Consider the following 63,492-nt stretch of genomic DNA (forward strand, 5'->3'; position numbering starts at 1 on the left):
GAACTACTCAAATTTTTCCGCTACCGGTTCTCCAGAACCTGTCAGAATCTGCTGAATTTCACCCCTGGCTTGAATTGTTCTCTTACTACCCCAGGATTGATTATGGAGAGGATTCGGACATAGTAAGTTGGCAATATTAATTCAAGTGGGGGTATTGTGGTTACAGCTTTTATCCAATCTGGTAGCAAACTTTTTTTTTTAAATAAGCAAAAATCTTTATGCAGTTGTTGTTGTTTCAGTGATCCAGGCACACAGATACAATAAAAAGAAAATAAGAATTCTGTTTGGTTTTCAAATATAGCACTAATTGCCTGTATAGCTTTTGTAGCAACACAACCAGTTGCCTAGCTTTTTCTTCTGTAATGGTGCAAAAAGGCTCTGCATAAACCTCCGCATATATTCAGTAACTTTATTTTGGCTCTCATTAAACATTTTTGAAATAACGCTGTACTAAAACACTTTCCGTCTTATTCCAAAGCTGGAAAGGGAAAATAATCGGATACTTTCAGGACTGATTCAAAGCAGCAATTAATTTGTAATTTGTAATAGTGATTTGCTGTATTAGCAGGGCTTTCAGTAAGTGTCTGCGTTACTTGCTGTAATAATAATAATAATAGACCTGTTGACATTTGTTTCAAGCTAATCGTATTTTAAATGTCTACCAAAAGAAGAATAACATTTAAAATAATACAATTAATTGTAAAGCTTTTATAAAATGGCAAATCCTTTGCAGTTGCCATTTTACAATGTTTTGAAACACACTTCCCTCAAAAGGCACCAATGTTTCTGGTGATCAAAACATCCACCCATATAAAGTCCATAGCCCTTCAAGCCACCAGATACTGGATTTAAGCATCGCCTCATCCAATGTGAATCTCGAATACTGTCCACCTCATACTCCGGATGTCCGTGTGGCCATGAGACCCAGTGGCTGTGCAGCAGGATGATGGGGACCGCTGGCAGAGGCACCAATAGTAAGGACCGGTGGAACACCGGGTGGATCCTCATGCTTCAAGGCAAACTTAGCTAGAAGACAACAAGGTTGATCATGGCTTTCACCAGAAATGGGACCAGATAACAGTGGTCCCATCTTTGGGATGGCCAACTCAAAGGGAGGTGCTGCGTGGAAGGCCAATCCTGCATGGCTAGTGGCGGAATGTCTGCGGTGAGTCAGCAAACTTCTTGTAGTCCTCCTTGGCCTTGTCAAGTTGACATTGGTGCAGTCCAAAGCTCTTGAAGGAATACGCGGGCACAGGAGGGTCCAATGGGAAAGGGAAAGGCATGGGTGAAAACCGTAACTGGAGATGCATGGAGTCACTTGGGTGGAGGTGCATTGCGAGTTGTTGTTTGCAAACTTAGCCATCGCTAGTACAACCACCCAGTTGTCCTGCTGTTGATTCACGAAGCACCAGATACTGCTTGTGAATGGCACAGCCGTTCAATACCCCCATCGGTCTATTGAGCCACATTCTATCTATATCTGTGCATTTGGGTTTTCTTGGCCAAATATAGGATCCTACTTTTCTCACCAATAAAACTGCATTTTGCCAGATAGGGCCCAGTGTTCAAGTCTATAAAGTAAGTGTGTGGGAATCAGCAACGTATCTAAATGATCTGATCTTCCCAAAACAAAGAATAGCTTTCTTCAGAGCCAGATTTAATATTCTCCCCTCAGCACATGTTTTACTGTACTGTGAGTTATACAGAGTATGTAGGTCAATATATATACTCCCCTTACTCAGGGAAGACAGATGACTTTTATGTAGGCTTTCTCCTCCAAGACTCAAATCCGGCTACCACGCGGGCAGTGGCAAAATTCTGTGTCTCTGCAATGTCCACAAGAAAAAAAAACTGGTTACAGAATTATAGATGTCAACTGGTGCCAATTTTTTTTGGAGATATCTATAACAATTATTGGAAAAATACATTTACTCACATACTTATCGGCTCTCCACTCATGTAAATTGGGGAATGACCCTAACGATTTGAGATTATGTATTTTCATAACAGGGATGTTACTATTCATGATTAGTGTCAGTATTATTTTTCATTTATTGTATGTCTATTGCTGGTCGAGGACCATAATAAAGTTTTATTCAATTCAAGTCTATAAAGGAACTTCTGAAGCTTGAGTCTGTCGTTTAAAAGTTTTAGTTCTTCCCCCCCCCACCTTGGTGTTGTCTGCGGATTTGATGAGTTCCCTTTCTATCCCCTCCTCTAGATCATTTATGAAGTTGAAGAGGATTGGGCCTAAGACAGAACCCGCTGAGGTAGCCTGCTGCATGTTCCCCTTTAAGTACTACTACTTATAGTAGTAGTCCCATTGAGGACTACCCGCTGAGTGCATTTGGTCACCAGCTGTGAATCTACTGTGAATTATCAAGAAGTAAGCTGTGGCCTATTTTCTCAACTACTTTTCCAAGGTCTAAGTAAACTATGACCACAGCCATTTGTCAGGCACAATTAACCAAGCACGGGAGTTGAGTTCAAAACACTTAAAAGTTTATTACATGCTACTCGTATACAAGTATCTGCAATAAGGTTTCTCTGGCATGATCTGTTTTTGACAAATCCATTTAATTGCCTTGTTCATTTTTAGATGCTCACAAATGCATTCCTTGGTTATCTTTTCCAGGATTTTGGAATTGGTATTGATGTCACACTGATTGGTCTGTAGTTTTCCAAGTGCCCCCCTTTTTTATAGATTGGAAGCACAACAGCTCTTCTCCAGTCCTCTGGTTGCTTGGGAGTGGGAGGGTTACCAGGCCCTCCCTGTCGCCATTCACACGCAGCACAGGGGGTGTAAAGAGGAGCTGTGAGGCTTCCAAAGAGGGCTGCCAGACCCCTCCCAACCCCGCATTTGCCTCACCTGCCAGAACTCGGCAAACAACTCAGGAGAGTAAACGAGCTGCAAGGATTGCAAGGAGGGCTGTTGGGCACCCCCAAACTCTGCAATTGCCCCACCCACCACCATTCATGCGCAGCTCAATGGGAGTAAAGGGGACCTGCGAGGGTTGTCAGCCCCCCCAACCCCTCTGATCCCCCCACTGTCATTCGCGAGCAGCGCAGGGAGAGTAAAGAGCAGCTGCGAGGCTTGCAAAGAGGGCTGCCTGATATTGGAACGTGGATCACTTAGAAACTTCAGGCAAAGCTTCAGCTCCTCTTCTTTTTTGACCTGAAAGGAATAAAAAAACCCAATTTATTACCTTGCCTCACTGCTTAATTCTAATGAATGAAATATACACATAAGGCCATAAAAAAAGTTTTAAGTCATAAAACCTGAAAGCAAATTCATTTGATACAAGTAGTCCTTGATTTACAACAGTTCCATTTAGTGACTGAAGTTACAACGGCACTTATGACCATTTCTCACACTTAGGGCCCTTTGCAGTATCCCCATGTTTGCGTGGTTTACATTCAGAGGCTTGACAACTGGTTCATATTTACGACGGTTGCATGTCCGGGGGTCAGGGATCACCGTTTGCAACCTTCTGACAAGCAAAGTCAATGGGGAATCCAGATTCACTTAATAACTGTGTTACTAATTTGACAACTGCAGTGATTCACTTAACAAATGGGGCAAGAAAAGTCGTAAAATGGGGCAAAACTCACCTAGCAACATAAATTTTGGGCTCAATTGGGGTTGTAAATTGAGGATTACCTGTAATGGTGACATTACTATACAGTGGTGCATTGTGTACTTCATTAGTACCTATCAAAGCTTCGCTTTGGAGGGAGACTGTGGACTGCATTGCAGAGTCCTCCAATGCCATACACTGGGAGGATATCGTTTCTCTCCTTAAGGGCAGAATACATTTTTTCCATGAAAAAGTCCCTGCCATTCCCAAATATTGGCTAAAAATTAAAGATTGACTACAGGAAATTACTAACGAACAATTAGACTTAGAACCAGAACTCTTCCTATTGGGGATCTTCAAAATATATATATATATATGTGAAGGGCACAAAATACAGTATCTAGTACTACACGTATTAACTGCTGCCAGGATTGCCTACGCTCAATGTTGGAAACAGCCATGCACACCCGCAGAGAAACTGGTCATACAAAAGGTCATGAATTGCGCAGAAATGGATAAATTAACGCTGAGTCTAAAAGATAAAGAGGCATCGATATTTTACAATGTGTGGGAACAGTGGTATAACTGGATAGAACAGAGATAAAGATAGTTATTAAGTATAAGTAATAGATAAAATAAGAATGCAAATACACACAATTTAATTTTTGTAAATAATACACGAATTATCGTTACAAAAACACCACAAATAGCTGTTGTTGAGTGAAATAATTTTTTATGTTTTTAATGAAATAAAATAATAAAAGCTTAATAAAGTGTATGGAAAAAAAAAGAAAAGAAAAAGTCTCTGCCTTTCTTAATGGGCTTCCTACCATATCAACTGAACAGAACAATAGCGGAGAATAACTTGCAATCTATCTTTGATTCTTGCAAATCAGAGAAGCACCACTCTTATAGAGTAGAAGCCTTACTGTTATGGAGGTTTACTTTATCTCACTTTTTTCTAAGTTCCTTGGGGATGTGGACATCGGCCATCATTCCAAATACATGAAGATGCGTTAATCTTGGCTTATGGCCATACACTACCTCATATGGGGTCTTTTGCACCACACTGGACCATACCTGGTTGAGAGTGTAGTTTGCATACAAAGCAGCTTCTGCCCAATATGAGAAATCTAGGTCAGCATCCTCAAGGGCGCCCCCCATCATTGCCTGCAGTACACCTCCTCTCTACCACCCCGTTCTGAAAAGCGGAGTAAGGGGCAGTACGCAAATGGATTATGCCCTTCTCCTTCAGCCAACCAGAGAACTGAGCTGAATTAAACTCAGTTCCTCTGTCGGTCAAGATCTTCTGGCTGTTGACCTTGTGCTGATTCTCAATCAGACTGCAGAATTCCTTAAATTTGGATAAGGCCTGATCCTTGGATTTGAGAAGATAGACAAATCCGAACCTGCTATGGTCATCAACAATGGTCAAGAAGTAACGATTCTTACCAATGGAGGGTTTCAATGGACCCACCAAGTCCATGTGTATCAACTGGAATATGCCTTCAGACTGCCTCTCTGATTTCCTGGACGCTGGCCTCACTTTGGATTTCGCACTCCTGCAAACGGCACAATCCATAAAAATATTACAATCTTTAATTCTAATCCCTTTGGAGCATTCAGGCGCTTTCTGCACCACAGGAAAACTCATATGGCCCATTCTGCGATGCATGAGGTGAGCACACTCATCATGTAGTGGCTTGCCAATAGAAATTGCATTGGCAATTGCATCGGGCCTTTCATCGCCTTGCTCCAAATTAAAGCTCACACACACTTCTTACATTTTGAATCATATTCACAATTGTAATTGCAATCCCTCTTTCCTTGGATACTCTCAATCTCATCATCTGATTTGCCTGGTTGCCTGGTAGCAAGCAGCTGTTTATATACTGTCTTAGTAGCAATTAGAAAAGCCCGGGAAATTCAAAGCTAAGAGCTGCACTCTGATTGGCTTATTCAATTATCTAAGCTGAAGGTCATTAATAGGCACAGTAACTGGGAGGGAATTTTTCTCTCACACTTACAAGTCATCTGAATGCCTGAAAGGTGAAGTCAGGTAACCAACTCTCCATACCTGCATGCTTGGCCACACCTGACTGCATTTTACAATGGTTTTGCTGAAAACCAGCACTTACTTCTGGCTTATGGCAAAACCACACCCATAGTAAACCAATTACTTTGCTTAACAGTGGTGACTTGCTTAACAACCTCCACAAAAAAAGTCATAAAATCTGGTTGTTCGTGTGATTTTACAACCATTATGCCATACAGTCATAATGGGCAGGTTCCATTACATTTGTTTGTTAAGGACAACCCGTAGTTGTTTCAGCCCAACTGTTGTTTATGAAAACGTTCCTTCTTCCTGTCCTTCCATGCATTTCCTCCGTGTTTTCTTGGCTTTGTTTGATTCAGTTGGAATAAGCAAAGTTGGGATAAAAATGTAGAACAAAAGTATGCAGCCTTAAATGTATGAATTTCTCCACTATAGCTTCTCCTCACATCTCTACCCTCCTTTTCTAGCTCTTTGTTAAATTCTTACATAGCAGCTCTATATTTACACAAAATAAACTGAGAATACTAAAAAGCCTTTATCTGCTAAGTCTGGTCACTTCCCATATACCCTACCTATTTTCAAGGGAAATAAGTAGTCATCAGCATTGCATCGCCAGGCCAATCATCCCTCAACTTTCTCCATAGTTAGCTATTTGTGAAAAACGTAACTCGGCAAAAAATGCAGCGTAAAACTTCTTCGCAGGCTCCTTTTCTGAAAATAGATATTTAAATAAGTGAGGAATCTGTCTCCCAGGAAAGAAATCCATTTTGCATATCCACATAGCTCTGAAAATGAAAAATTGTTCATATTAGTGGGGGAAGGTATCCTTCCGACTGGACAAGTCAAACACCAGAGGAAAAAGAGAAAAACAGGGAGAGAACGAGAGGGGGGTGGAGAAAAAGAGAGAAATGAGAAAATGATGGAGGGAGAGAATGAGAGGAAAGAGAGAGAAACAAATGAGAGAGAGAAGGGAGAAGGAAGGAAGGACAGAAAAGAAAGAAAGAAAGAAAGAAAAGAAAAACAGAAATGAGAGGAAGAGAACGAGAGAAATGAGAGAAAAGGGGAAAAAAGAAATGATGGAGGGAGAGAATGAGAGAGGAAAAAGAGAGAAACAAATGGAAGGGGAGAGAGCTAGAGGAAGAGAATGAGAGGAGAAAGAAGGAAACAAATGAGAGAATAGGGAGAAAGGCAGGCAGGCAGAAAGAGGGAGGAAAAAGAGAGAAAAATAGAAATGAGAGGGAGGGAGAGAGAGAGGGAAGGGGAAGGAAGGGGAAGAGAAGGGGAGGCATTTCCCACAAAAAACGGGATCCACAAAACCTTGGTAGGCATGACTGGGGGGGGCGGTCATGTGACTGGGTAGGAGTGAAGTTGAGTTGGCCACAGAGGTCGTGGCGGCCATTCCAAGCGTTCCTCTTTCCAACTGGTGCTGACTTAACCACCGCTCATTTGCGTCCACCCAAGCAAGAGGATGGAGCTGCTGCCATTTAACTTGCTTGAGGCGTTTCTTGCTTAGCAACTTAAATATCAGTCTCAATTTTGACCAGCGAGAGCTTCCCTGAAGCAGGAGTAATGCAGAAGGGTGTAGGCAAGCCAGGAAGACCTTGCCTGGAAGCTTGCTTGATTGATTGACCACTCAGTCAGAGCCAACTCTTCCCTCTCCAGGACGTCTATGGAAATTCTCAGACATCCAAGTCATGGTTGTCCCAAAGGTGTTTTTTTCAAGAGGCAACTGGGCTTTCTGGTTTTTCTTTGAAGACATTTCGCTTCTCATCCAAGAAGCTTCTTCAGAACTTCAGAAAAAGCACCTGTGGGACCCTCTCCAGGACGATTTCTCCCCCAACCTGGTCCTTTCCAAGGTGAACCCATCGCTGGCTGCACCTGAACCATCCACCTTCCTACCTGTGGTCATTTTCCCTACCTTCTGCCTTTCCCAGAATATAAGCTGCTTCTTCGTAAGCACTGATTATTATTACTACGGATTGTTCGGAAAATGAGTAGCATGAACTCCTTTACTAAATAGATAATCAAAGGTGCAGAGGCAGTGGAAGAAGAGTTCAGCAGGAAATTCAAGAGAGGGAGAGAGAAAGAAAGAAGAGCTGACCAGCCATATGAATACCATCTCATGTGATCTGCCAGCTGGGAAAAGACTGACCATCACCCCACCACGTGACCTGCCTGCTGAGAGGAGACTGACCACCATGACCCAGGCCAGTAGAGGTGCCTGAGGGAGGGACCAGTATGGACCGGTGGCCATACCAAAAAGGGCCAGGAGAACCTGTACTCCAGCAGCCTTTATGGGGGTAGCGCTATTATAGTATATTATTGTATATTATAGTATTAGTATTAGTATTAGTATTAGTATTAGTATTAGTATTAGTATTAGTATTAGTACAGTATAGTATAGTATAGTATAGTATAGTATAGTATAGTATAGTATAGTATAAGATATATGGCATTTGATATATGATATATGATATATAGTATAATCCAGTAGTATAGTATAGACAGATACATTTATGTTATAAAAGACAGTTTTATCCAAGTTAAAACTATAAAGGAAAATAAGGAAAAATAGTAGATAGTGAAAAAAGAAAACAGAAAAAGAAAAGGGAAAAAAAGAGGATAAAGAAATGACTTCTGAACTTATAAATGCATTTATATTTTGCCACGCCATCCCCCAGCTCTCAAGTGACATCATAATTTCTTTTTTCCACAAACTGCCATTTCTAATCCTCAAATCCTTACCCAGTCGTTCAGTTCACTTCTTTGCTCCGTCCATCTGCCAGCAGAATTATTAGTGGAACAAGGCTCTGCGGGATGCTTTCTTTAAAATAACTTTTGTGAAGCTCCTTCACCCTTTTCAATATCATCCCAAAAATGTTCATGGCCACATGTTGCAGTTCAGGGTCTTCCTAAGAAGGAAAAGAAACAGGTTTGTCACTCCAATAGCAGGAAATCTATGTAGCTCAATACTGAACTTTGAATTTTGGGAGATCTTGGAGGCCACCCAACGGTAGTGAACTCTCCTCCATAAACACCCCTGGTCTTGCTTTCTTTTCTATCCTCCTATAACTTAACTCGACTGTTTTGTGTCCCACAAATTGAGGAGAGCATGGCTCAAATGACCTCCTTCCGGTATTTACAAAATACTGTCATATCCATTTGGTTAAAAGTTTGGTGACTCTCAAAACATCCACATCACTTGTAGTAAAATGCTTGCAGATCAACCTTTATGGTATGATCGAGGGTGCTGTTTTTCAATCTTAGCAGCTTTAAGATGTGGGGACTTCAACTCCTGGAGTTCTCCAGTCAACAGAGTTGAAGTCCACACATCTTAAAACGTCTGAGATAAAGCAACTAATAGATATGGAGAGTGATTGGTTTTTTTTCTCGATATGGTGCATGATATTCTAGATTTTCTAGACTGATGGTGGAGCTGAAGAGAGTGGCAACCTTCATTCTCTTCCACCTCATCTGGCACTTCTCCAGCTCTCTAGAAGGGCTCAAGGATCATCTAGAAGCTTACACACTATTTTATATTACCATAACACAGTTGTTGCTGAAGTATTTCAAAGCATTTCTGATAAAATTAGAGATGAGAGAGAGAGAGAGAGAACCAGTGATTTGTTTGACTTACATCATGAAAATATTTCAAGAGCAACATAAGAAGTTTGACTGTCTTGTATCCATATTTCTCCTCATCCAGCTGTCAGAACATAAACTGAAGTGTCCTCAGCGATTCTTTCACTCCAGTCTTGTCTACTTGACTAGCACAGTTTATCGAAGGAATTAAAAACGGCTTTAAAAACTTCATCTGGAGGAAGCAGGGAAAGAAACAAGCAATTAAACAAGGTCACTGGAGTTCTCCTAGTCTAGTAGCAATAATAACAAACACATAGGAACCCACAGAAAATAGAATAACAGGATTGAAAAGGAACTTAGTGATCTTCTAGTCCAATCTGCTGCTCAAGCAGGAGACCCTATACTATTCTGGAGAAATGGCTGTCTAGTCTCTTCTTGAAAATCTCCTGTGCTGGAGCATGCACAACTTCTGAAGGCAATCGTTCCACTAGTTAATTGTTCTCACTATCAGGGAATTTCTCCTTGGTTGCTTTGGAAAATAGGTGGACCCACTCAAATATTAAAAGACGTATGTCAACCTACGCACTCCCTTTTTTTTTTGTTAGACTAGAACTACCTAGTTCCCCAATTGTTCATCATATGGTTTGCCTCCAGCTAAAGCAAACCGAAGGGAAACACTTCAGCTTACACAGTTAAACATACCATAATATGCGTCATTTCAAACACATAAACATGTGCACTTACAACATGGAATAGAGTTGGAAGGGACCTTGGAGGTCTTTTAGTCCAACCCCTTCTCGAGCAGGAGACTCTATACTACTCCAGATCATGATTTTCCAGGCTCTTTTTGAAAACCTTTAGTGATGGAGCACCCACAACTTTTGAAGGCAAATTGTTCCATTGCCTGATTGCTCTCACCATTAGGACATTTCTCCTTAGTTCCAGGTTGCTTGTTGCCTTCGTTAGTTTCTATCCATTGTTTCTTGTCTTGCCCTTTGGTGTTTTGGAAAACAATTTGACCCTCTCATCTTTCTAGGAGCCCCTCAAATATTGGAACAGGTGCTATCATGTCTCCCCTCCTTCTTTTCATTAGACTAGACATTCCCAATTAATGTAACCGTTCTTTGAATGTTCTTTGGGGTTGGTTATAATTATGAGAAATCTGGATAAAATGCATAAATAAAGATAACCATAACAGCCAGTATCCCAGGTGGACGTTCTTCACAATCTTCAATTCTGCAAGGGGAGATCTTCAGAAAATACCTGGAAATGAAGAAGCTGGATGGTTTTTTAGGTCAGCTCAGTTGCTTCTTCATCCCAGAAGTTTGAAGAGACATCTTCACTTGAAGCAAAACACTCCATCGCTGGAGGTTTTCCAAAAGACACTAGACAGTCACTTATCTGAAATAGCATAGGTTTTCCTGCTTGAGTAGGGGGCTGGACTAGAACAGTGGTTACCATGTACCACTGGTGGTCCGCGAGAAAATTTTGGTGGTCCACAGCGCACCCAGGGGGAGGAGCTGCTCCAGGATGAGCAATGGCCAGTCCCGTGACTAGAGCTCTGGAATATGGGACTGGCCAGGCAGCTCATGGTGAGGCTGTAAATTTCTGCTGTAGAGGGAGGTTCGTGCAACTTGCAACTTTGCAGCACAGCCCTCGCCGGCGGGAATGAGGTAATGCTACAAGAGGGGGTGGCGGTGCAGGCAGGCCAAAGCAATAAATGGCGGCAACCCCGGGCTCTTTCTTCCACCTGCTGTAGCTTCCTGTCGGGTGAACCCACCTGGAAAGGGAAGGGCGGGGGATGGAGATTCGCTCTGTATTCCAGAGCGGGAGTGAAGCTTCGTCTCTTGCTGGATCTCACGGCCCTTTCTTCCGGCTCTTGTTGGTGCTCCCAGCACCTCAGTCTCTTGGGGAGATGCTTGACTTCCTCTCAGCCCCAAGACACTGGCTGGCCCATGAGATGAGAGAGAGAGAGAGAATGAGAGAAGAGAATGAGAAAGAGAGAGAGACAGAGAGAGAATGAAAAACAGTGGGAGAGAGAGAAAGGGGGAGAGAGATGAGAGAGAGAAAGAGAGGGAAGAGAAATGAGACAGAGAGAAAGAGAGAGAGAGAGAGAATGAGAGAAAGAAAGAGGGGAAGAGAGAAAGAGAATGAAAGAGAAAGAAAGAGAAAAAGAGAGAATTAGAGAGAATGAGAAAATCAGAGAGAATGAGACAGAATGAGAGAATCAGAGAGAATGAGAGAGACAGAATGAAAGAATCAGAGAGAGAATGAGAGAAACAGAATGAAAGAATCAGAGAGAGAATGAAAGAATGAGAGAATGAGAGAGGATCAGAATGAGACAGAGAGAAAGAAAGAGATAGAGAATGAAAGAAAGAGACAGAGAGAATGAGAGACAGAGAATGAAAGAGAGAGAAAGAGACAGAATGAAAGAGAATGAGAAAGAGACAGAGAGAATCAGAGACAGAAACAGAGAATGAAAGAGAAATAGACAGGAGAGAGAATGAGAGAGAAAGAAAGAGACAGAGAGAATCAGAGAATGAGAGAGACAGAGAATGAGAGAAAGAAAGAGACAGAATCAGAGAATGAGAGAGACAGAGAATGAGAGAAAGAAAGAGACAGAATCAGAGAATGAGAGAGACAGAGAATGAGAGAAAGAAAGAGACAGAATGAAAGAGAGAATGAGAGAGACAGAGACAGAGAAGGAATCAGAGGGAGAATGAGAGAGAATGAGTGGGGGGGGAGAGAGAGAGGGAGAGAGAAAGAGAGGAAGAGAGAGAGAGGGAGGGAGAGGGAGGGAGAGAGAGAGAGAGAGAGAGGAGGGAGAGTGCCTGAAGGACCGCATCCTGTCACTGGGAATCCAGGCGCTTCACCAAGCGGTGTGCTGGATTCATATTAGTGGTCCACGAGATTTAAAATTATGAACCTGGTGGTCCTTGAGCTCCAAAAGATTGGGGACACCTGGACTATAAGACCTCCAAGGTCTCTTCCAGCTCTGTTCTATTCTAGCTTCAAAGCCATAGGAATGCAATACCTGGGGAGACCTCACGTTGACAGACTGGAGACCGTATTTTTCGGAGTATAAGACACACTTTTCCCCCCCTAAGAGGGTAAAAATGTGGGTGCGTCTTATACACCAAATGTAGCCACACGCACCCGCCGGCCCCCACCCTTTGGCCTCTGCCTCCCAGCAATTTACCTCCTTGCAGCAAGCAGCAAACAGCCCCTTTCAGCTTCAGCACAGCCTTGATTAACTCAAGAGTTGATTGTAGGTTAAATCAGCCTCCTGACCCTCAGCTGTTTCAGGCTGCAGGGATTGCCATTGCCTATTGCCATGTGGGCCTCCGCTGTTTGCTGCAAGGAGGCAAATTGCTGGGAGGCAGATTTATTTTTTCTTGTGATAATCAGGCTTTGCTGAAAATGAAAATAAAACTAAAGCAGGCTGTTTGCTGCAAGGAAGTAAATTGCTGGGAGGCAGAGGCAGATTTTTTTTTTCTTGTTTTCCTCCCCAAAAAAGGTAGGTGCATCTTATAGTCCGGAGCGTCTTATACATTGTAGACCCGTAAGTACTGTAGATCTCAACCAGAAGAATCAGGCTTCTTCTTAAGATACTTTGAGGAATATCTAAGGACCTCTTTTGAAGCATGAAATGCAGCATCTCTCCCTCCCTCTGTTCAGTCTTCAGGAGATGAACCTGTCTGTTTTTATTACAGATATACAAGAATTCTGTTATGGTTGCTACAAGGAACAAAATTAGTCCTTTGTTTGGACAAATACAGGCAGTGTGATGTCTCTGGGTACAATTGGTCCTCTTTTGTGTCAATCAGCTCCTTATCTCACTTGACTTTTGAAAAGATTATTCAAAAATAAATAACTATGTTTGATTGTTGTTAAGTTGCTAAGTCATGTCCTACTCTTTGCCACCCCAAGGACCAGAACATCCCAGGCTCCAGAGTTTACCCAAAGTCATGTTTGCTGTGTTGATAACACCATCTAAACCATCTCACCCTCTGCTGCCCCCTTCTCCTTTGGCCTTCAGTAGTCTTTCCCAACATTGGGGTCTTTTCTCCAGTGAGTCCTCTCTTCTCATTAGGTGGCCAAGTATTTGAGCTTCAGTTTTAGGATCTGTCCTTCCAAAGAAGAGTCAGGGTTGACTTCCTTTAGGGTTGACTGACTGGATCTCCTTATAGTCCAAAGGACTCTCAAGAGTTTTCTCCAGCACCACAATTTGAAAGCATCAATTCTTCGGCACTCAGCCTTCCTTATGGTCCATCTCCCACAGCCATACTTTACTACTCAGAAAACTAGTAGCAATGGCTGTCCAATCTCATCTTAAAAACCTCCAGTTTTGGAGCAACCACAGCTTCTGGAAGCAAGTCATTCCAATGACTAATTTGTTCTCACTGTCAGGAAATCTCTTCCTAGTTCTAGGTTGGTTCTCTCCTTGATTAGTTTCCATCCATTGCTTCTTGTTCTGCTTTCAGATGTTCTCCAAGAGGATCTGCTTTCAACTTCATCCTTCAGATCTTCCAGGGGTGCACCCATCATTATAGAAAAGATACCACTCCAGCTGAGTCCATCCTCTATGTGGCGGTTGTCTTCTTCTCCTTCTTATATCCTTCCTTCCTTGTAGACTTCCCAGAGAGTGAGGTCACACCTGCTACTACCTTGAAAGTCACTCACTTCCTGCACCCTATCTCTTACCTTGAATGGGTTCTGCAGAAGGTAACCCAGACCTCGAATGGAAAATCGGAGGGTACGGTTGTATCATCCATTTGTGGAGATCATTTAGAATGCCTTGCATCACAAAGATGTTTCCAACCTCAGAGTGATACAGAAGCTGAGGAAGAAGAGTAGAGATACTGGGCATTAGCAAAGCAAAAGAAAGGAAGTTTCATGAGCCTCTACTAAGAGATGCCATATTCAGCCATTAAGGGGAGAGAAAAAGAAAATACAGTCCTCGTGTACTGACTGCTGAAAGTCACAAGGGGACATAGAAAAGGGACACACCCATTTTTCAGACTTATGACCATTGTAGCATCCTCACAGTCACGTGATCAAAATTTGGGTACTTGCTCGTTTATATTTATGACGGTCACAGTGTCATGTGATCCCTTTGTGATTTTCTGGCAAGCAACGTCTTTCTTCCTCCCTCTGCTTGCTTGCTTCCTTCCTTCTCCCCTCCCTCCTTCCTGCCTTCATCTGTCCGTCCTTCCTTCCTTCCTTCCTCCCTCCCTCCCTCCCTCCCACAACTTCTGGAGGCAAGGCATTCCACTGATTAACAGAATAACAGAAGATCTTGAAGGTCTTCTACTCCAACCCTCTGCTCCAGCAGGAGAACCTGTACCATTTCAGAGAAATGGCTGTCCAGTCTCTTCTTCAAGACCTCCAGTGATGGAGCACCTACAACTTTTAGTTTCTAACCATAAAGTTCTTGTGAGCCTTGGGCAACTTTCCTTGACCTCCAGAATGTTGAGGTGCACCACAATGTCTCCTCACTTCTAAGAAGAAAGCCATCCCGATGATCTTCTCCCTCATATCGGGATGGTGCAGGTATGCATGGGCCTCTTGAACCATGATATCGAATTCTTTAGAGAATGTGAACAAGCTCCTAAAAGGACAAATATGGAGAGATCAGGCACGATCTGCTGGTTAGTGAGAAGAAAATCACCAAGCTAGAGAAATCATTATCTGAATTATCGATAAAGAGATTGAATGAGTTACTCCATTTAGAGAATTTCTACAGCTGCCCACCCTCCATTTAAAGCCGGGTGTTTAACAACAGTTCATAAATAAAGCAAGCCTCAAAACACAAATCCAAAACACAAAAATAACCAGGTGGATATTGAATGTGGATAAAAATAACCATACAGTTATTGATTATCCTTGTGGATATTGAATGGGCTACAGAAGACTGAATCTTGCAAAGTTTAGACAAATTAATGGAAATCACAGTAAAGGTTAGTGGCTATCTGACCCCCTTTTAATCCCCTTCTCTCTCTATTCCTTTCCCCCTTCCTTTCCCTCTCTTTCTCCCCCTCCCTTCCTTCCTTCTCCTCCTCCATCTCTCTCCCTCTTTGTCTTTCTGTCTCCCTCTCCCCCCTCTTGCCCTCTCTTTCTCCCTCTCTTCCTCTCTCTCTCCTCACCCTCCTTCTCCCTCTTTCTATCTTCCTCCCCTCCTCCCCTCTGCTTCTGCCTCTCTATCTCTCTCTCTCCCTTTCCCTCTCCCTCCCTCTCCCTCTTTCTGTCTCCCTCTCCCCTCTTCCACCCACCCTCTCTTTCTATTTCCCCTTCTCTGTCTCCCTCCCTCTTTTTCTCTCCCTCTCCCTCTCTCCTTTTCCTTTTCCTTTCATCACCCTCCTTCCCTCTCCCCCTCTTTCCCTCTCTCTGCCTCTCCCCTCCCTTCTCTCACCCAATGCCACTTGTCACCAAGTTCTTTTGACTTTTAATTTCTTACCTCAACCAAGTGGAAAATGACTTCAAAAAAACTGTCAGGGGTCAATAGCATTTCCTAACAGCCCAACACCTCCAAAGCATTGTATGTCTCCTGATAGCCAGCACACTTGATCAAGCTTTTGAGAGCTTGCATGGCATTGCTAAATCAAACAAAGGAACAAGAGTGAGTGCCAATGATTCAGGTGATCTCCCCCCACCCCCAAGCCAAGATCAGTTTTGCACTGACGCCAGTCTGCCTCCCCCTAGTGTTCAGGATAGCTTCATGTTTCACTTGGAAGCTTGTACAGCAACAACGAAACACAACACAAAACAAACAACATCAACAATAAAACCAGCCCCCCATTGAGAGGGAGGGAGGGGGAGGGGGAGGGGGAGAGGAGGCTTTCCTAGTATCTAATCATTCACATCTCTCCACTACCAGGAAAATACTCCAGGCAAGTCCCTCCAACAGTTTTAAGTTTTATGAATGAGATACTTTGGCATCTATTGAGAAAACTAGAGCATTCCATTCAGTATCCATTTACAGAAATCTAGGCCAGCCTATTCACAAATAAAACGCCTTCAGCCACAGCTCCCCCAGGATGGGAGCTGATGAGATTAAGAATTTACATCCCCCCCACCCAAACTCTAAGGACAGGACATGACCTTTCGGAGCAAAGAGGATTTACTCATTTACTCATCATAGCCAAAGACACAAGGCTCACTACATTGCACAACCCCCCTGGAGCATCTCAATCACCAAACCCCAGAGCCCTATAAAAATCCACCCATTCAACCAGCCATTTTGTCAGCCATCCCAGAAGCATTTCCTGCTGTCACTGAAGTTTCTGGAAACCAAATAAACAGAGACCTTCTTTCCAAGGGGCCTGCCTCTGTTTTATTTCCAGCGTCTTACTCCTTGGGACTGGACCAGATTTTGCTTCCCACAATTTTTTTTCTTAACTCCAGGAGAAATAAACAACAACAGAAGCCAAAAACACCTGGCCCAGGAAGAGGTACTGGCAGCAATAAAATAAAGATGTTGAGAAACAAAGGTTGTACATTCTGAAGAGTGTGATTACACAACAGGGATTTTCTGGCTAGGGAGATGCAGGCAATGATGAATCCATTTGCAAAGCAGCCTGTAAATTAGAGATCATGGTTTGCACAGGCTAATATGGACTTGGAGCAAAAGTGGCCTTTGACTGTGCTTGGCGCACACTGACCCCAATATTATCTAACTGATTAGTATTGAGTCTTACAAGATTGCAGCGTATGGAATGATGTGTGATGTGAACTTGCATCTACTCTACTTACCCCAAGAGGTTGATTTGTTCTGGATTTGGAAAGACACTGCTGGACCCCTTCTTGCTTGCTCTAAGTAATACATAAATTTGTTTGATTAACACAATCAGCACGTAGGGAAATTTGCACTGGAGAACCTCGGCTGCATCTTGAAAGCCGAGGATGTAACAAAGAGCCTTTGTGGCCTAGAAACGGGATGAAAGGAGAGTCACCTTGGGCTCACCAGATTACTTAGATTCATCATCATCATCTTAACAACCCCATAATCCCTTGCAGGGTGGAGTCTGAGCAACTGAACGAAACTGAGTGTTTACTGGCCAGATGCCCTTCCTGTTGCCAAAGAGGAGTTTTCTGCAGCAGATACATTCTTATTGTGCCCATTGTATCAGACAAATATCTGCTTCTACCTAGGATTGAACTTACAGCCTCCTGATTGCGAGGCAAACCAGATTACTTAGATGACAAAGTCCAAAAGTGGAACTCCTTTGATGTGGGCCAACGAGGAGAAAAATATCCTTATGTCCATGAAAACTGAGCCAGGAATGCCCATGTCTGAGACACGGTACAAACTTTTGCTAGAAGGGGGACTTCGGCAACACTGATTCTACACCCCATCCAAATTTTGAGACAACAGTGGGATGTAGATACAGAACAAAAGGGAGACAAAGAGTAGGACAAGAGAGAACTGGGGACAAAGATCGCTAATCTAAATCTCTCACGTTGTCTTCATTCCTAAATGGGCTCCTGACCTAATAGATTATTTATTGAGGGGGTCCTTGATGCTGTCTGACCGTGGGTTTTTTTCTTGCAGATGTTTCATGACCCATGATCAGTGCTAGAACAGTTAAGCTTAGAGTTAAGGTTAGATACCTCCCCATTCTACCATGGATGGTAGCTGGTTGGGTCATGAAACATCTGCAAGAAAACCACCAAGATCAGTAAGCACCAAGGACCTCACAGCACTTTGCTTCCTCCACCTCTTCTTCCATAACCAAGATATTACTTGGTTGAATAATGAAATGTCTCCAAGAAAGCAACCAAGTTCATAGAGCACCAAGGACCTCATTGTCCTCCCCACCCCCCCGCTCTTCCTCTTCTCCTCCACTCCAGAAACCCCATTCCTTTCTAGCCTTGATGATGTTACCTAGTTGGGTCATGAAACATCTGCAAAAAGAGCAGCAAGCTCAGAGAGCACCAAGGACCCCACCGTCCTCCTCCTCTTCCTCCCACCCTCCTCCTCCCCCTCTCCCTTCTAGCACTGATGATGTCACCTAGTTGGCCCATGAAACGTCTGTAAGAAAACCACCCAGCTAAGAAACCACCAAGGACTCCACAGTTCAACCCTGAGATACAAATATTCTCTTCTATTGGTCTTAATTATGGCTTAGGCCCGGGGTACTTGCAGGACCATCTCCAGCCACTCTCCCACCGTCCTGTGCGCTCTCACAGAGTCGGCCTCCTCAGGGTGCCGTCGGCCAAACAATGTCGGCTGATGGCCCCCAGGAGGAGAGCGTTCTCTGTGGGAGCCCCGACCCTCTGGGATTGCCCACCGAGCTCAGGACAGCCCCCGACATTCTTTCCTTCTGTCGCGAGCTGAAGACATGGCTCTTTCATCAACTCAACTGATCCGTTTGGGGGTACACTGTCATAATTTTAAACTGTTTTTAATAGGGTCGCTGATTTTAATTTTATTTCATTGTGATTTTTATTGGAATTTGTCATTTTGTAAGCCGCCTTGAGTCCCCAGGGAGAAAGGCGACATATAAATCGCAATAATAAATAAATAAATAAAATAAATAAATAAATTTCTACACCGGCCATCTGAGCTAATTGACACTGGTCAGTTTACAATAAAGTAATAAAACAATATAACTCAAACAATATATATATTTCATCTAGCCGGGCTGCCTTGATCCCATCCTTTCGGTTTTAATTTGAAATTGGTTTTAACTGGGCTGTTTTAAATTGAGGGCCAAAGTTATTTAATGTCTTTTAAATTGTTTTTTAAATTTTATATGTTATGTTTTATCTCGGCTGTTCACCGCCCTGAGTCCTGTTGGAGAAGGGCGGTATAAAAATCAAATTATTTATATATATATATATATATATATATATATTTTACAGGTAGTTCTCAACTTGTAACTAAGAAAGTTAAAAATCCAAAAAATCCAGTTGCCTTTTAGAAAAGCACCTTTAGGACAACTATGACCTGGATGGTTGAGAAAACTAGTCTACGAACCCCTCAGAATTCAAATCAACAGCACAGCCAACCAGCGATGGCACTGACCCTCAACCAACCCACCGCAGCCTCCCATCACGCTACCTCCATCACATGATCTTCACCTGTGACCCACACCTGACCAATCAAAAGATCCCCATCTCATGCAACCCTTATTTGACATGACCTTCCCATCACAAAACTCTTACCTGACATGACACACATCTAACCCACAAGACCTTCACCTGATGTGACCCTCACCTGATGTGACCTCCCCATCAGACCCATCACAAGCTCATCTGATATGAGCCACGCCTAACCTATCACAAGACCCGTCATTACTCTCACCTGTGACCCTCACCTGACCCATCACAAGATCCTCACCTGACACGATCCTCACCTGACGTGACTTTCCCATCACAAGACCTACTGACCACACAAAACCCTTACAAGCAGAAGAACACCAACACTGGCATTCCCTAAACTCCGCTGAAGATGTTACCTAGCCTGGTGATGAAACGTTTGGAAACCAACCCACAAGCTCGGAGAACCAACCTCCACCCTCAACCTCCACCCGAGCCTACAGATATTTGCCACTATTGCAAATGATTGAGAATCTCTGTAGACTACAAGAGAACAGGAGGCACATCTCCTTGAGGTGCTATCTTACCCATCGCAGTCCTCCAAGCTCTTCAGAAGCACATCGACCACACTGGTCACACGTTTTGTGGCCAGGTGGCAGATGACTTTGAGCGTCTCTTCCTTCGTTGCTTTGGCAATATTTGGGAGAGACTGGTACATTTCCTGGAGGATTGTGGGCAGCTAATGGCAAAACAGACGAGACGGTTGAGATCCAGCGTTGGTCTCTATTGGAGATGCTGTGGAGTTGATGACTCCCACCCGTTTGGGAAAAAAACTGCCCCCCACAATGTCAAAGTTTGCCTCAGATTTTCAAAAAAATCCACCTGATTTGTCCAGCCCTGTGTGATATTTTATTTATTTATTTAAATTTGGAGATTTATATTGCCACCTATTCACACATGGCGACTCAAGGCAACTTACAAAAATATAAAAACATTACATAAAAAGCAATAAAACTAATAAAATATATAATAAACTAATAAAATAAAATAAACCCCACCCCAGCGACAACACCTCACACAAGCCATTTAATGGGCTCCATCCCACTTTGCGTTCTCCATGCCCACTGGCAGAACCAGGTCCTCAGTGCCTTCCGGAAGAGTGCTAGAGTGGGGGCCATTCTAATCTCTGGGGGAATGATGTTCCAGAGGGAGGGAGCCACCACGGAGAAGGCCCTTCTTCTGGGTCCCACCAGGTGTATCTCCCTAGGGGATGGGACTGTTTCTGTTGCTCAGAGAGACAGTCGTTCAGTGAGCTTTGCTCCATTTTAAGATCTTTCTTCCTATAGTTATTAAGCGAATTGGTGCAGTTGTCAAATTAGTAACGCAATTGTTAAATGAACTTGGCTTCCATATTGTCTTTGCTTCTCAGAAAGTCGCAAAGGGGGAGGGGTGTCACATGAGTCCAGGACGCTGTAACCGTCATAATATGAACAAGTTGCCAAGCTCCTGAATTTTATCATGTGACCATGGGGAGGGCATCTGGCCATTAAACACTCTGCTAGCTCCATTCAGTTGCCCAGACTCCACCCCATAAGGGATTATGGGATCGTTGAAAGATGATTATGATGATTTCTGTTTGAAATGGTTGAACTGGGCCTTCCCTGAGCAGAGGGTGAGTTTGGATAGCCTCAAGAGGTCTTCCAAACCGAGGATTTTATAATCCTGCTTGGCATTTTTTTTTAATGCCAACTGGAATGGATCCAGGAAAAGACAAGGAACATTTAAAAAGACTGATCTGGAACTCATGAGCACCTCAGCCACTGGCAAGAAATCCTGAAGTTCATAGTTCAAATTTTGGATAGCCGCTAATTCCCCACTTCTGTGTTTTGTCTGAGCTGCTGCCTTCTGGTTATCTTGGACTACCATCTCCATTATCCCCAGTCAAGTCCAATGTGTTGCCTGAAGGCAACTTACTTACTTACTTACTTACTTACTTACTTACTTACTTACTTACTTATTTTCTGCCTTTATTCTTTTTACAAATAATTCAAACCGGAGAATATATCTAACACGTACATTCCACCTCCTCTTTTTCTAACAACCACCACCCTGTGAGGTAAGTTGGGCTGAGAGAGAGAGAGAGAGAGACCGACTGGCCCAAAGTCACCCATGAGGCTTTCAGGGCTTAAGGTAGGACTTGAATAACCTGGTACCTTAACCATTGTCAAACTGGCTCTCCAAATGTAGTTTTCATGAAAACAATACAGTTATTTGGTTTTGCCCCTACCTTTTTCTGGAAGATTTACCCAACTTAATCAACTGCCCTAAGATCACCCGGTCGTCTCCCATTCAGCCCTAGCTCTCCGAAAACCAGCTGAAGTCTTGTCAGTAATACGCCAATGTCTTACCCATTCTCATCTTTGTTTTCTACAAAACCTCCTATTCCTTTTGTTCCAAACCCTGCACTTTCTTGCTACTTCCATGTCAATCCCACATTCCTCCAGAAAAAGAGTTCAGCAGCAATCCTTCAGACTGACAAATGTTCCTGTCTTCGTTCACGAGAGCTTGGAGGGCTTTCAAGATCAGGTCTGTGATCTGCGGAGAGTGTGGAGGGGGGGGTGTATGTGATGCTCACCAAAGGCCTATTGGAGAGAAGAAAAGGAGACCATGCAGAGATACATCAGTGTTTTGACTCCCTTCTCCCTCCAAGCCAAGGGGCCCTTAAGAGATTTTGACCCAGATTTGGAGAAAGGACACCATGCAGAGAGGCAAGACTTATTCCATGTCAGGAGTGTCCAACGCAAGGGCCCTCATCTGGCCCGCAACATGGTCAGAACCGTCCCTCAGGGCTGTCGTGGAAAATGTAAGGGGCCGGCCCACATCACTTCAGCCCGGTCTACCCAATGCAGCTTCAGCCAGGTTTACCCAATGCAGCTATGGCCCGGCCTACCCAATACAAAGAGGAAACATCGGGCCAGCCTAGCTTCGGTCCGGTCTACCCAATACAAGAGGAAACATGCCAGCAGTTTGGGGAGTGGTGTCAAGCTGGCTACGCCCACCTAGTTGGCCCTGCCCTACCGCCCCACCCCCAGGTCAAGCACAGCCCTGAATGAAATTGAGTTTGACACCCCTGTTCCATGTCATCCATCACATGATATTTGAATGTGGGTCAAAGAAGCCAACATGGCAGCTGCAATTGCCTGCTCCTAGACATTGTGTTGGACGGATGTCCAAACTCCAGCCTTTGGATCATGCCATCCCCACTGTTATATTGACTTTTTTGACTATTTCCAGGTCATGACGAAGATCAAAAGGAAGGTAAACAAGAAGCAAGGCAAAATGCTGAACTAAAACATACCTTAGCCATTTTGTGGATGTTGCAGTGAAAGGTGGCCGGACCCGAAATTAAGAAATCTTCTGTGAGCCATTTGACATTATTCCCCTTCTTGTTCTTCGGCTTTTTCTCTGTCTCTTTAGCTTTGTAGGCAGGAAAAAACCACAATGTTAAGATTTTAGCATTTGGAACTTCGGAACCTCCTTCGTCTGACTGCTGGTGTCGCAGTTCCAATAGAAGAGAACATTTGTAGCTCAGGGTTGAAATGAGGGCTCCTTGGTTCTCTCTGAGCTTAATGGTTTTCTTGCAGACATTTCATTGCCCAACTAGGTAACATCATCAGTGATGATGACCATCAATACTGACAGGACAAACCACTTGTATAAAAACACAGAGAAAAGCTCCCTCCCTCCTAGTACTGATGATGTTACCTAGTTGGGTCATGAAATGTCTGCAAGAAAACAACAAAGCTCAGAGAGCACCAAGGACTCGTCTTCTTCCTCCTCCTCCTCCCTCCTTCCCATCTCCCTCTTCTTCTCTCCCCCCTCTCTCTCCTCCTCCTCTTCCTCCTGCCCCCCTCCTTTCCCATCTCTCTCTCTCCCCCCTCCCTCTCCCTCTCTCCTCCTTCTCCTGTCTGCAAACCCTACTCCATCCTAGCACTTCTATTACCTAGCAGGGTAATGAGACGTCTGCAAGCAATCAGCCAAGCTCAGAGAGCACTAAGAACCCCACCCATCTGGCACTGCCTGGCACCGTCATCAGGCCCAGTAGGGTGTGTGTTTATGGTGTGTGGTGCATAACATGTTGTTCTGATGGCTTTGCTAAAGAAACATTTGCCAAGGAAAAAACGGCAGGCCGAACTCAGCCGTGCTGTGTACTGGCAAAAATTCTTGCTCGAAAGGAGAAGCAACCTCAGCAGAGAAACTCCACACACTTCACAAGGCATCAGGTAGTCCTTGACGTACGACCACATTTGAACCCAAAATTTCTGTTGCTAAGCGAGACATTTGTTAAGTAAATTTAGCCCCGTGTTACTTTCTTTTTTTCTTGCCACGTTTGTTAAGCGAATTGCTGCAGTTGTTAAGTTAGCAACACGGTTATTAAGTGAATCTGGCTTCCCCCTTGACTTTGCTTGTCAGGTCGCAGGACATTGCAACCGTCATAAATATGAGTTAGTTGCCAAGCATCTGAATTTTGATCAGGTGACCATGGGGATGCTGCAATGGTCGTAAGTGTGAAAAAAGGTCCCCTTGAGAAACTCACACATATGGAAACTACCAGGTTAAAGGCAATTCTATTAAGGATCTGGAAGTCCAGTAGGAAAGGCTGCATCTGTCAAACCATTGTTTGTAATATATATCCAGGATAGTTTCATATCCTGGGTTTTCAGAGCCTTCCAAGAAAGTTTCCTGAATAGACTGATTTGCTAATCCAGCGAAATAGCTTGCTTCTTTCCTGCCCCGTGCAAGCCTTTGAGAATGAGAAGGGCGAATCTAACAAAGAATTTCCCTTTTCCTTCCATCAATTTATGCAGTGTACTTTTTAAATTAAGGGGGGGGGGGTGTTATTCATTGCAGAGATTGCTCTCATGTATACTTAAGTATAGATTCTATTGAATTTGCTTGCTTCTCCTAATTAATCTTTCTCTTTATCTAGAACAGGGGTGGGCAACTGTGGCCCTTTTACAACCTGTGGACTTCAACTCCCAGAATTCCTGAGACAGCCAAGCTGGCTCAGGAATTCTGGGAGTTGAAGTCCACAGGTCATAAAGGGACCATATTTGCCCACCCCTGATCTAGAACATTCTAAAGGGGACCCCGACCTGTGACCAGGAGATAATAAATTGCCAAAAACGCAATGAAGGTTGTCACCCTTTTTGCAGTAGGCATTTCTTTTCGTTATTTCTGTGCTTTTCGAAAATGTTCCATGATGCTGTACTAATATGGAAAGTCATCTCTTGAAGCATTTATCTAATGCAGGGGTGGGCAAATGTGGCCCTTTTACAACCTGTGGACTTCAACTCCCAGAATTCCTGAGACAGCCAAGCTGTCTCAGGAATTCTGGGAGTTGAAGTCCACAGGTTGTAAAAGGGCCACATTTGCCCACCCCTGATCTAATGGATTCTTATGAAAACTTGAAATTTTTAAGTGAAAAGTAAGGAACAAGAAATAACCCGCAGATTATCAGCACAGTAAAGAGAGGTTTGAATAGGCCTCCAGGGGTTGGGGGAGCCCCTCGCTCAGCCCCACAGAACCCCATCGCCACTGCCTCGCCTTTCACCTGCCTCTTTCCCCTCAGCGACAAAAAGGCGGGGGAAAAATGAGCGGGAAAAATAGAGGCGCATGCGCACTCAACCGGCCAGCCGTTAACCGCCAGGTGGCGCCACCTATAGGAAGAGAACGAAGTGGAAGAAGCGACAGTTGCTCTGAGGGGATCTTTATTAGCGCCTGACAGGCGAAGGACTTAGAGGGGAAGAATGAGGGAAGCCTCGCAGCCCATTTGACAAAACCTCCGTTGATTTACCACACAAAATGTCCGAGAACGTTCAGGCAGACATATAAATGGCATAATTTTTTTTTTCTTCCCTCATTTGGCCATTGAAATGTCTCAGCTGAGTAAAAAAAAAAAAAGCGGGGACGTTTCCTTTACAAAAGCCAAGCTGGGAATGAATTTTTACCAGCCTGGCAAACAAAATGGATCTCCAAAGCGTTATTTAGATAGTTTTTTTTCTTTTTTTTTTTTAGATGATGCCTTTGGCCTTTTTTATTTATTCTTTTTGGAATCTGTTTCTTTTTTATTTATTCTTTTTGGAATTCTGGTTTTTTATTTATTCTTTTTGGAATCTTGTTTCTCCTTCCTTTGCTTAAGTTTCATCAGTCAGTGGCTGTTGAAAAGCTATTCCAAGCTTTTGGAGTAAAGAACAAAAAAATCTTGGTAATCTAATCGTTCTAGATTAAACGAAGATCTTACTCCAGAACTTTGTTTTTTTGTAAATGGGTTTGCCATTTATCCACAGGTCTTTTGCTTTTACAAAGGAAGAACAGGCTCAGCCCTCGTTTTGCAGGCAAGGCACGCTTCTCCAAGTGTTTTCCTTGAAAACAGAATTTTAAGCATGGGGAAAAAAAGCAGGATTTTACCCACAAAATTAAGTGCTAGTATCAATGATGGCTAACCTTTTTGCCATCGCGTGCCAGGAGAGGAGGGGGGCGTGGGGGAGGTTCGCGCGCGTGCCCACACCCATAATTTTATGCGCCCTGCGCATGCGCGCGCACCCCCCCCCCCATGCGATGGCCAGGTAGGCCCATTTTTGTTTCTTACCTGGCTCCAGATCCTCTCTAGGCATCTGCGGAGGGCGAAAACAACCTTTCCCACTCCCTGGGAGGCCTGAAAGGGCCCATTTCCCAACTGCCGGTGGGACAGGAAGTGATGTTTTTGGCTGTCCCCCATCCTCTAGAGGCCTCTCTAGGAGTCTTTGGAGGCTGGGGAAAACAGCAAAAAAACGTCACTTCCTGTCCCACCGGCAGTTGGGAAATGGGCCCTTTCAGGCCTTTGGAGAGCCTCAGAGGGAGTTGGGAAAGGCTGTTTTCGCCTTCCGCAGATGCCGAGAGAGGATCTGGAGCCAGGTAAGAAAGAAAAACTGGCCTTCCCCACCCACCCACCCACCCAGAGGCAGGAAACAGCCTGTTTCCCTACTTCTGGTGGGCCCAGAAGGCCCGAAAATCAGCTGGCGGGCAGGCGCATGCGCCCCAGAGCTGAGCACTGATATGGCTACGTGTGCCATAGGTTCGCCATCACGGTCCTACAGAAAGAGATGCCCCTGTTCTAGGTATTTCCTTCTTTATTCTCTCTCTCTTTAAGAAAGAAGCAAACATCTATACTCTGAAGTCCGCCATGCCATCAACTCCATGTTCCAGTTCGGTAGTTTATTAATTACTGAATTTATATTCCCCTTTCTTTGCATTCCAAAGTTTGTGATGGCTGACATCAATTCAAAATGAAGTGCCAGGAAACAAAATCGTTACAGTTATGCTTGTTTCTTAAACTGGTTGACCAATCAAAACCTGCCAAAAGAGATGTTTTTACTGCTTTCCTTAATACCGTGGAAGGAAGGGCCAAATACACCTCAGGGAGGTGTTCTACAAACCAGGGGTTTTTAAATATGGCAATTTGTGTCGAGTTCATGCTGAGAATTCTGCCAAGTTGAAACTCGCCCATATGGAAACCACCAGATTAAAGGAAATTCTGTTAAGGATCTGTAAGTCCAATAAGGAAGGCTGCATCTCTCAAACCGTTGCTTGTGATTTATACATAGGATGGTTTCATATCCTGGCTTTTCAGAGCCTTCTAAGAAAGTTTCCCGAATAGATTGATTTGCTGATCCAGTGAAATAGCTTGCTTCTTTCCTGCCCAATGCAACCCTTTGAGAATGAGAAGGGAGAATCTAACAAAATATTTCCACTTCCCTTCCACCAATTTATGTATACTTTTCATAGGAATGAATTAGAAATTAATGGGGAGTTTTATTCGTTGCAGAGATTACTGTCATGTATACTTAAGTCTAGATGCTATTGAATTTAATTGCTTTCCTAATTAATCTTTCTCTTATATAGAACATTCTAAGGGAGACACCAACTTGCCACCGTGAGACAATAAACTGCCAAAATGCAATGAAGACTATCACTCTTTTTTGGTGGGCATTTCTTTCATATTTCTGTGCTTTTCAAAAATGTTTAATGATGCTGTATTAATGTGCAAAGCTTGAAGCAATATCTAATTTGTACTTATGAAAAGAATAAGAAATAAAGAACAATAGGAAGAAGTAAAAGGGACCTGCAGTAAATAGAGGTTTGAATATAACTCAGTGAATACACATTTGAAAATGCAATAAATATGTGTAACTTTTTATTTACAGAATAATATTTAAAGAATAATAGCAACATCTTAGCTTTTTTAAAATGGAAACCAGAAGAAATGTACAGAAGACCTAGATGGATAAAAAAGCAGATATAACAAATTTAATTGAAATTAGTGCAAAGGTTTTTGACCTAATATCATTAGTTTTGTTTTCTTAGTTCCACGGTATCTTTGTTTCATCTAAATGGTTGTTTTAAAAAAAATACAATTCACTGTTGAATGATGGACTGTGCCAAATTTCATAGTACAGGTAGTGTTCAAGGTACGACAGGTCACTTAATGGCAGTACGAAGTAACAAAGACATTCCCCAAAAGCCATGAACAGGAACCATACAGAGTTCCCCTGAGTGAGTTGCCCCTGGTTCGGACTGGTTCGCAAGAACCGGTAATAAAACCGGTGGGAGGCTCCGCCCACAGACCCGGATGTCGTGAGGAAGTTTCTGTGCATGCGCAGAAGCATGCCTGAACTAAACGCGAGCGCGCAATCCCATTGCAAACCGATAGTAAAGGTAAGTAGAACCCACCCCTGATACAGAGGGCTAAATAATTCTGCTTGATTCCCAAACTTGGAAGTGCGTGAGAGGGGCAAGAGGTAAAATACGCAGGTTGACCCCGCAAGCTCCTCCATCAGCAGCAAATTTGCCTGATGATACTGTGATGCCTGTTTTATCATTCTTTACCAGATACCTTTCTTCCTAAATGCATATGATTCCAAACTAACAGACAAACTTGTTTTTTTTCTGCTAGAACTTACGAGAGTTTACATAAGGAAAGGGAACTTGGGGTCCTGGATTTGTGCATCTCCAGCCTCATGAAGCTTCATCCATACAACTCTCTGGAACATCAAGCAAAGTCTGGAGACAAATTCATAGGACGGGTTGGTAGTAGGTATTTAATATTTCTCTTGTTTTAAAGACGACCATTTCAGGAAAAAAAATACTGCATGACAAAGATTCCTTGCATATTATATTGGAATATAATAATGGATTTCCAACGGTATGTGCATGGAAAATATTTATTTGTTTAATCAATTTATAGGCCTCCCATCTTATATACATGGCTGTATTGCTGCAAAACAGAATTTCCTGAAGTGGACCACTAGACTCCTAAAACAATTTAAAAAATGATCTAGTAAAAGAAGTCATCCAAAAGAGCAACATGCAAACAAAAGCAAATAAAACACCCCCAGGAGCAAAACAAATTAAAGTTTAATTTGTGTGTACTGTTTAATGGACTGCTAAATTGGCAAAATGGATTGCTAAATTGGCCATGCCCACCCAGTCACATGACCACCTAGCCATGACCACCCAGCCGATCCGGCCCCCCAGTAGTCTGAGGGACCGTGAATTGGCCCACTGTTTAAAAAGTTTGAGGACCCCTGCTCTAGACATAGATGGATAAAAAAGCAGGTATAACAAATTTAACTGAAATTAGTGCAAATGTTTTTGGCCTAATGTCATTAGTTTTGTTTTCTTATTTCCACGGTATCATGGTTTGATCTAAATGATGTTTTTTAAATGTAATTCAGTATTGAAAGATGAAGTGTGCCAAATTTCACAGGTATTCCTCAAAGTATGATAGGTCACTTAATAGCAATTTGAAGTTACAAACACCCCTCCCTCCCCAAGCCACATACAAGCCTGTTGCAAAGTTACAAATTCTACAGAGCTGACCATCATTCGCCCTTAGGACCAACTGCAGAGACGCTGTAGCACGCCCACCCATCTATCTCCCCCCCCTATGCCCCCCCCCAATATCCTGCCCTACCAGGTGCCTAAATACCCTGCTTTGCCCCCCACTTGAACGGAGCTACTGGACTTCTGGGCAAAACAGACCTCTCCCCTCCCTGCCGGCTTCCCTCTGCCTTTTGAAATCTCAGCTAGCTCTGCTGACAACAGAACAGAAACCTTGCAGAGGGCTAAATAATTCTCAATTCCCAGTCCATGAGAGGGGCAAGAGTGGGTGAAATTCGCAGGTTGACTCCACAAGCTCCTATGTAAGCAGTAAATTTGCATGATGATACTATGATACCTGTTTTAGCACTCTTTATCAGATGCCTGTGTTCCAAGCTAGCTAACTTTCTCTGTAGGATTTCACTTACGGCCCTGGAATTTGCGGGAAAGGACCACGCAGTAGAAGTCCTTCTTGAGAAATGCCTACGCTGGATCGATCAGCTCCAGACTGACTGCCACTCACTGGAGGGCAGACAGGTAAGACCAGCTTAATGTACTGTAAGTCTTGAAGAAAATAGATGCTTTTCAGGACTTCCTGTGTGGGTATATACAGTGCACTCCACACAGCTTTGGAACTTATCTGAACAACCCCTCAATTCCTAATTCCAGAAGCATGATGCCTTGCAAGAAGGGGGTGGGGGGCAAGTATTGAGTGTTTGCTTTACAATCTTAGCTGCCAGTTTCCAAGGTCCAGCTGAGAAGCTTGATGGTCCTTGGCTATTATTTTCTGGCTTTTCTTGCTCCAGAGAGGGTTATTGTATCATTTTTGCAAGAATTCTTGAAAACTATTCAAATCCTTAAAAGTATGATGACTTTTCAGAGTGGAAACATTAAGAGAGGGGGGAGGGAAGGAAAGAGAGAGAGAGAGAGATGATGATGATGATGATATATGGATGGATGGGTGGATGATAGACAGACAGAACTTAGCAATAGCACTTAGACTTACATGCTGCTTCACAGTGCTTTTAAAGCCCTCTCTAAGCGGTTTACAGAGTCAGCCTCTTCCCCCCAATAATGAGTCCTCATTTTACTGACCTCGGAAGGATGGAAGGCTGAGTCAATCTTGAGCCTGGTAAGATTCGAACTGCCAAATTGCAGGCAGCCGGCAGTCAGCAGAAGTAGCCTGCAGTACTGCACTCTAACCACTGCGCCACTGTGTGAAAACTAGTCCTAAATCCCTTTTTCAGTGTCCTTGTAACTTTGAGTAGTCATTAAACAGTTGAGGATTAGCGGTAAACCGTTTTCAATTGGTGATGATTGGAAGCTTACGAGCCGAAGTAAATGAATACCATATATATCTGGAAATTCCAAAATCGCAAAATCAAATTCTTAGTACTAATTTTTTTTTTACAGAACTTGTCTGAGGGAAGATTTGTAAGATTATGCCACCATCTGCTGGAAGAATTTGGAAAAACGTGGCAGAAAGTGGATAATGAAAAGAAAAGGAAACCCAGGCCCGGCATGGAGTAAGGTAGTCCTCGACTTACAACAGTTAATTTAGTGACTGTTACAACGGCAGTGAAAAAGAATGACTTAGGCTGTTTTCCACAGCATTCCTGGTGTCACACAATCAAAATTCAGATGCTTGATCACTGATTCATATTTACAGTGGTTGCAGTGTCCCGGAGTCATGCGATCAAGTTTTATGACTTTCTGACAAGCCAAGACAATGGGGAAGCCGGATTCGCTTAATGACTGTTTGACTAATTTAACAACTGCAGTGATTAATTTACTGTGGCCAGAAATGTCGTAAAATGGGGCAAAACTCACTTAACAAATATCTCACTTAGGAACAGAAATGTTGGGCTCCATTCTGGTCGTATGTTGAGGACTATCTGGGTTAAGTATCAGGTTGTCCCCAATTTACAGCCATTCATTTAGTGATGAAGTTAAAGCAGTACAAACTTGAGTTATGATCATTTTTCACACTTATGACCCTTGAAATATCCTCATAGTCACGTGATCAAAATACTTCAAGAGCAACGGAATAGGTTTGAGTACATATTTCTCAACATCCAAGTGTCGGAACATGAACTGAAGTGTCCTCAGCGATTCTTTCACACCAGTCTTGTCTAGTTGACTAGCACAGTTTAAAAAAGGCATTAAAAGCGGTTTTAAATTCTTATCCTGGAGGAAGCAGGGAAAGAAACAAGCAATTAAACAAGGTCACTGGAGTTCTCTGGGTCTAATAGCGAGAATGACGAACACATAGAAAGCCACAGAACATAGAATAACAGGCTTGAAAAGAAACTTAGTGATATTCTAGTCCAACCTCCTGCTCAAGCAGAAGACCCTATACCAGTGATGGCGAACCTTTTTGCCATCGCGTGCCAGGAGGGGGGGGGAGGTTCGCGCGCGCATGTGCCCACACCCATAATTCTATGCGCCCTGCCCTGTGTATGCACGCGCAACCCCCCTTCCCCCCCCACTTGCTCCTGGCATCCGATGGCCAGGTAGGCCCATTTTTCTTTCTTACCTGGCTCCAGACCCTCTCTATGCATCTGGGAAGGACGAAAACAGCCTTTCTCACTCCCTCGGAGGCCTGAAAGGGCCCATTTTCCAACTGCCGGTGGGACAGGAAATGACCTTTTTTGCTGTCCCCAGCCTCCAGAGTCTCTCTAGGAGTCTTGTCTAATTGACTAGCACAGTTTATCAAAGGCATTAAAAGCGGTTTTAAATTTTTATCCTAGAGGAAACAGGGAAAGAAACAAGCAATGAAACAAGGTCACTGGAGTTCTCTGGGTCTAGTAGCGAGAATGACAAACACAAAGGAACCCACAGAAAATAGAATAACAGGATTGAAAAGGAAATTAGTGATCTTCTAGTCCAACCTGCTGCTGAAGCGGGAGATCCTATACTCTTCTGCACAAATGGCTGTTTAGTCTCTTCTTGAAAATCTCCAATGTTGAAGCATTCACAACTTCTGGAGGCAAGTCATTCTTCTGGAGGCAATTGTTCTCGCTATCAGGAAATTCTCCTTAGTTCCAGGTTGCTTTTCTCCTTGATTAGTTTCCATCCATGATTGGGGATCCATGATGGGGCATTAAGCACAGATCAAACCCTCCCCTCTCATGTACTGATGCTGTCACCTCGCTGGGTTATGAAAGGTCTGCAAGAAAACAACCAAGTTCAGAGAGCACCAAGGACCTCACAACTTCAGGATTGTCCAGAATCTCTTTGGATTATCCAGAGTGTCCACATGATACAACCACATGGCTCTGTGTGAACACAGAGTACAAGTGGTCTCCTTAAGAAGGTAGCATGTACAGACCAGGAGCTTAGGTTACCCAATCCTTGAACTCACTTCTTTGCTCCGACCATTTGCCAGCAAAATTAATAGCACAACAAGGCTCTGTGGGATGTTTTCTCTCACGTAACTTCCATGAAGCTCCTCCACCCTTTTCAATATTGTCCCAAAAGTAATGGAGATATATTGCAGTAAGGAGCTGTCCACTACGAGCAATTGCAGTGGGCCTAAAAAGGACTTAAAAGATACTCTAAAAGTGCCAGTGCCGACGATGCTGTTCCCCTGGTAGTCTCGGAGATGAATATGGGGGAAGTCCAACTGCCTTTTTGAGATTTTAGGCATCAATCCCCTTAATATACCCCAAGAGACGATGGTCATTTACGACCCTGTATCCACCTCCATATGGCAAGGTGATCCCTCAATCAGGACGGTGACATGGACCTTCTTGGAGGAGGAGAGGCTAGCTTGACTGTTGACTGTTTCTGCCTTAGAGGTGCCTCTGGAGACGGTAAAATAGTCCTCTCCATAATTCTCTTGTCTTTTCTGCATTCTTTTATTCACATTGCTCTGAGTGAAGACGGAGTACAAGTGGTATTAAGAAAGCATGAACAGACCAGGAGTCAGGTTACCCAGTCCAACCCACTGCTTCGCTCCGTCCATCTGCTAGCAGAATTCTTAGTGGAACAAGGCTCTGCAGAATATTTTCTTTTATATAACTCCTATGAACCTCCTTCGCCCTTTTCAGTAGCATCCCAAAAATGTTCATGGCCATATGTTGCAGTTCAGGGTCTTCCTAAGAAAGAAGAGAAACAGGTTTGTCACTCCAATAGCAGAAAATCTATGTAGCTCAATGCTGAACTTTGAATTTGGGAAGATCTTCGAGGCCACCCAACGGTGGTGAACTCTCCTCCATAAACACCCCTGGTCTTGCTTTCTTTTCTATCCTCCTATAACTTAACTCTATTGTTTTGTGTCCCACAAATTGAGGAGAGCACGGCTCAAATGACCTCTTTCCGGTATTTACAAACTACTGTCATGTCCACTTGGTTAAAAGTCTAGTGATTCTCAAACATCCACATCGTGGTTTGCCAAAGGTGCCAAAAAGCAATGGGCCTTTTTTGTTTTCTTTTTTCCGTTAAAAATGTTCTGTTTCTCACTCAAGAAGCTTCTTCATTTCAAAACTTCATTCAAGCTTCTAGGATGAAAAGCAAAATGTTTTCAAAAAAAACACTAAGAAAGTCCAGTTGCCTTATGGGAAAAGCACCTTTGGGACAACCATCACCTGGATGACTGAGAATCTCCTTAAACATGTCTGTTTAATTATAATACTGTCCAGTCTTCATTTAGCTAGCTTGATAATCCGCACATCATTGGGTGCTTTGTCAAACGCTTTGCTGAAATGAAGATATATTATGTCTACCACATTCCCACAATCTATTATGGACATTTTGGGGGATTTTTTATTTGTTTGCTTTGGTACTTTGGACTTCTGGCAACTGCCTGCAATAGCGTCCACAGGGTTTTGGGGGGTTTTTTTGGGCCAGGAATATTTTGGAACTGGTTTGTCATTTTTTGCTTCCTAGGACAGAGAGAGTGTGTGACTGACTAAGGTCACCCAACTGCCATCAAACCTAATGAAAACTAGGATTTATGCTTTCAGGGTTTTAGTCTTTAACCTCTACACCAAACTGATTTTCTATTAAGGAAGTGTGATGTGTTGTGAGAACCTACAAGGACAGACTGCAATCTACATGACAGTCAGCTAAACAAAATCTGAGACCAGGGCAGAAATTTAATGTGAGAAAACATTCTCCTTTGTTTTCTTAAAGATAAAGGCAGGGAGGGTTCCATTAACCCTATAATAAAACCATTCATAACTTCCATCATCTTAATCTGATCTGCCTCAGTTACCCCCTCAAGAAAAAAAGTAAGAGTAGTTTGGCAATTGCTTATCTTGACAATTCCATTCTACTTGTTGGCAATTGTGGTAAAATGCTTGCAGATCAACCTTTATGGTATGGTCTAGGGTGCTGTTTTTCAATCTTAGCAGCTTTAAGATGTGGGGATTTCAACTCCTGGAGTTCTCCAGCCAGCAGAGTTGAAGTCCACCCATCTTAAAACATCTGAGATAAAGCAACACCAATCTAATAGATATGGAGCGTGATTGGGTTTTTTCTCGATATGGTGCATGATATTCTAGATTATCTAGACTGATGTGTGGTTTGGTGGAGCTGAAGAGAGTGGCAACCTTCATTCTCTTCCACCTCATCTGGCACTTCTCCAGCTCTCTAGAAGCATTCAAGGATCATCTAGAAGCTTACACACTATTTTATATTACCATAACACAGTTGTTGCTGAACTATTTCAAAGCATTTTTGTTAAAATTAGAATTCTGCAGATGAGAGAGAGAGAACCAGTTGTCGTGATTTGTTTGACTTACGTCAGGAAAATATTTTAGCAGCAGCGGAATAAATTTGACTGCCTTGTATCCATATTTCTCGACATCCAACTGTCGGAACATGAAGTGAAGTGTCCTCAGAGATTCTTTCACACCAGTCTTATCTAGTTGACTAGCACAGTTTATCAAAGGCATTAAAAGCAGCTTTAAATTCTTATCCTGGAGGAAGCAGGGAAAGAAACAAGCAATGAAACAAGGTCACTGGAGTTCTCTGGGTCTAGTAACGAGAATGACAAACACATAGAAAGCCACAGAACATAGAATAACAGGCTTGAAAAGGAACTTAGTGATCTTCTAGTCCGACTTGCTGCTCAAGCAGGAGACCCTATACCAGTGTTGGCAAACCTTTTTGGCACCGAGTGCCCAAACTGGAACGTGCGTGCACATGTGCAGACTTCAAACCTAAAGATCAGCTGGTTGGTGCACAGGCGCACCAGCCTGCGCACCAGCCAGCTGGTATTCGGGTTTTCGGTGCTCCAGCGCATGCGAAGACCAACTGTCTGGCAAGCATGCACACTCTAGAAACCTGAAGAACAGCTGGTGATGGTGCGCATGCCCACAAAGAGGGCTCTACATGCCTCCTATGGCACACATGCCATAGGTTCACCATCACGGCCCTATACTATTCTGGACAAATGGCTTTGGAGAATAGGTGGACCCCCTTTTCTATGGAGCAGCCCTCAAATATTAAAAGACGCATGTCATCCTACCTCCCCCCCCCTTTTTTTTTTGTTAGACTAGAACTACCTAGTACCCCAATTGTTCATCATATGGTTTGCCTCCAGCTAAAGCAAACCGAAGGGAAACACTTCAGCTTACACAGTTAAACATACCATAATATGCCCCATTTCAAGCACATAAACATATGCACTTAGAACGTAGAACATGGATTAATAGAGTTAGAAGGGACCTTGGAGGTCTTCTGGTTCAACCCCTTCTCAAGCAGGAGACTCTATACTACTCCAGATCATGATTTTCCAGGCTCTTTTTGAAAACCTTTAGTGATGGCGCACCCACAACTTTTGAAGGCAAATTGTTCCGTTGCCTGATTGCTCTCACCATTAGGACATTTCTCTTTAGTTCCAGGATGCTTGTTGCCTTGATTAGTTTCCATCCATTGTTTCTTCTCTTGCCTTTTGGTGTTTTGGAAAACAATTTGACCCCCTCATCTTTCTAGGAGCCCCTCAAATATTGGAACAGGTGCTATCAGCACCCCTACTTCTTCTTTTCATTAGACTACACATTCCCAATTCCTGTAACATAAAATTCTTTGTATGTTCTTTGGGGTTGGTTGTAATTATGAGAAATCTGGATAAGATGCATAAATAAAAATAACCATAACAGCCAACATCCCAGGTGGACGTTCCCCATGAAAAACCTGGAAATGAAGAAGCTGGATGTTTTTTTTAGATCAGCTCAGTTGCTTCCTCTTCCCAGAAGTTTGAAGAGACATTTTCGCTTGAAGCAAAACACTCCCATCACTGGAGGTTTTCCAAAAGAGACTACACAGTCACTTATCTGAAATAGCATAGGTTTTCCTGCTTGAGCAGGGGGCTGGACTGGAAGACCTCCAAGGTCTCTTCCAGTTCTATTCTATTCTAGCTTCAAAGCCATAGGAATGCAATAGCTGGGGAGACCTCACGTTGACGGACTGGAGTAATTTCTGCTCATTGTAGACGCGTAAGTAGATTTCAACCAGAAGAACCAGGCTTCTTCTTAAGATACTTTGAGGAACATCTAAGGACCTTTTTTGAGGCATGAAATACAGCATCTCTCCCTCCCTCTGTTCAGTCTTCAGGAGATGAACCTGTCTGTTTTTATTGCAGATATACAGGAATTCAGTTATGGTTGCTGCAAGGAACAAAATTAGTCCTTGGTTGGACAAATGCAGGCAGTGTGATGTCTCTGGGTACAATTGGTCTTCTTTTGTGTCCATCAGCTCCTTATCTCACTTGACTTTTGAAAAGATTATTCAAAAATAAATAGCTACCATGTTTCCCCGAAAATACGACATGTTCTGAAAATAAGGCCAAGCCTGATTTTTGGGGTGGGCGTAAATATACGTCCTCCCCCCAAAATAAGCCCTAGTGAAGGGGTGGGCGTGGGCAGCACATGAGGCAGCTCTTCCCTTCCCAGTCAGGTATTGGCAGCTGGATCCCTTAATCACGACCCAGGGATCAGCTGAGCTGATCGGGAGCTGCCTCTGTTCTATTTCTCCCCAGTGTTCTTGGAGCTCGCCCCCTCCCATCCATCCATCCCCCCCTTGCCTGAAAACTCCTGCCCCACTCGCAAGAGAGCAGTGCCCAGCACCTCTTGCCACGTAGTGCCCACCCAGCGGAGAAACCCCCCCCCTCCGGCTGGGCAGAGCACAACTTACCAACTGAGCAGTAAGAGGCTGGTCAGGCCAGCCACCTGCTGCCTGCTGCCAAGTCTTCCAGGAGCCAGGGCAGAGAGTCTTCTGGTAGCAGCTGCTCTTGGAACGCGTTTCCCACTCTATGGTTCCAGCTCCATGAGCGGCTGCAGCTCCCTTTGCTGCCTCTCTGCCTCGGCTGCCAAAAAACACAGCAGTAGGTGGCTGGCCCGAGCAGCCTCTTCTCTGCTTCCAGCGGCTTCCAGCCAGGGTTTATGTCTTGTGGCCCGCCCCATCCCCCACCCCACCTGCCACCCCCAAGTTGAACCCCATCGCAAGACACACATCTTACCAGAGATTGACAGCTCCGTCACGTCTCTCAGCCAGTCTGTGCTGGGAAACACCTTCAATGGTAAAGAATAATTTCTCATGAGTTCGAGAAGTTTTTAATTGTTTGCACTCGCAAGAACAATTTACCATGCAAGGTGTTTCCCAGCAGAGACCGGACGAGAGACGCAACGGAGTTGTCAGTCTCCGGTAAAACGTGTGTCTTGTGGCTCGGCCCCATCTGCCACCCCCATCATGAGATGCACGTCTTATCAGAGACTTGCAGCTCCGTCACGTTACTTTCCGTTGTGTCCAGGGAAACATGTAAAAAAAACCTCGCAAGTTCAAGAAGTTTGATTGAACTTGCGAGATGGTTTTTTTACATGTTTCCCTGGACACAGCCGCGAGGAATGTGACGGAACTGGAAAGGTAAGATGCGCGTCTCGCTTCTCGCCCGCCCCACCTGCCACCTGCAAGGAATGAGTCTTTTTGAGACTCGTTGCGCCGCCGGCGCTGCCTCAAGGAGCAGGACTCTGCAAGGCTTATGTTGTTGCATGTTGCGAGCTTCAGGACGCCAGCTGTGCCAGTATGATGAAGCTTGCAGCAGTGCTACAGTTCATGCGTGCAACGGTGCAACAAGCCTTTCAGAGTCCTGCTCCACAAGGGGGAGGCAGCGGCGGCAATGACAGGGCAAGCCAGGGGAGCAGCGGCCAGCCACTTAGCCAGCGCGAAGAACAGGAAGAGGAGGCGACAGCAGCGACGGGAAATCCAGTCCCATGCTCATGCCTCCTGCACCCCCAAAATAATAAGACACACACACACACACATATACTCGATAATAAGGCCACACCCTTATTTTGGGGATCAAAAGAAAATAAGACCCTGTCTTATTTTCAGGGAAATAAGGTATGTTTGATTTTGTTGTTCAGTTGCTAAATCTTGTCCTACTCTTTGCCACCCCAAGGACCAGAACATCTCAGGCTCCAGAGTTTACCCAAGGTCATGTTTGCTGTGTTGATAACACCATCTAAACCATCTCACCCTCTGCTGCCCCCTTCTCCTTTGGCCTTCAGTAGTCTTTCCCAACATTGGGGTCTTTTCTCCAGTGAGTCCTCTCTTCTCATTAGGTGGCCAAGTATTTGAGCTTCAGTTTTAGGATCTGTCCTTCCAAAGAAGAGTCAGGGTTGACTTCCTTTAGGGTTGACTGACTGGATCTCTTTATAGTCCAAAGGACTCTCAAGAGTTTTCTCCAGCACCACAATTTGAAAGCATCAATTCTTCGGCACTCAGCCTTCCTTATGGTCCATCTCCCACAGCCATACATTACTACTTGGGAAAACTAGTAGCAATGGCTGTCCAATCTCATCTTAAAAACCTCCAGTTTTGGAGCAACCACAGCTTCTGGAAGCAAGTCATTCCAATGACTAATTTGTTCTCACTGTCAGGAAATCTCTTCCTAGTTCTAGGTTGGTTCTCTCCTTGATTAGTTTCCATCCATTGCTTCTTGTTCTGCTTTCAGAAGATCTCCAAGAGGTTCTGTTCTCAACTTCAGATCTTCCAGGGGTGCACCCATCTTTGTAGAAGAGATACCACTCCAGCTGAGTCCATCCTCTTTCTGGTGGTTGTCTTCTTCTCCTTCTTCTATCCTTCCTTCCTTGTAGACTTCCAAGAGAGTGAGGTCACACCTGCTACTATCTTGAAAGTCACTCACTTCCTCCACCCCATCTCTTATCTTGAAGGGCTGCTGCAGAAGGTAACCCAGACCTCAAATAATAAATCTTTGTATCAGAGGGTACGGTTGTATCATCCATTTGCTTAGAACATTTAGAATCTCGTAAGTCATGAAAATGTTTCCAACCTCAGAGTGATACAGAAGCTGAGGAAGAAGAGTAGAGATACTGGGCATTAGCAAAGCAAAAGAAAGGAAGTTTCATGAGAGCCTCCACTAAGAGATGCCATATTCAGTCATTAAGTGGAGAGAAAAAGAAAATACAGGCCTCGTTTACTGACTGCTGAAAGTCACAATGACACAGACAAAAGGGACATGCCAATTTTTCAGACGTATGACGATTGTAGCATCCTCACAGTCATCTGATCAAAATTTGGGTACTTGCTGGTTCGTATTTATGATGGTTGCAGTATCCCCGGGTCATGTGATCCCCTTGTGATTTTCTGACAAGCAACGTCTTCCTCCCTCCCTCCCTCCGCTTGCTTGCTTCTTTCCTTCCTTCTTCCCACTCTCACTCTCTCCCTCCCTCCCTTTCCTTCCTTCCCCCTTCCCTCCTCCTCCTTGCCTTCATCTGTCCTTCCTTCCTCCCACAACTTCTGGAGGCAAGCCATTTCACTGATTAACAAAATTACAGAAGACCTTGGAGGTCTTCTACTCCAACCCTCTGCTCCAGCAAGAGACCCTCTACCATTTCAGAGAAATGGCTGTCCAGCGTCTTCTTCAAGACCTCCAGTGATGGAGCACCTACAACTTTTCTAACCATTAAGTTCTCGTGAGCCCTGGGGCAACTTTCCTTGACCTCAAAAATGTTGAGGTGCACCACAATGTCTCCTCACCTCTGAGAAGAAAGCCATCCCGATTGTCTTTTCCCTCATATCTGGATGGTGCAAATATTTGTGGGCCTCTTGAATCATAATCTCGAATTCTTTAGAGAATGTGAACAAGCTCCTAAAATGTCAAATATGGAGAGATCAGACAAGATCTGCTGGTTAGTGAGAAGAAAATCACCAAGCTAGAGAAATCATTATCTGAATTATCAATAAAGAGATTGAACAAGTTACTCCATTTAGAAAATTTCTATGGCTGCCCACCTTCCATTTAAACCCGGGTTTTTTAACAACAGTTCATAAATAAAGCAAGCCTCAAAACACAAATCCAAAACACAAAAATAACCAGGTGGATATTGAATGTGGATAAAAATAACCATGCAGTTATTGAATATCCTTGTGGATATTGAATGGGCTACAGAAGACTGAATCTTGCAAAGTTTAGACGAATGAATGGAAATCACAGAAAATGTTAGTGGCTATCTGACCCCCTTTTAATCCCCTTCTCTCTCTATTCCTTTCCCCTCCCTCCCTCTCTTTCTCCCCCTCCCTTCACTCTCTCTCCCTCTGTCTCTCCCTCTGTCTCTCTCTCTCCTCTTCCTCTCTCTCTCATCCTCCCTCTTTTTCTTCATCTTCCTCTCTATCTATCTTTCTCCCTCTCCTCCTCTCGCCTTCTTCTCCCTCACCTTCTCATCCTCCTTCTCCCTCTCTATCTCCCTCTCCCCTCTCTGCTTCTGCCTCTCTCTCTGTTTCTTCCTCTCCCATTCCTTTCCCTCTCTCTCACTCACCCTCTCTCTTTCTCTCCCCTTCCCTCTCTCTCTTTCCCCCTCTCTGTCTCCCCTTTCCTCCCCTATCCTCTGTCTCACCTTCCCTTTCTCCCTCTCCCTCTCCTCTTCTCCTTTTCCTTTCCCCCTCTTTATCTCCTCCCTTCCTCTGCCTCCACCATTCTTTCTCTTTCCCTTTCGCCCCCTCTCTTCCTCTCCCCTTCCTCTTTCTCGCTCCCCCTCTGCTTCTGCCTCTCTTTCTCCCTCTTCCCCTCTCTCTCATCCACCCTCTCTTTCTCTCCCCTTCCCTCCCTCTCCTCCCCTCTATCTCACCTTCCCTCTCTTTCTCCCTCCCTCTCTCTCTCCCTCTCACCCCGCCTCTCTTTCTCCCCTTCCTTCCCCCTCTCCCTTTCACCCTCCCTCTTTTTCTCTCTCTCTGCCTCTCCCCTCCCCCTCTCTCTCACCCACTGCCACTTGTCACCAAGCTCTTTTGACTTAATTTCTTACGGGACCAGGTGGGAAATGGTCTCAAATAAACTGTCAGAGGTCAATAGCATTTCCCAGCAGCTCAACCATCATATGACCTTCCCATCACAAGATCTTCGCCTGTGACCCACATATGACTCATCAAAAGACTCACAAGATCCCCACCTCACGCAACCTGATGTGTCCTCCCCACAAGACCCATCCCAAGCTCCTCATCTGATGTGAGCCACACTTAACCCATCACAAAACCTGTCATTAGACTCACTTGTTTCGACCCTCACCTAACCTATCACAAGATCCTGATATAACCCACACCTGATCTATCACAAAACCCTCACCTGACACGACCTTCACCTGACATGACTCCCCAATACAAGATCCCCACCTGATGTGACCTGCACCTGACCCATCACAAGATCCTCACCTGATACGACCCTCACCTGATGTGACTTTCTCATCACAAGACCTACTGACCACACAAAACCCTTACAAACAGAAGAACACCAACACTGGCATTCCCTAAACTCCGCCGAAGATATTACCTAGCCTAGTAATGAAACGTTTGGAAACCAACCCACAATCTCAGAGAACCAACCTCCACCCTCAACCTCCACCCGAGCTACAGCTATTCACCACTATCACAAATGATTGAGAAACTCCGTAGACTGCAAGAAAACAGGAGGCACATCTCCTTGAGGTTCTTACCCATCACAGTCCTCTGAGCTCTTCAGAAGCACATTGACCACACTGACCACCCGTTTTGTGGCCAGGTGGCAGATGACTTTGAGCGTCTCTTCCTTTGTAGTTGCTTCAGCAATCTTTGGGAGAGACTGGTTCATTTCCTGGAGGTAATGGCAAAACAGACGAGAGGGTTGAAATCCAGGGTTGGTCTCCATTGGAGATGCTGTGGAGTTGATGACTCCCACCCGTTTGGGAAAAAAATTGCCCCCCACAATGTCAAACTTTGCCTTACATTTTCAAAAAAACCCACCTGATTTGTCCAGCCCCATGTGATAGATTTTATTTATTTATTTATTCATTCATTCATTCATTCATTCATTCATTTATTTTTGAAAATTTATGTTGCCTCCTATTCGCACCTGGCGACTCAAGGTGGCTTATAAAAATATAAAAACATCACATAAAACTAATAAAAGAATCAGATATAATAAAATAATAAAATAAAATAACCCCCCACCGCAGCGACAACACCTCACACAAGCTATTTAATGGGCCCCATCCCGCTCTGGGTTCCCCATGTCCGCTGGCAGAATCAGGGCTTCAGTGCCTTCCGGAAGAGTATTAGAGTGGGGGCCATTCTAATCTCTGGGGGAATGACGTTCCAGAGAGAGGGAGCCACCACGGAGGAGGCCCTTCTTCTGGGTCCCACCAGGTGTATCTCCCTCAGGGATGGGACCTGCAACATTCCCTGCCTCCTCCCTCTGATGGGTCGGGTAGATGTGACCTGCAAGAGACGGTCAATCTCCTTGACGTTCTTACCCATCATAGTCCACTGAGCACTCCAGCAGAATGTCCACCACACTGGTCACCCATTTTGTGGTCAGGTGACAGATGGATTTCAGTGTCTCTTCCTTTTCTCTGAGAGTCATGGGCAGTTAAAGTCAAAACAGAAGTCAGAGGGTTGGGATTCAATGTTGGTCTCTACTGGAGAATGGGTTGGGGTGGGGTTGATGACTCCAACCCATTACGGAAAAAAATTGGCCCCCACAATGTCAAAGTTTGCCTTACATTTTCAAAAAGAACCCTATCTGATTTGTCCAGCCCCGTGTGATATTTTATTTGTTTATTTATTTTGTTGCCTCCTATTTGCACATGGCAACTCAAGGCAGATTACAAAAATATAAAAACATCTCATGAATCTATTAAAAGAACCATATATAATAAAATAAAATAACCCTCCACCCCGGCGACAACACCTCATATGAACCATTTAATGGGCTCAATTCCACTTTGCGTTCCCCATGCCCGCTGGGTCGGGTAGATATGACTGGCAAAAGATGGTCCCTCAGATAACCTGGTCCCAAGCCATGAAGGGCTTTAAAGGTGACAACCAGCACCTTGAATTGGACCCAGAAGCAAATCGGCAACCAGCACAGCTCCTGCAGGAGAGGTGTGATACATGTGCATACCGAAGTCTGCACAAAACCAGGCCCTTGTATTTTGCACCAACTGGAGCTTCCAGATACTCTTCAAGGGCAACCTCATGTAGAGCGCTTTGCAATAGTCAAGACGGGAAGTGACTAGGGCATGAGTGACCGTGAGTAGGGATTGTCAGTCCAGGAAAGGGTGTAACTGGCGCATAATCTGCAGTTGTGCAAAGGCCCTCCTGGCCACGACCACCATCTGCTCTTCAAGCAGGAGTCATGAGTCCAGGAGAACCCCCAGATTACGCACAGGATCTCTTTGGTGTAGTGCCACCCCATCCAAGAGTAAAGGTGGCAATTCTCCCTGGCCCAAAGAACCCCAGAGCCACTCGGTCCGGACAACACTGAACCCAATTCACACCGGCCGTGGTAGATGCTCAGATGCCCTCTATAAATGGGGCAAAATATCATCACCAAATTGTGACTGCGAGCTCCAAAAACAATCTATCTGATATATACAGGTAGTCCTCGACAATTGAACCCAGAATTTCTGTTGCTAAGCAAGACAACCATTCAGTGAGCTTTGCTCCATGTTATGATCTTTCTTGCTATGGTTATTAAGCAAATCAGTGCAGTTGTTAAGTTAGTAAAACAATTGTTAAATGAACTTGGCTTCCACATTGTCTTTGCTTGTCAGAAGGTCGCAAAGGGGATGAGTGTCACATGACCCCTGGGACACTGTAACCGTCATAATATGAACAAGTTGCCAAGCACCTGAATTTTATCACGTGACCATGGGGATGCTTAATACCTTAATATATTTCTGTTTGAAATGGTGTGGAGTGGTGCGGTGGCCTAGAAGTGGAGCTCTTGCCTCACAAATCAGGAGGCTGTGAGTTCGATCCTAGGTAGAGGCAGATGTTTCTCTCTCAGGGCACAATGAGAATTTATCTGCCGAACAAAACTCCGCATTGGTGACAGGAAGGGCATCCGGCCAATAAACACTCAGCTCCATTCAGTTGCTCAGACTCCATCCCACAAGGGATTATGGGATCCTTAAAAGATGACGATGGTGATTTCTGTTTGAAATGGTTGAACTGGGCCTTCCCTGAGCAGAGGGTGAGTTTGGATAGCCTCAAGAGGTCTTCCAAACCAAGGATTCTATAACCCTGCTTGGCATTTGTTTTTTAATGTCAACTGGAATGGATCCAGGAAAAGATGAGGAACATCCAAAAAGACTGATCTGGAACTCATGACCGCCTCAGCCATTGGCAAGAAATCCTGAGGTTCACAGTTCAAATTTTGGATAGCTGCTAATTCTCCAGTTCTGTGTTTTTTTTGAGTTGCTGTCTTCTGGTATCTTGGACTACCACCTCCATTATCCCCAGTCAAGTCCAGATGTGATGCCTGAAGGCAACATTTTTATTTATTTATTTTATTTATCCCACCTTTATTCTTTTTATAAATAATTCAAAATGGAGAGTATATCTAACACGTACCTTTTCCCTCCTCTTTTCCTCACAACAACAACCCTGTGAGGTGAGGGGGGCTGAGAGAGAGAGAGAGAGTGACTGGCCCAAAGTCACCCATGAGGCTTTCATGGCTTAAGGTAGGACTTGAACTTCTCCTGGTGCCTTAACCATGGTCAAACTGGCTCTCCAAACGTAGTTTTCATGAAAACGATATGGTTATTTTGTTTTACCTTCTTCTGGAAAATTTACCCAACTTGATCGACAGCTCTAAGATCACCTGGTGGTCTCCCATTCAGCCCTAGCTCTCTTAAAACCATTTGAAGTCTTGTCACCACGACAACAAGGTCTCACCCATTCTCATCTTTGTTTTCTACAAAATCTCCCATGTCCCTTTTGCTCAGAACCCTGCATTTTCTTACTTCTTCCATGTCCATTCCACATTCCTGTAGAAAACAGTTCAGCAGCAGTCCAGCATCCTGAGAAAAGTTGTTGTTTTTATTTGTGAGAGCCTTGAGGGCTTTCATCATCAGGTCTGTGATCTGCGGGGAGTGGGGGGGGGGTGTATGAGATGCTCACCAAAGGCCTATAGGAGAGAAGAAAAGGAGACCATGCAGAGATGCATCAGGGTTTTGACTCCCTTCTCCCTCTTAGCCAAAGGTGCCCTTAAGAGCTTTTGACCCAGATTTGGAGAAAGGACACCATGCAGAGAGCCAAGACTTATTCCATGTCAGGGGTGTCAAACACAAGGCTTGTGGGCCTCATCTGGCCCACGACGTGGTCGGATCCGGCCCACAGGGCCATCCTGGAAAATATAAGGGGACGGCCTGCGTCACTTCAGCCCGGTCTACCCAGTGTGAAGAGGAAACATCGGGCAAGGCTGTCTTTGGCCCAGTCTACCCAATGCGAGGAGGAAACATGCCAGCAGTTTGGGGAGTGGTGTAAGATGGCCACATCCCACCCTATTGGCCACGCCCAGTGAGTGGCGTCAAGATGGCCACACCTATCCAGCCGGCCACCACCCCCCCCATCTCCTCCCCGAGGTCAACCACAGCCCTGATGTGGCCCTGAATGAAATTGAGTTTGACACCCTGTTCCATGTCATCCATCATGTGATATTCGGATGTGGGTCTGAAGGGACATAGTAATAGTGGAATAGGTAGAATTATCGGGACATTATAATAACTTTTTTCACTTCTGTAAGAATTGTTTTGTTCCTGTAAGAATTAGAATTGCCTCTGCCATTTGCTTCTATCAGTGGATCTAACTCCTGTTAATCTTGTTTTTGTGTACAAATCAGTGCCTGGTGCGGGGTATGTCATGGCCTGGCAGGGTTACATCGGGCATATACCTGTGTTGCCAAGCACTCAGCCCCCCTGTTCCTTGCTGCACAGCCAATGCAGGGCTACAAGGAAGGCATGGGCCAGAGGGCCAGAATTGGGTACTAAGCTGATGTCTCTGAAGTTATAAAAGGACACCATACCTTCCCCAAGGTGTGGCCTTTCACTGCATGCTCTTTGTCTATATGTTGTGGAATGGTCTACCCAATTCTTTTTTGTACAAATAAAAGCTGATATTTTTTCCAAGCCTCTTCTTGGGTCTCTCTCTTTTGCATTCTGGTGACTCAAGTATATTATGGGACCTTACAGGTCAAAAGAAGCCAACATGGCAGCTGCAATTGCCTGCTCCTAGACATTGTGCCACTGTTATATTGACTTTTTTTGACCATTTCCAGGTCATGAGGAAGACCAAAAGGAAGGTCAACAAGAAGCAAGGCAAAATGCTGAACTGAAACATACCTTAGCCATTTTGTGGATGTTGCAGTGAAAGGTGGCCGGACCCGAAATTAAGAAATCTTCTGTGAGCCATTTGACATTATTCCCCTTCTTGTTCTTCGGCTTTTTCTCTGTCTCTTTAGCTTTGTAGGGAGGTAAAAAACCACAATGTTAAGATGTTGGCCTTTGGAACTTCTCAATATCCTTCATGTGACTGCTGGTGTAGCAGTTCCAATAGAAGAGAACATTTGTAGCCCAGGGTTGAAATGAGGCTCCTTGGTTCTCTCTGAGCTTAATGGTTTTCTTGAAGACGTTTCATTGCCCAACTAGGTAACATCATCAGTGATGATGACCATCAATACTGACAGGACAAACCACTTGTATAAAAACAGAGAGAAAAGCTCCCTCCCTCCTAGTACTGATGATGTTACCTAGTTGGGTCATGAAATGTCTGCAAGAAAATAACAAAGCTCAGGGAACACCAAGGACTCCACAGTCTTCCTCCCTCTCCTCCTCCCCATCTCCCTTTTCTTTCTCCCCACTCTCTTCTCCTCTTCCTACTCCCTCCTTTCCCAAATCCCTCTCTCTCTCCCTTTCCCCTCTCCTCCTTCTCCTCCCTCTCCCTCTCTCCTCCTATCTGCAAACCCTATTCCCTCCTAGCACTTACGTTACCTAGCTGGGTAATGAAACATCTGCAAGCAATCAGCCAAGCTCAGAGAGCACTAAGAACCCCACCCATCTGGCATTGCCTGGCACCGTCATCAGGCCCAGTGGGGTGTGTGTTTGGGGGTGTTTGTGGAGTGGGGTGCATACCGCCTTGTTCTGATGGTTTTGCTAAAGAAACGTTTGCAAAGGAAAAAATGGCAGGCCGAACTCAGCTGTGCTGTGTAGAGTGGCAAAAATTCTTGCTAGAAAGGAGAAGCAACCTCAGTAGAGAAACCACACACACACACACACACACACACACACACACACACACACACCGTATGCGTTTATGTTAAAACCGTAACATAATTCTTTGGATCAAACACTGCTACTCCCTTCTCTTATCTAAGTGATCAAGTATAAAACAGTAACAATGACTACTTTACTTGCCCAATTACAGGTAGTCCTTGACTTACGACTACAATTGGGCCCCAAATTTCTGTTGCTAAGCAAAACATTTTTTAAGCGAGTTTAGCCCCACGTTACGATTTTTCTTCTTGCCACATTTGTTAAGTGGATCGCTGCCGTTGTTAAGTTAGCAACACGGTTGTTAAGTGAATCTGGCTCCCCCCTTGACTTGGCTTGTCAGAAGGTCGCAAAAAGGGGATCACGTGACCCCAGGACATTGCAACCGTCGTAAATATGAGTCAGTTGCCAAGCGCCTGAATTTTGATCACTTGACCATGGGGATGCTGCAATGGTTGTTAAGTGTGAAAAATGGTCATAAGTCACTTTTTTCAGTGCTGTTGTAACTTTGAACAGTCACTACACGAACTGTTGTAAATCGAGGACTACCTGTAATCCCTTTTCTAGGTTAAGACAATAGGTTGGACCTGAAATAGAGGGAAAAATTAGGGTTACATAAGAGAAATTATATAAATGAATGAACGAACGAATCTAACCGGATTGAATCCTTACTACATTTGCCTGATGTGCCCACACAACCAGTAACTTTGTTAACCCATTTTCTTGTTTCCCACCATACATCCAGCCATCCAATGACTAAAATGTGGCTTTGCAAAACACGCCAAGCCACAATCCATGTGCCAAGACTAACAAGCCCAGGCTGGGTGACTACAGATGCTTCGCCTAACTGACTCACTTAACTTGAGAAACTCAGTCTTAAAACGAGCCCTGGCCCTGAGTGGTGCCAATATGAACTGCAAATTCCAGGCAACTCCACCAAGCCCAATGTCCAGGGTCTTGGTCAGGCCCCAGGCTGTGCCACCAAGTGCTCTCCTGGGCAGTGGGCATCCCTAGGCTCCCTGCGGCATGGCAACCCTTGGAGTCCAAATTTCTCACCCATTTTGCTAATGACGAGGTAGTAGAGGTGGTAGGCGGCCTCTGCGGACATCTGGCCAACTTCTTTGCTGGTGTCCCCAATGTGCAGGCCCAGCAAGGCCACCAGCTTCTCCAGCAAAAAAAAGTCAGCTGTGGTCTAATGAAAGGAAGAGAAAAGGAGGAGAAAGATGGGAAGGGGGCTCAGGAAGCTTTCAGCCAGCTGAAATCAGAATTTAAACCATAGAATCTTACAATCATAGAACCTTAGAATCATACATTTTAGAATCATAGAAGAATCATATTTTAGAATCATAGGATCAGAGAATCTTAGAATCAGAGAATCATTGAATCTTAGAATCATAATATCTTAAAATCATACATTTTAGAATCTTTGAATCATAGAATCTTAGAATTATAGAATTATAGCCAGTCTGCAAAGCCGAAAAGGTTGGGGAATTCTGTTGTAGAGTGTAAAAGAAAAACGAGTAAAAAACTCCATCTTTCAAGACACTTAATACTTAATAACTATCTTAATGAACAGAAGGTTAATAATTTTCACAATTGTGTGTTGTGGTCCGCTAGCAGCCTGCGGAGCTGGCAGCAGAGTCAGACAGTGAGGAGGCTGGGGAGGAACATGGGCCAGTTCTGGAGTCTGGGGAAGGCTCAGAGGAGGGCTCTGCATTGGAGACAGAGATGGGGCCAGGACCATCTGGGAGTTATGTGCAGACTCCGGAGACTTCAAAGTCGGATATCAGAGAGGAGAGGAACAGGAACCTGTTCCTAGTGTGCACATGCGCAGAGCTGCCAGAAGGCAAGATTAATTAGAACTAAAGGGATGACTCGAGAGGAAGGCCTGGAGATGATTGGCCCCTCCCATAAGGCTTAAAAGAGGAGCAAAGGCACGTGGGCCCTTTGCAGGAAAGCAACGTTGTTAATTCTGTTCCCAGTCGGCATCTCTGTTTGATTCTGGACTCCGTGTGGCTTTGCCAAGTAGGTATTTGGCAGAGAGTCAAGGGAGATAAAGGCTGGTGATAATCCCGAAGGACCTCTCCCGAAGGACTTTTTGCAATTAATTGGGACTCAGCTGTGAATGAACGTAATTCACAGCTGTTGCAATAAGAGGTTTTTGGGACTACTCGTGTGTTTTAATGACTCAGGAAGCCTAGGTCACAACAGTGTGGTTCTTGCCTGGATTACCTCAAAGGGCTAACACCCTTATAGTCATTATCCTCTCTTCTCTTAGAGGGGTACTAGTGGAAGGCCAACAAACACCCCAGTGAATCCTCATGGAGGAAGTATTTCTGGACTCTGGATACATAAGATAGAGAGCCTCATGTAGAACTAGTCTTAGAAACAGTCTGGCATTTGGAGCAGCAAACAATACAGCAAGATACCATCTGATCGGTCAGTCTGGGAGTCACCTTGCCGTTCTGCTTTGGGTTGATGAAAGTTTTGGAACTACAATATTTTCAAAAGTGTTCTGGAAACGATGTGCTACAGTCCTGGCAGAGCTGATGTGTGACAGATGCCATCTATCACTGTCCAGTAAGGAGAGAGATTCCTGACTGCTCGCTCTCCCTCCCTCCCTCTCTCTCTCTAACTTTCCCGCCTCCCCCCCTCCCCTCCACCCCGCTGGTCAATTCCAGATTGGTCTCTGGAAAAAACACAGAGTTCATTACCCTCTTGAGTAAGTGCGTCCTGGTGAAATACAAAAAAGTTATTATCTTGAAAGACCAGACTACTTGAGAGAATTCTTGTATAAGACCATCTGCAGAGGTTCAAGTACAGTTGTCGTGAGTGCAATCATGCAGAGAGTTGAGTTGCGGCTTTTTGCTCCAACTGGAGAATTTGAGACGAACTCCCTGATAAGGGGAGAAGTTGAATCTTTTACAACAGACATCCTCAAACTACGGCCCGCGGGCCGGATACGGCCCACCGACCCAATTTATCTGGCCCGCGGAGTGGTGGGGTTTGGCCCTGCCCCTTCCAATCACTCCCCGCGTGGCTGGCTTTTCCCGGCTGATGGGGGCCCTGGATAGGAGGTGCCTCACCTACCACGAGGCTGCGCTGCCCACATCACCCCTCCTCCAGCTGCCGCCCTTATCTTCCACTGTCCAGCCGCACATCTCACTTCTGCTCATTTCAACATTTCAATGCTCACCACACCGCTGCTGCTGCAAAGGTAAGGCCGAAGGGCACGGTTGGGTGGGGGACGGCCCACAGGAGGACGGGTGTTGCCACCGGCACAGCCACGTGCTCCCGGGCTGGAGGGTGGGTGGGTGAACAGCTGCGGCCGGCTCCTCTTGTCCCAGAGAAGAACCGACTTCAGGACCTCCCTTCTGGCAGCCGCCCCCTTCTTCACATGGGATTGCCCGGCAGCTTCATACGGGATTGCCCGCTTAGGCCAGGGCAACTTCGGGAAAGAGCCAGGGAGGGCTCTGATGCTGCCATTTCCCACCTGCTCCCCTCTCCGCTGCCGCTCTGGCCACTCAAAGATTGAGAGGACCATGCGGGAAGAGAAAAGGCAGCGAGACGGGAGAACAAAGCAAGCGAGTGAAACTTCAGCCTGCCGGCTGGCCTCTTTACTCCCCCTTGCTCCCAAGGAAAGCCCTCTGGAACGGCAGCGGGAGCATACGTGGCTGCGAGAGGAAGAGAGGTCGGGGGAGACCCAGACGCTTTCCGGCTCCCCTCGTCACAGAAGCATCAACCTCGCACTCTTGGGGGCTGGGATGGGGAGGAGGAGAGAGAGGCAGCGCTTTCTGGGAAGGCAGGCCAGTGTAGTAATTCTACATTTTCCTTCCCCCACCAATTAAGGGGGCAGGCAGGCTACTATAATTGGTAGTCTAGCTCAGCCCAGGAAGGCAGAGGAAGCCCTTGCCTGCGTCTCATGGCTGCTGCTTCAGCCACAATATTGGCAAGGGAGCTATTGGGGAGGGGGAAAAGGAATCAAGCCCAAAGGAAGAGCGCCCCTTTTCCTTCTTGTCTGTTCCGGCACTGAGTAGCAGTGGAGGGAGAGCAAAAGGAGCCTGTGCTGGTTGGGGGACTTGGCCGAGGAACAGTCCCAAGTATGTGGGAGGTTGCTGCTGAGGGGTTCCTGTTTCCAGGTTCTGGAGTAGACATAAACCTTGCTCCTTTGCCTCTCTAAGGAGGCCCAGCACTTCGGCTGAGTCCCTTGCCTGTATAGTTTGGGGTATATAATACACAGCGTGCATCTTTACTGATTTATTCGATGTAACTAGTATTGTGTGAACTTTCCTGCTGAAAATATAAGACATTACAATCAAAATTAAACCCGTAGGAGACTTACATTGATATGATCTGCTATTGCATAAGGCCAGCTTTCTATATCTTCTATAAAGATAGAGTTTGAATCTCAATTACATACATGGAGCAAACTTCAGGTTTACATTTCCTTTACAGAAGGGTGTTGCATAACAAGAGAATGTATATAAGTCTCTGGATTACAAGGTCCATTCAGAACGTAGATCCCCATTTCTCGAATTTGGCAGCCGAAAGATGTGTGGGCTTCATCTCCCAGAATTCTCCAAACAGCACCTTAAGACTTTTATATATATCCAGATTTAATAACTAAAAACCAACAGTGTTTTATATTGCAATTAAACAGGTTTAATCTACTAAATGAACAGTCCTATCCTGTCCTGGTCACAGTCTGCCCTCTAGTGACATATTCCTGAGGCAGTTTTGGGTGTGTCCACACACTACATTGTTTTAATTGTGTTTTGTTGAATCATAGACAGTTCTTGGCGTTCACCATATTAAGGCATCAACTGTGATATACTATCCACAGCTATGAAGTTTGCATAGTAGAGGCAACAATCAAAAGATTGGCCAACTACAGCACAACTTTGTTTTTGTTTAAAATAAAGTCAGAAAAAGGTTAGAACAGGAGTCAGCAACCTGTGGCTCTGGAGCCGAATGTGGCTCTTTCACCCCTCTGCTGCGGTTCCCTGTCACTCAAAATATGCGTCACAAACCGCCAATGTGCGACACCCACCGGAATGTGATATATTGAGCTTTTCAACCCCCTGTATGCCAACCATGGATAAATCCAAGAAAATAAAAGTTTCAGAAGAAAACAGAACATTTAATTCAACTACATATGCTAGTTTTGTGGCTGCTCAAGAAATAGTCAGGCATGGGATGGGTTTTGTGGCTCCCAGTGTTTTCTTTTCTGTGGGAAATGGGTCCAAATGGCTCTTTGAGTGTTTAAGGTTGCAGAGCCCTGGGTTAAAACAAGTGATTCTTGTTTATGTGTACTGTTAACATAAGAGAAACATAGGAAAAACATGAACAGTATCGCTTCTGGCATCGTTTCCAACTTTTAACTAGCAAAGGCCAAAGGTTTTGCTCAATGATTTGGCATCTACCTGGTTTTGATGCCTCCAACCTAGGCAGGTCTTCTTGGGAGAAGGGAGCTGGGGGTATCACAGGATCTGGAATACAGATATTCCTCAACTTACAACCAGGGGTGAAATCCAGCAAGTTCTGACAGGTTCTGGAGAACCGGTAGTGGAAATTTTGAGCAGTTCGGCGAATCGGTAGGAGAAATTTTGAGTAGTTTGTAGAACTGGCAAATACCACCTCTGGCTGGCCCCAGAGTTGGGTGGGAATGGAGATTTTGCAATATCCTTCCCCCAGGAGTGGGGAGGGAATGGGGATTTTGCAGTATCCTTCCCCTGGAGTGGGGTGGGAATGGAGATTTTGCAGTATTCTTCCCCTGCAATGCCCCCAAGCCACGCCCACAGAACCAGTAGCAAAAAAAAATAGGATTTCACCACTGCTTACAACAATTCATTTAGTGATCATTCAAAGTTACAATGGCATGGAAACAAGCAGGTGGATAAAAATCGGATTTGTTTTTATTTAAATTGGAATTTTTTTAAAATTTAAATCGGAATTGTTTTATTTAAATCACATTTTTTAAAATTTAAATAGGATTTTTTTTATTTTTATCAAATTTATTTTAATAAAATGCTTTCGGAGTAAAAATCTATCTAAAGGTAGTTTTCTATTTAAGATGCATTAATAATTTAGTTTATTCAGCATGAAATGGAGCTTAGTTATGTAGCAGGAGTCGGTCTATTCTGCAATATTGGGACTTCGGTGAGTCAGCAGCAGGTCAGAGAAGGAGTTGACAGAGGTGACAGTTGCTCTTTCAAAATTAAGATTTAAATCAAGTTGATTTAAATCAAGCCTTTTTACTAGTGATTTAAATCAACTCCACCCTGGAAACAAGCGACTTATGATCAGTTTACACACGATCGTTGCTGCATCCTCATGGTCATGTGATCAGAATTCAGACGTGTGGCAACTGACTCGTACTTATGACAGGTGCAGTGTCCCAGGGTCATGTGATCATTTTATGCGATCTTCTGGCAAGCAAAGTCAATGGCCCCGCTGCGAACCGGTAGTAAAGGTAAGTAGAACCCACTCCTGGTCAGCATATTGCCCCCAACAATTTGGGTCCTCATTTTGCTAGCATCTCAGTTTAAGGGACAAATAATGGAATTAAGAAGGGTTGACTCAGTGTAGTAGCCATTCCTGGCTAGGATCTCCTTCTGGAATTCTTTTTCTAGGAATTTCAGTAGCAACCATTTAAGGATACAAAGTGGATCAGCCTGAGAAGGCATGTTGTTAAGTGCCCACGCCGTTCCCTTGTGTGAGGTGTCAGGTAAGGCAAAACAAAGAAATGTGAGTTCTCTCAGAGGATACTTAATAAGGACCTGAAAACATAAAAAAGGGATGTTTACGAGAGAACAGAAAATTAAGCACAAACACTGATCAATAGCCCATTGAAGTACACAGTGGAGTACCGCAAGATTCTGTCTTAGGCCCAGTACTCTTCAATATCTTCATAAATGATTTAGATGAGGGAAGAGAAGGGGAACTCATCAAATTTGCAGACAACACCTAGCTAGCAGCAATAGCCAACATGCTCAAGATCCAGAAGGATCTCAACAGACCTGAACAGTAGTGCCTTTATCTAATAAAATGAAATTTGATGGTGAGAAAAGTAAGGTTCTGCACTTAGGCAAGAAAAAACCAAATGTATAGAATTGGTGAAACCTGACTCAATAACAATAACTGAGACAGGGATCTTGGAGTGCTAGTGGACAGTGGGATAGAATCAAGATCACATAAAGTGTTAGTACCACTTTACAAAGCCTTGGTAAGACCACACTTGGGATATTGCATTCAGTTTTGGTATAGGGTCTTTTGTTTCTGTAGAGCAGTGGTGTCAAACTGGATTTCTTCGAGGGCTGGATCAGCATTGCAGTTCTCCACGGGCCAGCCAGGCGGAGGGGGGGAGACGGAGACGGGATGGAACCTCCTGTATTACCTTGCCAGCTGAAACACGGGCCCCCACACCCTGTTTTCAGCCTGGATGGCCTCCTGCAGCACCTTACCGGCTAAAATGGGGCGTGGAGGGACTAGCTTGGATGGCAGAATGCTGCAGGAGGGAGTCCAGGGTGAAAACAGGGCATGGGGGGGGCTGTGATTTGGCTGGCAAAGTGCTGCAGGAGCCGTCCACACCAAAAATGGGGCGGGGGGCCTGCGGTTTGGCCAGCAGGTGCTGCAGGAGACCGTCCAGGCTGAAAATGGGGAGTGGCCCATTTTGTCTGCCAGAAGCACCGTGGGCCAATCCTTTGCTATTTCCAGGCCGGGCCCATGGGCCAGATTTAAACACCCCACAGCCTCAAGTTTGACACCCCTGGTGTAGAGGGTTGGACTTAACAGTTAAGTGGAACTATTCAGCTGTAATCTTGCCGCCTTCTACAACATAGATGTAAGTAATCTGATTGGAGAGCTGTCATGGCTTGGGTTTACCGTTGGTAAGAAGTGTTGAGAAAGACCAGGCTACCTTCAATCAGTTCTGAGCTTCATAAACAGATAAACTGCATCCTAAAATACTAACTGAGTTGTGAGACACAGCCAGTTTTTTCTACTTTGCAAGATAGTGGTCTGCTCCTGACTACAACATCACTACAGAGTATTAAGGGACTATTTATAAGCCGTATCTAAAAGTGCTTATAAGTGTTCCCATGAAATAATAGAAAATGTTGTCTATCTGGTGATTTTTAATATTAGATCAATGATTGAAAATAATTTTAGCTGATCTCTGTGTACTCTGTTATAAAACCCTCAACAGACTTCAAAACTGTTGAAAGCAAAATGGCATTTAACAAGGACAAAGACAAATACGGGTGGAATCAAATCTTTATCATTAAATCCCATTGCAAATGTAAAAGATTTAGAAGCCAGCAACAAAGGGGGGGAAAAGAATGTGAATAATACTGAATGTTTACTAAAAGACAACATATTACTTGCTGATAAATCCAGAACGTATCAGTGATATTTACTCAACTATTCAAAGCATAATAATTTCTTGCACCACATTTAACAAGAACTTGCTTGCCAGCTATTTCTTAAGCACCTTTGCATTCAGTTCTAGTGAGAACTGATTTCTTCTCCCAGTCGTATCCAAAGTTGGCTGGATAAATATAACGTTAGGATGTAAAAAATGAATGGAAACAATACCATTTTTTTTAAAAAAGCCAGAATTATTAGTGGATAATATAATTCCAAATATTAATCATTTGGAATTAAATAATTCCAAAGTAAAGGCTCCCATGGCACTAATTTTATAAGATTTCATCTAAAGGTTTAGCTTAACAACTGTATACATAACAAGGCATGTATGAGCTTGTCAAACCTCTAGAGCAGAGAGGCAACTGTCAATTGGGAATGTAAAGCAGATTGTACAAGGTTTCCAAGCGTACTTTTTCCATAATTGTGTTTTTCAAAGATGCGTAAAGTTTTTACCTCAGAATCATCATCAGTTTTTGTGTGAAGTCTACATGGAGTGGGGTGGCCAATAAATTCAAATAATAATAAAAAAATAGAAGTAGATGGCTGTGGCAATGGAACCATAATTCCTGAAATGCAGGGTTTCTCACTTTTAAGTTGTGTGGACTTCAGTTTACAGAATTCTCCAGAGAGCCCATGCTGACTGGAGAATTCTGGAAACTGAAGTCCATACATCTTAAAATTGCCAAGGCTGAGAAGCTGCCTGTAAATTGGTGGGTTTCAAAAAAATTTACTACCGGTTCTGTGGGCGCGGCTTGGTGGGCATGGCGTGGCTTGATGGGTGTGGCTTGGTGGGCATGGCAGGGGAAGGCTACTGTAAAATCTCCATTCCCTCCCCAATCCAGGGGAAGGTTACTGCAAAATCCCCATTTCCTCCCGATCAGCTGTGACTCGGGAGGCAGAGAATAGATTGGGGTGGGGCCAGTCAGAATTTTTACTACCGGTTCTCCAAACTACTCAAAATTTCCACTACCGGTTCTCCAGAACTGGTTAGAACCTGCTGAAACCCAGCTCTGCTGTAAATGAACTGAGACTATTTATTTATTTATTTATTTATTATTCGAATTTCTATACCGCCCTTCTCCTTTCGGACTCAGGGCGGTGAACAGCCAAAATAAAAACATTTATACATAAATACGATTAAAAATAGATTTAAAATAATTAAATTTGGCCCATAGTTTAAAATTTATCAATTTAAAATCCATATCAAAATTTAAAACCAACCATAAAATCATAAAATCAAGAGAGACCGGCTAACTGAAAGAGATGAGTTTTTAGGGCCCGACGAAAGGTCCGGAGATCGGAGATCACTCGTATCTCTGGGGGTAGATTGTTCCAAAGGGTAGGTGCCACCACAGAGAAGGCTCTCCTCCTGGGGGTCGCCAGCCGGCATTGTCTAGCCGACGGCACCCTGAGGAGGCCCTCTCTGTGGGAGCAAACTGGCCGGTGGGAGGCTATTGGTGGCAGAAGGTGGTCCTGTAAGTACCCTGGCCCTAAGCCATGGAGCGCTTTAAAGGTGATCACCAACACCTTGAAGCGCACCCGGAAGTCCACCGGAAGCCAATGCAGCTCGTGCAGGAGAGGAGTCACATGGGAGCGCCCATTCGCTCCCATAATCCCCCGCGCGGCCGCATTCTGCACCAGTTGGAGCCTCCGGGTGTACCCCAACGGGAGCCCCATGTAGAGACTAATCCTTTCTTCACATTTAACTATATACATACATACAACTTTGGTACATATTGATACATCTTTATTTATTTATGTATTTAGGTCTTTAATAACTATACACGTAAAGTGGTCCAATGAAGTCAGGTTATGATGTCACATGAGATACAATCCACATTTCTAAACAAAGGATGGTTCCACATCAAGAAAATTCTTTGTAAAAAGAGAAAGGATGGTATGACAAAATTATTTGCGCACCTTGGAAATTAGATGCAGAGCAGATTTGCCTGTAGCAAATGATTTGATGTGCTTAGTCAACTGTGACTATGTAGGCTATTCAGTCCTACTATGCTATTATTGAAGTGTAATTCAAGACGTGGATTATTTATACCTAAGGTGTCTGGGTAGTTCACAAAAGTTTTACATCATGCATACATTTTCACTTTTGAGCTGTCGGTTTGGCATTCTGGGAATAAGATATGCGGACATTTAAAATGGGTGGTTTTATTGCAGTCTCAGCCGTTAAGAGGAATGTTCTTGGTTGAAAATTCCAGCAAACTTCATTGTGTACAGCTTTCAAGGGGGAATAGAGGTAGTCCTTGACTTGCAACTGTTCATTTAGTGTCCTTCAAAGTTACAACAGCACTGAAAAAAGTGACTTATTACCGTTTTTCAGCCTTCCAACCATTACAGCATGGAAACATGATCAAAATTTGGATGCTTGGCAATTGACTCGTACTTATGACCGTTACAGTATTCCGCAGTCATGTGATCAACTTTTGTGACCTTTTGACAAGCAAAGTCAATGAGGGAAGCCAGATTCACTTAACAACCGTGTTACTAACTTAACAACTGCAGTGCTTCACTCAACAACTGTGTCAAGAAAGGTCATAAAATGGAGGCAAAATTAGTTTCACCACTCTCTCACTTAGCAGTTACGACACTGAAAAAGGCGACTTACATCCCGTCCGCACACTTATGACCATCACAGCATCACCCCAGTCACACAATCAAAATTCAGGCGCTTGGCAACCAGTGTGTATTTGCAATGGTTGCAGCCAGAGTTATTCAGCTGGTTCATACCGGTACTGGTAGCGGAGATCAAGGTTGGGCCCTCCGAGGCTCTATGCCCGTGATGGTGAACTTATGGCACGGGTGTGACAGGTGGCACACGGAACCATATCAGTAGGCACGCGAGCATTGCCATAGCTCAGCTCCAGCACGCATGCGTTCGCTGGCCAGCTGATTTTTGGGCCTTCTGGTCACGCCGGAATTTGGGAAATGAGCTGTTTCCCGCCTCCGGAGGGCCTCCAGGGTGGGTGGGGAAGGCCGTTTTCGCCCTCCCCAGGCTCCTAGAAAGCCTCTGGAGCCTGGGGAGGGTATAAAACAGACCTACTGGGCCCACCGTGCCATCATGTGTTAAAAGCAGGGGGGGAGGTGTGCACACATGCGTGGGACGCATTGAATTATGGGTGTAGGCACGCACGTGGGCGACCTCTCCATGCTCCCCTGCCCTTTTGGCACATGACAGCAAAAATGTTAGCCATTACTACTCTATGCCATCCTATTTAGGCACGTTTTCGAGGCTGGGCACATGCACAGAAGGCGGGAAACAAGTGCGCGCGGGCAGGGCGAACTGGTAATAAGAATATTGGAAACCCATCGCTGGTTGCAGCATCCTCAGACCACAGGATTGGCATTTGCGATCTTGCCAGACGAGCTTCCAACAAGCAAAGTCAATGGTGTGGGAGAGAGGGAGGGGAAAGCCAGTTTTGCTTAACAATGTTATGGTTTACTTAACACCAATGATCCACTTAACAACCATGGCAAAAAGTTTGTGAAAGTTGGGGTCTCTCTCTCCTTTAGCCCAGATGTCAGGCTCAGGCAACAATCTGGTAGATTAAGTCCTATCCCAACCGAATGGATCAATACAGGAACACGCTCGGATGAAAAAAAAAAGTCATTCGAATCCTAATAGACTCTTATTATACCTCGAATCTGTAATGTCAAAGAGATTTTCTTAGTAGAACAGCATAGTGTTTGAAGCCTCAGCTAGGCCATTTACACAAAGGTATTGTCGAAATATTAATTTCATCCTTGATGAAATTAATGAAGTTGTTGACTATGCAAATTGAAATGAGTAAAGGCACTGGTGATGAAATTGAGATGTGCAAAATTTAAAGCTTTGTCCAACAGCTAAAGTTCAGCTAGACAAGTGAGTTTTGCCCCATTTTGTGACTTTTCCTGCCACCAGAAACAAGGGGACCTAATTTTGCTTTTCTTCTGCTAAAATCCAGTTGCTCTCCAACAGGTCTCTGTGTTGGGTCTCCTCTGCTTCTGACCGGGATTCAAATAAGATTATCCTAATTAAATGTTTTTAGCAATATTTATAAAACTTCTCCAAAAATAAAATTAAAAAAGGCTGTTTTGAGGGGGGAAGTAAGGAGGAATTCCAGGAATGGCTTTTCCACCATTCTCCTCTCACTCTTGTTTCCATATTAGATATTGGAGCATGAATTTATTACACTGATGTTAGTGTATTATGTGACAAAAGGAAAGCAACGACTTCAACAATATTGCAATCTCCCAAAACATGGGAGCTTTAATTACAAATGCAAGAACCAGAAAGCAGAAGTCTGCTTGAGGAGAAAGAGGAAACGGCATGAAAATAGTCTTCGTAGTAATGTGAATGATGCAGGATCAGCTATATGAACACTGAAGGGCCCTCCTTATTTACATTATTGTAAGAAAGAAATGTGCTGGTTTGGAAGAACAATACTTGTTTGGAAGATTACACTAAGTCAGATAAATTACATCCTGGATAATATATATATCTTCTGAAGAACCTAGCTGTCAAGAATGTAAGGACATCCATATGGAACCAGAAGTTAAAGGAAGCCATAAATCTACGCATCAGCGGATACAGAACTAAGGAGGATGATTAGCTAAAATTATCTCATGTACTATAAATTAGGGCAGGAATTTAGTAATTAGGAAATGTCAATTATCATGTAACGGATGTATGTTAACCATATATGGAAAACTGCTGTGCTAGCAAAATCCTTTGTCTTGGAAAAGTATAAAACGGGTATTAGATCTCTTTCCTTTGTTCAGATAGCAAGAACCAATCTGCCTCTGAACCTTGCGCAATAAAAACTATCTCTGGCTGACCCAGGGATGTTGTTTGGTGTCTTCATTCTACAACAGTAGAGGGGTGAAATCCAACAGGTTCTGGAGAACTGGTAGCGGAAATTTTGAACAGTTCGGAGAACCGGCAAATACCACCTCTGGCTGGCCCTAGAGTGGGGTGGGAATGGAGTGGGGTGGGAATGGAGGTTTTGCAGTATCCTTTCCCTGGAGTGGATGGGAATGGAGATTTTGCAATATCCTTCCCCCAGGAGTGGGGAGGGAAGTAGCTCAGGGATGCTACAAAGGATGTAAGTGCGAAAAATGGTCATAAGTCACATTTTTTCAGCGTTGCTGCAACTTTGAACAAAATGTTGTAAGTCAAGGACTACCTATAGCAGGTATGATAAGATAGGGAAGGGCTCTTTCTCTTCTTTCTCTCCCCCCCCCCATTTTGAATCCTAGTGTTGACTCCTGATGATTATCTAGATTAGTCCCCACAATTTTATGACAAGGTTTTTAAAAAGTGGTTAGTCTCCGTTCGCCAGAAACGAGACATCTTGTTTCACTCTTGGATCTCCACAAAAGCTGCAGCTTTTTAAAATGTGAACTTTGTTTCTCTAGATCTACCCATCTGCATCTGGCTCTTATTCTCGTCAAACTTGTTCTGGTTTTGGTCTCAATTCAACATTTCTTCCAGCCAGCTACTGCAAATGGGACTGGGATACCAGCCAGGAAAGCTGCTCCCCAGCCTATGGTCTGTTTCATTAGGTTAGCTATATTTTGTACCAGAGACATGGCTCAGCATGTCACTGAAACATGTTATTACCAAACTTTTTTTAAAAAATTAGCCTTGAACCCTATTAGCTAATTCACCCCCCCCACCCCCGAATCAGGGTGAAATCCAGCAGATTCTAACAGGTTCTGGAGAACCGGTAGCAGAAATTTTGAATAGTTTGGAGAATCGGCAAATACCACCTCTGGCTGGCCCCCAAGTTGGGTGGAAATGGAGATTTTGCAGTATCCTTCCCCCAGGAGTAGGGAGGGAATGGGAATTTTGCAGTATCCTTCCCCTGGAATGGGGTGGGAATGGAGATTTTGCAGATTTTTTGCAGATTTTCCCCTGCCATGCCCACCAAGCCACGCCCACAGAACCAGTAGTAAAAAAAGTTGGATTTCACCACTGCCCTGAATTCAGCCCAGACGTCGGACTCAAATAGGGATTTCAATTCCTAACAGCAAAACAAAATATCTAGGATTTATGTATTTTTTTGCATGGCTTTAACCTGATGGAGGCGTTTCACCCCAACAACAAGTAGCAATAATCACTGGATTCTACCTCTGGGCATGAAAGGTATTACTTACCTATGGAGTTTGGATTCTACCCACATTAAACGTAGGTATGATTGCTCCCCTTGCCTTGATATTAAAGGGCAATTATTTACGCTCACATGCTGTCAGATCTTGATCATAAATGAAGATAACATAATAAGCAGTGCAACCAAATTGGTTAAAATAATGAATAATTTGGATTGGGCAACTTCTCTCAGAAACTTAGAACCTTAGGCCCGGGGAGGCCTATAACGTGCCATTTTTAAAGAAATTCTATTGGTTACAGGTAGTTCTCAACTTACGACCACAATTGAGCCCAACATTTCTGTTGCTAAGTGAGACAATTTACGACTTTTCTCACCACAGCTGTTAAGTGAATCATTGCAGTTGTTAAGTTAATAATACGGTTGTTAAGTGAATCTGACTTCCCCATTGACTTGGCTTGTTAGGTGATTGCAAAAGGGGATCGCATGACCCAGGACACTGCAACCGTCATAAGTATGAACCATTTGCCAAGCATCAGAATAGAATAGAACAGAACAGAACCGAACAGAACAGAACAGAACTCTTTATTGGCCAAGTGTGATTGGACACACAAGGATTTTGTCCTGGTCAATACGCTCTCCGTGTACATAAAAAGACAAAATACACTCATCAAAAACCATAAGGTACAACACTGAATGATAGTCTTAGGGTACAAATAAGCAATCAAATCATATTAGGAAACAGTCAATATAAATCTTCAGGATACCAACAACAAGTTACAGTCATACAATCATAAGTGGGAGGAGATGGATGATGGGAACGATGAGATTAATAGTAGTGCAGACTTAGTAAGTAGTTTGACAGGGTTGAGGGAATTATTTGTTTAGCAGAGTGATAGTGTTCGGAAAAAAAACTGTTCTTGTGTCTAGAATTATCAGGAATTATTTCTAAACGAGGAGGACAGAAGTAAATTACACACGTTTAAAATGCATGATATCTGAAATCAGCCTAAACTAAGCTTTGCACTGGGATGAGACACTGAATTTGCAGCAATGGGGATTCTCCTACCCACAAAACACGCATGGTAACCCAGCTTTTCCCCAGAGCAAGTTCTCCCAGCCTGTCTTCAATCTCAAGCCAAACCACAGGTAGCCGTCGATTTACGACCGCAATAGAGCTCAACATTCCTGTTGCTAAGTGAGATGTTTGTTAAGTGAGTTTTGCCCCACTTTAC

General features: G+C 44.2%; 2 long non-coding RNA genes across 3 annotated transcripts; one reads left to right on the forward strand and one right to left on the reverse strand.

The window, feature by feature from the left end:
- Positions 1 to 1,656: 1,656 nt before the first annotated feature.
- LOC117662088 (uncharacterized) lies at positions 1,657 to 26,019 on the reverse strand. The gene is made up of 11 exons (XR_009622420.2): positions 25,910 to 26,019; positions 22,616 to 22,734; positions 21,666 to 21,899; positions 16,969 to 17,028; positions 15,674 to 15,812; positions 13,921 to 14,056; positions 9,272 to 9,448; positions 8,380 to 8,546; positions 6,207 to 6,345; positions 5,031 to 5,140; positions 1,657 to 3,175 (listed from the first exon to the last, which is right to left on the reverse strand). It is a non-coding gene; the product is annotated as an uncharacterized LOC117662088 (long non-coding RNA).
- Positions 26,020 to 26,108: 89 nt separating this feature from the next.
- LOC132711538 (uncharacterized) lies at positions 26,109 to 31,621 on the forward strand. 2 transcript variants are annotated; one of them, XR_009622417.2, is made up of 5 exons: positions 26,109 to 26,214; positions 27,202 to 27,281; positions 28,253 to 28,393; positions 29,595 to 29,715; positions 30,592 to 31,621. It is a non-coding gene; the product is annotated as an uncharacterized LOC132711538 (long non-coding RNA). The 2 variants fall into 2 exon arrangements; XR_009622419.2 differs by having other exon boundaries at positions 28,253 to 28,382.
- Positions 31,622 to 63,492: the final 31,871 nt, after the last annotated feature.

Source organism: Pantherophis guttatus, chromosome 8, assembly GCF_059756535.1.
Source record: "Pantherophis guttatus breed Tessera chromosome 8, ASM5975653v1, whole genome shotgun sequence".
Taxonomy (NCBI): domain Eukaryota; kingdom Metazoa; phylum Chordata; class Lepidosauria; order Squamata; family Colubridae; genus Pantherophis; species Pantherophis guttatus.